Below are 72,089 nucleotides of genomic sequence, written 5' to 3'. Positions count from 1 at the left end.
GAGATGCAGTGCAGCCTAAATGGTCACAGATGATAAGAATTTCTTACGCTTGAGGTGCCCAGGCCCTTGAACGTCCCTGGCACATTTCCTCTAGCTCATCTCACTTGAGGGAGGATAGCGATTCTGGCAGACCTAAGAAGCATGGTCAGGAGACAGGGTGATGGTTTTAGCCCCATGCCCTTCTGTACTTTACTGTAAAATGATAGAACACTGGTGGTTTCAGCAAAAGGCCAGCACTGTTCCTATAGCACAAAAATATTACCCATGGTCACAAGAAAATCTGTGGAAAACTGAAGAATTGAGCAATGTCTCCACCATCTCAGTAGGAAGAAATTGTTCTGTCTGCATCCTGATAGATCCAGGTACAGCCATCAGGAGTGTAACATTTTGTACCTGTAGAGATTCATGTATCGGGTGTCAGACTGAAAGGTTCATTTATTTTTGCTTTGTCAATAAATAGATCTTTAAGAGTATTTAAATAGTCAAGGATAATATGCCAAACAGCCAAAGAGCTGTAAAATGAAATGTAATGTATGCCATTAAAATGTAACTGAGGCAAATACATTAAGGTGCAAAAATATTTATTGATTTTTCTTGTTGCTAAAACAAGAGAAAGAAAGAGAATGTTTAAGCAGCCAAAGAGCAAGCAATTAAGGATTTGACAGTAGGGGCTTAAAGTATTGGGTCAGCAAGTAAGGTAGTGATGCCACCAGCTGATGTTTCAGGTCACGTCTGGACCATCTGTTGCTATAGCATGTAGTGGTTCTGATACTGTGATAGGATATCGAGCAGGTACTCCAGCAGCCTGCAACCAGGTACCTCTCAGCAGGACTAAAAAGTAGGTCCTTAGTGAAACAGGCTGTGTCTAGAGGGATTACACCAGCATGAGCTGGACCAAATCTGTAAAACATCTACATGCTTTTATTCCAAGCAGATGGTAAAATGAACATATTTCTCTAGTGAACACAAATACTTTGTTTAATCCAATATTGGGAAGTATTTCAACCATACATTGCTGTGGGGAGGACAGCAAAAAAAAAAAAAGAGAGAGAGAGAGAGCTTGTGTTTTGGTGTATTTATTTTAATTTATCTCCTGGGATAAAAGGAGGAAAAAAGCATAGGCTATTCTCAGCATAGTTTGCATAATTCTGTTTTCCAAAGTACATTTTTTCAGACATATTTGTAGTGAAAACTTTTCTAAACTTCGAAGACAAAAGTAAAAAACTTACAATGACATGAGCCAAGCTGAGCAGGTGTCAGGAGACTGACAGGCTCCCAGGAGAAAGCTGGGGGAAAGAATCCCAGAGCAAGGAAACAACATGATATTTAGTTCCTTCAAGAACTGATTTGGTGTTAAATGGGATCTGGTCTGATCCCAAAACCACTTTATAGGTATAATAGTAAAACTCAATAAATTGTTACAAAAGTAAGCATTGAAAGCTACGTTAAGTAAAATATCTTACCCTTCTAGCCCAGTAGAGCTCCACAGGCAAACAACTATTTTATCAGCATCTTTCATCTCATAAAGTTTCAAACAAATGTATCATAATTTAAGGTTTAGTATGATTTGTGCAGGACCAAACATCACAGGAACAATGTTCATAGAGATATTAATTCAAGGCTGGGGAATGTACAAAGAGAGGTTTTAGAGTCAGGGATGAGCAGCACTAGTACAACCTGAAACACTGTCCACAGATGGCAGACCTTCACTGAGAAGCCAACCACAGTGCACAACAGATACTACTGCTCTCCTACAGGATCATTAGAGAGCTAAAGCTGTTCCAGCTATGAAGGGAGAGAAATTCCTCTACAGCCAGTGCCTTGAGGTGGCTGATTTCCTCTGAGACTTCAGTGGATTGATCCTTTTCTTGAGAAAAGCAGAAATAACTCTCATCTCTGTCCCCACAGAGGGAAACCTCCTCATTTGTGGTCAAGGACTGCAAAATACTGAGAGGTATAATGGACTAGTGATGTGCAAATAATTGGTTGCTTGGTTCAGCAGCAGGACAAAATAAACCCAAATGAGCAAACAGAGGAAGACACAGAAAAAGCTGCATGCCAAATGAACTCCACCTCTTATTTTTAAGTTCAGCAAAGGACCATTTCACACCAAGTGAATTATTTTGTTCATCCCCAAACTGATATGCATTTTCAGGGCAGTTACCGTGATTTTTTGCTTTCTTGTTTTGTTTTGAGTATAAGGGACTTTATATTCTCTCCTCCTACACTCTAAAGTCCAGAGACTAAGGTGGCCACCTAAGTGTTGGTGAGCAGGTTTCAAAACCTGTGTTTTGAATTCACTTGACTCAAAAGCATGGACACTCTGCAAATGAGTTTGTTAGTGTTGCAGGTAAGAATCACTTTGGTTGAAGGGATTCTGCCTGCTATGCAAATATTTTTACTTACTTGAGTGTAAAGCTTAGATGTTCCCATACTATCTTATGACCACGGCTGTAAGAAGGAAGAACATGAGCAAGATTCTCTTTCGCATTCTGTGGCCAATGAATCTAAGAAATTTATGCAAAATTCAATTACTTGTTTGCTAGTGATTTCTCACTTAAATCAGAGATGTAAGTCCAAATAGAGACTCTGAATCCAAAGGAGAACAGATTTTTTTTTCTAAACTGACCACAAGACTGGCATTCAGGCTCAGTCTGAAGAACAACTCCTCCTTTGGAAGTTGAATTATATGTTCCAGTTAATTTTGTCTACCTTCCATAATGTACAGCCAATCTTTACGTAGGTTTGGAAAAATGTTTATTGAAGTAAAACTAAAAGGCATTGCTGTGTGAAACAATCACATATTGGCTGAAAGACAGCCAACAAAAGTGAAACAACTCTCTCTAAAATTGAATGCACTAAACACTTACTACATGATGAGCAGATCATATAACTGTGCTACCATTACAGAAAGTGGAGCAATGTGAGATATGGTTAGCCAGCAGCTACACAGAGCATTTCCAAATCGGCTCCAGTACTCTGCTAATATTGACTTTTTAGCGATGTTCTGGACTTGTAAGTGCCAGCCTCCATTCATAACCAACAAAATTACAATAATTTAACCTTTTAAAGCCAGTAGTATTCCCAAGTCTACGGGCAGGTAGACTGGTCACAAAATGTATGTTTGTTTCTTCAGCTTCTACTATTCATGGTGCTGTGGTTAGGTAAAGTTACCTAAAACATTGTCAGGAGCTCCCTTTGCCATAAGTATAGAAATAAACAGGAAAGGGTGGATTCAGGACCACTGGTTAGTTCCTAGATCAGGTGCTGTTTGGGTGCTGTATGCCTACCATACCCAGCATTACCTTAAGGAAGACTGGTATCACAGACGTTGGAGGAAAAACATCCGAGCATTTGAGATGAAAAGGTGAAGGCAGTGACACAGCTTTGTGCAAATCAAAGAGAGTTAACAGTTTGTTTTCCTACACTGCAAGGACATCTCACCTGCTAGCAGTAGGGCACACAGAAAAGTTTCAGCTGAAAGACACACACACAAACCAAAAAAAAAAGTGGTAGATTTCACAATCAAGTAAAAAACTCAGAGCAGAAAAAAGGTTGGAGGAAGCTTTTCGTATTTATGAAATCTGATTAACCTAGACACCAATTTGCCAAGCACAAAAAGGAGCTGGTTTAACAGCTGATTAAAAGTGCTCAATAAAAGTTTATCAGTCATAAATCTGGAAGGAAAAAAGGAATGCAATGGACTTTTTTTAGTTTATAGAAAAAAATGTCTAAGAAGAGAAGACTTTCTCAATATATACAAAGCCTGAAAAGAGGAAAGGGGTAGGTTTTAATTCATGTCTGACATGGAGCAAAGCAAGAAAATATGGACTAAAGAGACAAAAGGAGGCAGAGGTATTCTGTTACTGAAATAATCACTTTCTTTTTCCCTACTACACAGTACTAGGCTGTCCTCCAAATTAAAGTGAACCTCTGAAATTGCTTACTTCATTCATAATATAGCAACCTGTGTCCTAAGTCTCTCATAAGGGAAAGTTTGAATTCACAGATTCTTGATGAGAGAAGACAAATATTTCTCATTCTCATGGAAAATGTTTGTGCAGACTCCTACAACAAAGAAAAATGAGTATACCTTCTTTCCCAGCCAGACTTGTTATCATCCAAGAACTAAACTCTGCATGAGTTAAGGTTTTTGAACACCAAGACAAAATCTGTACCATATTTAGCACTTGAAGCACTTAACAGATCTCAGCACAGATTCCCACTTAGGACAGCTCTTGCCTTCCTATTTGTTTTTCTAAAAAACTGCTTTTTCATTTTTCAGATGAATAGAGAAAGCATTCATAAGGGAAACAAACAAGGTCGAAGAATTTCAATCACAGCATCGATAACACCGGATTGCCTTTTATGCAGAAGTTGATTTTTATGCCATGCCCTCTATGTTTACCACACTCATAGGTGTTTTCTCATAATCATTCCTCAAGCCCACACTGTTTATTAGTTTTATGGCTCTGCAGATTACATGTTCCTTTAATGCAATTCTCATTCTTATGTAACACTCTACAAGTTTGTTAAAAGAAAAAAAAAAATTCAGATTTTACTGCAAGGGAAGTGTTTCTGCCTGATACTGCATTTATTGGAAAGGAATGGTCAAAAGATGGAATTTCTTTGGTGCAGTGCATTTGCAGAGCTACAGATATATCACACATTAAGTCTCAACAGCTAAAGCCCTGTGGGCAAAAGGCTCTGAATTACTTGGTAAATTCATGCGTGATAGATTTGAGAGACTAAATCCAAACATTCCAATATTAAATAGTGGGAAGATATACAGGAAGCAAAAAATTCATTCATTAATAATCAGCTGGTTATGTTCTACGCCTTCAATAATGTACTCCTGCCTGAATTAAGTCTGGACAGAAATCTATCCATTCATCCCCTTTCCTTACCTCTTCTTTTATCATCCAGCTAAAACTGGATTTTATATCTTGGATGTTGTGCTGCATTTCAGAAAACATGACCTCAGTTTTTGGTACTGGTGCAAGCCTTTTTGGAAGTAAAGCCCTTTCCTATAACTGTCTCATAACTTGAGTTCAAGTATTCAAGTTTATTTTTTAAGACAACTTCCAACAGTTTGGATATTTTAAGTTTTTATAAGAGGAACCCAGTGCTCACAGACAGCAGTATCTCCTAACAGCTCATTGTGGAGAACCTACACCTCTGGTTCCTCAGAGACCTGATCGGTATCATAACATTCTGACACAGGGCATGAACACCTAAGGTTTGCATGCAGTCTTTACTTTTACGCATGCATTTTGCTATGTGATATGTATTTTACTGGAGTATAGGCAGCTCTAGCCTGAAAAGCAGCAGGTAACAGAAAGCATGTGGAAGCCGTACAGAGTCACTGAGAAGGACAAGTGACAGAGATGCCAAGTGTCTGGAACTGCATAATTCAGAAATTATCAAAAAAAGGCCAACTTTTTGTGTTTGGCTGATCCAAGGTTAGATCCTCAGCTATTGTTTATGTCCTCTGAAGAAAGTCACAACAGGCAGAGAAAGATGAAACACAGAAAAAGAGGTTAAAAACTGCCCATGATGTCTTTCTTTTTACACAAGTGGTCTGTGAAGACAAAACTATTTTTCTAGGCCATACCCTAACCACACGTGAAAGCCACCAAAAATAGCAGGATGAACCATATGGCTACACTGTTAATCTGATGATAACTCAGCACTGTTGTATAGGTATTGAGCCATCCCCGTTGCCTGTTTTAGCCTTCCACAGGAGGAATCTTCAAACTCATGACAGAGATGGCTATCATGACTACAGCTCATATTTCTTCTGAAATTAATTCCTAAGTGTTACAAGACTGGTTTTCTTGGTAGTAGCACCAGAATTTGTGATGAATCACACAGATTCAGAGTAAATTATCACACAATACAAAAGGGAAGAGCTTGACATCAAGTATCATTAGCATGTTGGAACCCACAAGCCCAAGCCCATCACGTTGAATTTAACAGGCATGTTAACCTGTTTATATTTAAGCACAATAAGCTTTCAAGGCAAGGTCCTGCTCTTCTTCTTCTTTATTTTGTTACTCAAACAGAAAAAATTGTTTTTACATCCACTTTACATTATTCTCCAAAATGTCCAAAAGTCCTTTGGTAGTTCTCTCTGCCAACTTTACATTGGATGATTAAGAGTTCACAAGTGCAGAGACTCCAGCGAAAACTAGTAACAAAGAAAAGTCTTCAACTCAGATCTCCAAAGGTCAAGAGAGTGTTACAGACCTTAGCTTCTAATAATCCTAGATTGTCTGTTCTCCATCCAGAATTAAATGGGAAAGAAAGATCTTTATCTTCCATATTTGAAAAAGGTTTTTCATTTCCCCTCCTTCCCATTAGGATTTTTATCTTTCTGTCAGCTTGGTATTGAAGATGTCTCATGCAAACCTATGTGAGGAAAAAAAAATCCATTCAGATATGCGGGTTTTTGTGTGGTTTGTGTGTGGGGTTGGTTTGATGCCTAAGAGAGAGGGCTGTCAAAGTGACTAAGGAACAGTCACTTCAATATGGTCACACATCTTCAGCAAATACCTCCAGAACTGCGCCATAATCACAAACTCTTCTGTTAGATCCAACACATCCTCTGTTAATAAATAATTTATCCTATCACAGAGAACGAAATGTTCCTCTCTGGTAGTTTGAACACAGCCAGGAGCGGCCTAGGTCCAGCAGGCTAGTGTGAGCAAACAGAAGGTCCACCCTGAAGCTGAGAAGCTCATGCAAATGGGACTAAATATCATACATTTCCATCAGAGAAATGGTATCAATGAAACACTCCTGGACACACTATTCAGAACAGCAATGCACTTGTGGGAACATTCCCAAACAATGCTATAGGCAATTTCACATACCTAAGAATAAGTAATTGCCTTTCAAGTTGATCAAAACTCAGATGCCAAGTATATACTGCATTCCATTAATTGTTGTTCCTATTCTTTTTCTTTCTCTGCATCATATTAATTTATACATCAGCATTACAATGGTTCCCTAGAGGTAGGCAGCTTACACTCCAGCTCACAATGTTTCACTAGCAATGTGCTTCTCTGCTCAATTTTATTGGCATCTGACTGCCTCCTTGTCAAACTTCTGTGCACATTTATTATTGTTTTAAGCTTGCTATTTTGCTTGATTACTTAAGGTTTTGAGCCCTAGGGATAATCCTCTTGCAAATTGTTTGTGTAATGACACTCTCATTTCATTGTATTAAATGCCAGAAACTGCATTTAAAACAGCATTAGCGATATGACACACTCACACAGAGACTTGCAAGTTGATAAATCTTACAGAGGGGTATAATACAGGGAAGAAGGCTCCCCCAGTCACACCCTCAGGAATATTCTTGCTGAAATTACACACTGTAATGCAATGGTTGATATCAGAGGTATCCTGCTTCTCTGAACGTCAGGTACTTAAGCAAATAACTGTACACTCCTGGGAGGACCCATGCCCACATTCTGCACTGATATATCATTCCTGTCACTAGAACTGCAGGCTCATCATAAAGTACACAAGGGACAGACCTGAATAAGGTTCCCATATGACTTCTTCCAATATAAGTGTCTTCTGACTTCTGTTTCCTATGTAGACAGTTTTTAAGAAATAAAGTATGCTCCTTCTTGTACACAGGTATTTAATTTAATTCATATTATACACCTGTATTCCCTGCACTTTGTTTCCATACCTACACCAGTTTGGAAGGAGGGCATTCTGGAAGAGAGCTGGGTGCTGACCTTAATAACCTACCATATAGAGACAAAATTGCCTAGGGATTGTTGGAATAACTGACCCAATACTGTATTAGTCAAAGCTTGAAACCAGTCACTTTGAGAAAGCAGAACCACACTCAACTGTTATGGAATTACTGGTGAGGAATAAGATCACATGCCTTCCAACTCTTAGAAAATGATTACCTTTTGATTAGATAAATGGAGATATACCTAATGGTTTTGTATACCTCTTCTATGCTAGATGCCTTCCTAACAGTTCTTTCGCCAGCTTAAAGTTGGAGGACTCCACACTATTGCCATAATGGCCAGCTACCAGGAGTTATGTTGGTCACTTGGCACCCTAGAAAGACCAGAACAAAAGCTTCAGAAGAGATGAGCGGGCAGAGAATCTCCTGTCGTAAATACTGTTCAATTTGCCTTAACTAGCTCAAAATGACTCAGTTGAGAACTAAGGCTTTTAACCAGAAGGACTAAACCACCATTCTATGGAGAGGTTAATGTGAGCTATTCTACTGTTTCCAGACATTTTCCTAGTCTGTTTCCATTCAAACCAATTATTAAATTCCCCATGGCAGAAGAACTGAGCTCTAGCACAGCATTTAATAGCTGAATTTTTAAATTTTGTTTTGTTTAAGAAATCATTAAAAATGAAAGGAGAATGCTTGTTTTCCTTAGAAAAGCATAGCTAAGGAAAGTGATTTAAAGGAGGATCTGGTCAATGGCAGCTGAGAGACTGAATTCAAGTGCTGTCTGTTGTTCAGGTCATACAGGATGTTTGTGCTGGTTGAACTTTCATAACTAAAAAACTTTCAATAAAAGGCTCCTAAGAGGATTAGAGAAGAAGGAAAAGAAATACAGATGTTTTATATGATTAGAAGATACCAGGACTTCTAATAAAACAACTTACTTGTGTCCTCGTCAAGGCCAAGAGCTAAAGGCAGGAAAAATTTTTGTCCACATCAAGACAAACTTTATCCTCTTATGGGGAATGTATGGAAGAAGGTAGAAAAGTACCTTTAACTGTTGTTAATCATATTACCTAATGCACTTCAGGTATGGAAACTATATCCAAAGGATATAAGAATCTGGAAAACGAAGTTGCTTTATACTCCAAAAATTTCCTCTGTCAGTGACCTGGCAACATTATTTGTATTTTCTTTTTCCTTTCTTACTCCCTCTCCTTCTGCTTTTCCCAATCAAGACCAAAATCAACTCGGTATTTGAAATCCCGGTGTGACATATTCATGGTAAACCAACTTACACAGAGTAACAAACTAGAAGTCAAAGAGAAAATGGCATACAACCACTTAGGTTCACCTTTTAATGAGAAAATTGCAGGCTGCACATGAAGCAGGTATACATCAATGTCAAGAATTAACACTTCTACTTCTGTCAACGACTCAACATTTCTGAGCATTTATAAAACACTGCTTGAACTTTGTCTCAGTGCATTGTTGTCAATGGTAGACTGGAGATTAATTGCTATTTTGACACAAGGAAAGAGGAAAACAACATATATTAAGATGGATATGCAGGTTAGCATTAAAATGTCAGAGCCTATTAATAGACATGTCAAACAGTAGTATTCCTTCATACAGCAAGTGCTGTGACAATTGCTTAATGAAGCTTATCCCCTGTATCACTCGTTACAGCCATTACAACCATCTTGTGCCTTCACCTGCACAGTCACCAATGTTTCCTGGCTGGTATGTTTCATTTGCAGGAAAGGAACACGTACCATTATTGTGTGGTTACTCTCACACTGTGAAAAAGAAATGTTCTATTGCTTATGATCAATAATCTCAAAAGCATCATAAATTCAAAACTACAACTTAGTGGAGTTTCTTTATAAAAGTGCTTTAAAGCAATGCTTAGGCCAATCCCAAATATAACTTTCTGTCTGCATTGGACAGAAAATTGTCTGGAACCAGTGCCCAGTACCAAGTTCGTGTAGTGACTGTAGTGACTTCAGAAAACAAACTCGGTATTTGTAGATGGAGAAATTAAGAAAGACCTGTCAGCTGAAAATAGCAACAGCATTTTTGGTAGAGTAGCTAGATTGCATCTTTTATTGTGATTTCATAATCATGTTCTGGTCCATAACTTGAGCTTCCGAAATCGTTTTGCTAAATTAAGAAAACAAACCGGCAGTGTCACACTACGAGGTATGGAACATGGTGTTCAGCTGTGGATTGGTCTTGTCTGTTCCAGCTTGTCCACTTTTTTCCCCCTCCATTAACTATCTTAGCTTTTTAATACCTACCTGATTTAAAGGATGTTTGAGGGAAAAGCTTCTCATGGAGACCTGAATGAGGAAGCATGGGACAAGTTTAGAATGGGATTCAGGGGGAAAAAATTAGTGAAAGGACAGAAGGACAAGAAAGATTGTTAAGCTCATGAGTTGACAAAGTGATTCAGGGAGAAAAAAATAAAACCAAAATCAAACCAAACCCCAAAATACTAATTGGCAACAGTGGAAAGAAAAAGTCCAGTATTTTAGAGGCTACTTCTTAGCTTCTAGGTCCAATGTGAAACCCCCCCCCGACTCTAGTTACTAGATGTAGCCCTGAGCATTTCTTAAATTTAACTAATTTAAGAATTAAATAATCTAATATAATTAATTAATAATCAATAATATATTTTAAGATTTAAATAAGAACTAATACTTAATTAAATTGAACTTAATTGAATTAAAACAAATCCTGTAGAATACTACAAGATTCTGCTTTCCTCTAGCTACTGAAATGCACACAAAATCCTTCTCTTTTAGCAAACAGCACTAAATATATTGCAGATACAATGAAGTTATGAATAGTTTCTAACAGCTCCTCAAAAATAAAACAGTAAAGTCTGTTTTAATGTTTCCCCTGTTGCACATAATACCGAGAGACCAGTGAAAAAGAATATATTTACTTGAAGTATCTTTCACTTTCAGAACTATCTGTTCTTTAACTTAGAAATGATATTCAGAAATAGGAAAAACACTAAAACTGCAGTTTCAAAGTGGTTAAAAATGCTATTCAAAAGTTACAGTAGAGGTGTAGGAAAAAAGAAAGACATGGAATAGCAAGAATATTTAAAAATGAATGTTATCAGGTTTGTGAATTGAATTATATTCCCTAGGCATGATTTTTAAAGGGGAAAGGAAAAATTTTTAGAAAAAAATCTTAGTCTGAAATCATATACCATAGTTTAACATTAAAGGATTTTTATTTCCAACCTGTTAATTTTTAAACCCATTTTTGGCTCAGAAACTGAACTGTAAAATCCATTATTTGCTCTATGGTGTTTGGAACTGACATTAAATTCCACCATTACCACAGAAAATTGGGAAATCATGCTGCCAGACACAAGATAAACATACTTCCTCTTAAATTTCAGTATCTTTAAGACACAACTAAGTGTGCCTTCTCATTCTTAGCCAGAGAATATGATGCAAAAGGCTATGCAACCATAAGAATACTAGAGATCTGATTAAACATCCTAATTATTGTTAAAGAGACTTTCCACTTTGCAGCCGCCTGCTTCCATGTCCCTAGTAGGACACAGCTCAAGAGTATTCATGTATTGCTCTAAAAGAAAGCTCATTAACTCACAGAGCTTAGAGAGAAGGTCATGTTTAAAAAGAAGATTTTCTGGATGAAGTAGCATATGTATGTGTGGGAAACAAAAGACACGAAACATGAAGGAAGATGCCACTTCTTTTCTGAACTCCTCTGTTCTCATTTCTGTCTATTCATTAGAAAGTTTGTTCTAATGCAATTGCTGGGTTAATTCTTTAGGAGGGATGTTACACTGTGTTTAATGAAAGACAAGCAGCATCACGCCTAGGTGGAACATTCATAAGTCAGGCACTGTTTTAAGATATTTAACATTAATTTGGAAGAGATTTTCTAGGTAGTGCATTTCAATTCTTCTGAGAAAGCCAGCATATACAAGAACACATCACAGTCCATCTTTAAACCAAATACTCAGTCCAAAAGACTGTTTCAGAATCTCATGAACGTTTATAACCATTATATCTGTGTCAGCGTGTTCTTCACCTTAGATAGGCTTTCTTTTCTCAATATTGGCCTTCCTACTCTTCTTTTCTTTCCCTCTTCATCGATGTATGGGGAACAGTACTCCCCATTCTCAGCCTTTTTTTGACAAGGTTAAGCAAGCTTACTGTGTACACATGGGTTTTTGATTAATCACAAATGGTAAAATATCTATTAGATCTTCAATAAAATAATAGACACACAGTTTTGCATGAGGTCATGCTCAAATTCTAAAGATCCTTTTCATTCTATACTTATCAAATTCTTTCATAAAAGGATTAGATCAATCCACTGCTTTAAACCAGAAAAATTGGTTTGTTGAAATAATCTTAATGGGAATAAAATCAGACCACTGAGATACTCTATTCTATAGCAACCCATCTGCCCACATCAATTGCAAAAATACAGTAGAAACCTTGTAAAAGAGATGCTTGCAATGAGAAAACAAGCCTTTAACTAAACCAGAAGAGAGGATCAGTGTCAGTATAATTCTACAGGCCTCAGCCTTGGAGAAACAGGTAAAGTTTTTGGGCTGCACATATAAATGGCAATAATAAGAAGAACTTCTCAAGGACTTCTCAATGATCATAAGTAGTTATTTTCAAAGTTATACTTACCAGCTGATCCCTCCACTTTGATGGAGATCGTGATTAGATACAGATGATGCGCAGTGAAAGAGTCTTTTTTACAAAGTCTTCGCTGCACATGAGGCAGATTAAGAATCTTACTTGTAGCTATTTACTCTGCTCTTTCATATGCAAGAGAACTGAGGGAAGTTTTATATTATGACTCAGAAAGAAAAACATCTTATTTAAAAGGAAGCACATGTGTTATACCTTTTTTCAGCGTATATAAGGGATTTATACCTGGGTTGGAAGAAATTACTGTACAAGAAAACCACTGTTCCCGAAGACTTACCAAACGATCTGATTTAATACCAGCTTCCTGCTGTTATTTTTTCCAGAAAAAAAAAAAACAAACAACAAAAACCCCCAACCAACCAACCAAAAAAAACCTAACAAAAAAAACCCCCAACTAAACAAACACATTAGCACATCCTTTTTTAATACCAAATTTGAGTAAGTCAGCACAAGTATCACCTATTGTGAACATGTTCTCTGGACCTAATCCCAGATCTCAAGCCTCCATCTAATCTTCAGTGAATCAGAGTGGGTAGCAAAGGGCACAGGTGGACACATACATAAAAGACATCCAGAACAACAAAACAGGGCTCAAAATCTGAATGGTATGCATACAAACACCCATGGCCAGAGAAAAAAAGAGTGTGGTGGGCGTTCACAGATCTGCAGCATCACTGGGGGTCACAGAAACATTGTAGGATAGCTTGCATGACCAGAATGTTGTGATGGACGTGTACAAGCCCTTCAAGGAGAGAGGCAGTGACAACAAGGAGAGGGTGACCCACTAGATGAAGGAGCCATTGGGGTTTGTGGAGGTCTTCTATAGGATGTGCAACAGGTGGGCCAAAGCAAGTGGGTAAGAGTCAGAGAAGAGGACAGGAAAAGGGGTGACACTCAGGGGGCTGTTACCAACCTCCTTGGGGGATGAAGCGGATGAAGCTTCTTTAAACAATATGATGAAGCCTCTGATCACTACTCCTGGTTCTCCTGGGGATCTTCAACCTCCCTGCCATCTGCTGCAAGGGAAACATGACAGGACATGAACCATCCAAGAGATTTCTGAACGGTGTCAGGGATAAGACAGATGCTGGATGGACCAGCCTGGGGTGATGTAGCCCTGGACCTGCTGCTCACTAATGAGGAAGAATCGGTCAGAGCAGTGACAATCAACAGCAACCTGGACTGTAGGGAGCCTGAAACAGAGGTGTTCAAGGTCCTGTGACAATTGGGGAAGGTAAGTAGTTGAGGACAGATCCAGGACTTCAGGTGAGCAGTGTTAGGCTTGTTCAGAAAACTTAGCAGGTGGGGTCCATGGGAGGCAGCTCTGAAAGGCAAAGGAGCTGATTAAAATCAACAGGCTTTTAAGGATGGCATCCTCCAGGCACTTGAATAGTCCATCCTGATGCTCAGGGAAACACGTAAACACATTAAGACATCAGCCTGGTTAAGCAGGAGACTCATGGCAGAGCTCCAGTTCAAAAAGGCATGGAAGGAAGCAGGGACAGGCTACAAAGTGGGAATTCTCATTGCCTGAGGATGCAGGAATGGCATCAGTAAAGCCATAGCTCAGCTGGAGACTTGCAGTGTATGTCAAGGGCAACAAGAAGAGTGTCTATTACAACATTACTAATAAAAGAGTGAACAAGAAAAAATGTGGGCCCATTGCTGAAAGGGGTGGGTGTTTTAGTGACAGTAGACACAGGCAGGGCTGAGCTACCCCGACTTCTGTGCTTAGTGAAAGGGTTCAAGGGGGATGAGAAGGACCAGAGGTGGATGAAGGCCAAGTCAGGGATCACTTGTGAGAACTCAACCCACATAAATCCATGTGTCCCAATAGGCCACACCCACTGTGCTGAGATGTGGCTGATGTCCTTGCAATGTCATTTTCTATCATCTTTGAAAGATCATGGAGGTTGGGGGAGATTTCCAAAGACCAGAGAAGTGCAGTTGATTGTACCCACCTTCAAAAGAGACAAAAGAGATGATCCAAAGAACTACAGGCCAGCCAGCTTCACACTGACCCTTGGTAAAATCATGGACTGAGTCCTCTTGAAGCACATTTCTCGGTACATGAAAGAATAGAAGCAGACTGAGAACAGTCAGCATGGACTACCAAAGGTGAATAACAGTTGCACAATGTTGTGGAGGGAGAGCAGTGGTTATTATTTACCCTCACTTTAGCAGGGCTGTCAACACTGCCAAATAATACAATGTCTTGAATCTAAACTAGGACGTTACAGTCTGGATGAGTGGACAACCAGAGAGGTGAAAACCTGATTGGATGAAAGAGGCTTACAGGGTAGCAGTTAATGGGTTGTATTTACCTGGGGACCAGTAACAAGTACAGGCCAGCAGGCTCTGTACTGAGGCCTGTCCTGCTTAACATCTGTCAGTGACTTGTAATGGGGCATGAGGCGTGTGGACATTGCAGATGACACTAAGCAGAGGGACCTGTTGATGCATGCAAGGGCAGGGCCTGGGGCGATGTGAGCAGGGTCCAGGGCAGGGAGCCAGGGGAGGGCAGGGGTGATGCCCTATGCTCAGCACCCATCAGGCCTCATCCACGCATCACATCCCATCGGAGGTCCTGATCAGAAGAGACATCAAGCAACCAGAGGGCATCAGAGGAGGCCACTGGGATGGCATCACTCGCCCTGCAAGGAGGGGACTGCAGGGTCAGGTCTGGTTCAGCCTGGAGCAGGGATGGCTTTGGAGCACCTAACAGCACCCCACCACCTATGGGGCAGAGATTGAGGGGGCAGGGATGGGCTCTTCACAGCGATACCTGGCAGGAGAGCAAGAGGCAGCAGCATCAGGTGAAACTAGAGACACTAAGGCTGGACATAAGGAGAAACATTTCTGCCATGAGGACTGGTAGGTTGCTCAACCTGAGAGTTTTTCAAGGGGTGATTAGACAAAACCTTGAGCAACCTGGTTTGATCAGCACCAGCATCTGACCATGCTTTGAGAAGGTGGTTGAAAGACAACCTTCCCAAGGACCCTTCTAACCTGAATTATGCTATGATCCTATGACTATATGGAGTAAGCGACTCATCAACACAACACAGAAAAGGCTTAACAATTCAGTAACTTCAGTAATTTCTCTCCAAAAAGGAGTAAGCCAACTGCTAATTTTTTATCCTCTCTAAGAAATCTGCATATGAAGAGCATACTATTTCACTGCTCATCAGTATTAAGATAAAAACACAGATTCTTGGGCAAATCCTGAGAATGGAAGTGTGAACATAAGCTTCCATGATTACAGTTAAGACAATGAAGTCTCCAACTTACTCTCAGCTGATGGAACTGAAATGGCAGTAATACTAAGCTTGCTTTTTGGTAAGACTAAGACATAACTTCTGAGTAAGGAGCAGCTTAAATGAATTCAGGTAATTAACAATGAAAAAGGCTGTGAGAGGCTGGGCAGGTTAAATTTGCAGAGCTAGATTTGAATTCAGATATTAGCCACAGCTTGAAAGAAGTTTCTCATTCAATAATCTTATTTTAGTCTTCAGACTTGTCACTGTGTTTAGAAATAAACAACTGTTATTGTGCAATATTTCCCCCAGACTTCATTAAGCTTTACAGTACGCAAAAATACTAATAATTAACGTAATGGGAAATGACATTTATTGTGGATGTGGAGGATGCTATTTTTTTCCTCCTGTAAAAAAAGCAGATCCAAGTAAACTGCTGAGAGTTTTCTCACAAGACTGTTCTCCCTTGTTCTGACCCAGGACTCATAAAGGACGTGCCTTCCTGCTCATATTGAGTCATTTCCATGTCTCTATTTGGTTGTGCATACAAAATTTGAGACAAAACTACCTCTCTTGTTGCAGCCCAGTAAACATGAGTTTTGGCATGACTAACGTCTGTACTGCTGGTGCAGGGCTTCAGGACACCACTGGCCTTGTCTCGACCTGAGTTATTTTAGCTTTTTTAGCTGAGACAGCAGCTGTCAAGCATTCAGGTAACTAATGAACTGGATTTGGTTCAGTTATTACTTGGTTTATAATGATAACAAGTAGTTGTTCTGTGTGGACTGAACTGTCCGTGACAGTAACATCATGTGGCACAGTGCAGAGACAGGACCAGAAGGCCCAGCCTTTAAGCACAGATCACAGTGGTCACCAGAGGGGTACAGCCTCATGTTTTTCAGGTAAAGCCAGTTTCGTAAATGACAAACAGAACCAGAAGGATTGAACAACTGGGAAACAACAGAAAAAGATACAAAACAAACCAACTAACCAAGCCAAAAAGTCCAAGCAGATTTTGCTAAGAAACTGATAAAAACAAACCCTAGTGGACCCAAGACTGAGAAGAAAGAAGTCCTCATCATTAAACCACAGTGAGGAACCTAGGATGTTGACAACTTACCACAACCCCCACTTCACAGTTCCACCACTTCACATTGCACCCATGGACATCTGTATCCTGGGGAGCGTTTGAAGGGAAAGCAAAGCATCAGAGAAAAGGGCTACATTCTAAGAGAGTTTCCATTACAATGGTTTTTAACCATACTGTTGCTATTGAGATTTGTTTTCTGTTAAATAGATAATTTAGACTTCAAATGTCAATATTTTTGCTTGAGCCCTGCTGTTATTTTCCTTCCAGCAGATACAGGGATTGTTAAAGTCCCCCATGAGGACCAGGGCTTGTGAACACGAGGCTTCCTACAGTTATTTGAAGAAGACTCCATGTATTTCTTCTACCTGATCAAGAGGTCTGCAACAGCATTCATGTTGGTGTGCCCAATAACCTTCACTCAGAAGCTCTCAACTGACTCCTAACCCATCCCAAGGCAGAGCTCCACGTGGTTCAGCTGCTCTCTCACACAGAGGGTCACTCCCCCTCGTTGGCTTCCCAGACTGTCCTTCCTGAGAAGCCTGTATTCCTCCATCTCAGGACTTCAGTCCTGAGCTTTCACCCCATGTCCCTGTGATCTCAGTGAGGTCAAGGCCTGGTAACTGCACAAAGACTTCTCACTTCTGTTCATTAACCATGCTCAGGGCATTTGTGCAGGGATATTTCAGACCGACACCCAAGCATGCTTCCCCAGAAGAAGCTTGAGAGCCTTCTCCATAAGGCTATTCTGCAGGCACCTCCTTCTTTAAGTGCCTGTGCCCGAAGGGATTCCACCTCAGCTCTGTTTTGTTGATTGCGATGTCTTTTCTATTCCCGTCACTCTGGACACTTAGCTCACCCATCCTATCCCCAAATTCCTTACATGTTCTTTATGGAATCACTCCCTCTCCTGTTATTTCTAGTTTAAGGTTCTCTGCTACCCGGTTGGCCAGACTGTTAGCAAAGATACTTCATAGTAGGGAAAACAGCACGACTACTACATTTGACTTTTAGTTTCATTCAAAGGCATCTTAAGTTTCTACATTTAGAGACCACCTTGCGCCATGCATTTACATTCACACTTTGTCACCTTTAGCTGCCACAGAGCCTCATATAAGTGGCTAAAACTGCAATAACACTCTTGGAGATGAAATTATTTGCTACAGGGGTTTAGCCTCCAAAATTCTTACAACGGCAGTTAAAGCAGAATTCAGTCAAGTAATAGGAAATTTCCAAGCAGCACAAATCTTTATGATGAAATGACATATATGGAAAACTTGCAGGTGTTGAATCTTTTAGCCAGGCGTGCCCAGATACATGTTACAATACTTGGAAGCAACAACAACAACAGTAATCATATTCCCGTTTAGGGAAAAGAAAGTGGAGAAAACAAAGGATGAGCTGGCTGAAAATGCATGGGCATGTGTTTGGCAACACCGTCCCTCCAAACATCATTGATGCATTTGGAAATATGTTTCCTGGCCAAAATTATAATGAAGAAAAGGTAGAGAAGTAATGGCAACTGAAGAGTTGTCTGAGTTAAAGAATAATGCACATCTCAGGTCTTAATTTTCTACAGTCAGTGAGTCCAGAACTCCTCTGGACTTCCTTTTCTTTCATTGCTACCAATAAAACCAGAACATTTTAGGGGAAGAACCTTACACACAGTGAGCCTCTCTTATAAAAGTATCCATGATTATCTGGAAACACAAACTGAGAAAGCAAAATATACCAAATATTCTGTTAAGTTTAAACAAACAGGGAGATGATTCAATTTCTTCTGGAAAATAAATATTGCTGTCCTATAAACAGGTCCCACATCCAGACAGGAGATATCCATCGTTACCATGGAGTCCACATTGCACCTCAATCCCTTTGGAAGGTTTTTACAAAATGCAGCATTTTTCTCAGAGGAATGCGAAAGGCAGGATTGAGGAAACAGAAGTTAACATTTCTGGATTTGTTCCCCACTTCTCTTACAAAGCTTGTAAAATTTACTTTCATCTATTAGATTGTTTAACTGCATTTTGAGAAAAGTATTCAAGCTGAACTCTTATTATGAGATGTCCATGCTTTAAGTTTGTTGCACGAACATGTAGTCCAACAGGTTGGCAGCAGCTAGCAGCTTAGAACAAGAGTAAAAAGGGAGACCTAGCTGCAGCTTTGTTGCAGGCATCACCCTAGGAACAGGCTGAGTCATCATGTATGCCACCTCTGCTAGGGGCTGGACACACACCATGCCAATTCTTTATCACTTCTCCTAGGCTGCCGCCTCACCTGGCTAGCTGCAAGGGCTAGGAGGATCCTGATAATGTCCTCCACACTTGTGGTTATGTCTTCCTCCATCCACACTGTTCTTCCATCTCTTCATGAATTGTAATTCCCACAATGATAGAAAGTACTCTCCTATTTGGGTGGAGGAAATGTATTCCAGCAAATAATACATTTGCAAAAAGAAATGCAAACTTTGCCTCAAGACATTTACACAATCGCAAAGTGTCATTGTGCTCTTCTTGAAAAAAAAAATAAAATTTCCACTTAATAAACTGTCAGTTCAAGGAAAAGTTGAACTGGAGTAAAGACTTGAAATGGAGTAAACTCAATTTCTAAGTTTTAGCCTGTGAATGTTTTTTTCAGATGGAATAAGTGGTATGTTTGAACCAAAAATGTACTTATAGTTCACCTACCAAACCAGTCATGAAAAAAAAAAGAAATCTGCACAGATTTTCTTTTGTTATTCCTTGGCATTATAACATAATTAGAGTCACCTAATGCCTGTGATTTCCTAGTCAGGTAATGCAGGAAATAATTAATCTGCAAATACAAACTCTGAGCGTGCAGTGTCTTTGCTATTTACCAATAGCCCATGATCAGGCAATATAGTAGTGTCAGACTGTTTTACTTTGCCAGGATGACAGCCTTTTTAAAATACTGTTAATTGCACAGTAATGATTTATCATTAAACAGGTCATAATTCAGCACAATTTCTTTATCTTGAGATTTTCCTGTTTAATTCATTTGCTATACCTATTAAATACAATTTTGATATTGTTCTACATTGTCTCTCATGGAAGATGTTTAGTCCATCTTGGTGGATGGGGTAAAATTCAGTAATTGGAGTTGTTTAGTCTTGGATAGGGAAGACTTAAAGCTGCACTGGGGCTTTATACGCTGAGGAGAGCTGTATGCAGAGTTTGCAGGTTGGAAGGCACAGCTGCTTCTGCCAAAATGTTGGGTATACTGAAATGCTCCCACAACTACTCACAGGTTTCTACTATTCATCTCAAAATACTGATTTGGATATACCAAATGTAAATAACTGGAAGTGTCAGAGGGACTGTAGTTTTCCCTAGCAGAAACAAAAGCCAAAAAGAAGGGGAGGTCCTCAGGCTAAATCTCCAAAAAGGCTAAAATCCTAAATACAAATCAGGATACTTAATGTCTTGGCTTAGGAGTTACATGCCCATTTTGAAAAAGAACTTCCTCACTCCCTGCACATAAACGTTGTAGTCTTAGCAGGGCTGATTATCACCATCTTTAGGATCCAGCTGGACATGGACCGGCTTTGTCACTTCTTTAGCTTACCTTCCCTAAAAGGCTTTTTAACCACATCTACAAGCACATGGAAAGGGCATTAGTAGCATTTCCCCTCATTAAAAGATAGGAAGACAGAAAACTAGCAGTAACATCAGAAATGTGACTACTGTCTGCATTCAGACCTGAGTGGATCCAAGTCCATTTGTTCAGTCTATCCAGAAAGCTGTCTAAAGCCTTAACTACATACCACCTTGGGGTGGAAACAGTCTTCTAGGCTCCAGTTAAGGTTGCCCAGCATTACAGACTGAGAGCAGGAGTTACTGCCACACTGAAACCACACAGGATGGAGTTGAGATGTCTGATGTATTGCGAATTGAGATGTATTAAGTTCCCTGCTCCAACATCTGCTCATGGTGTTCCTTTAAGTGTCTGAAGGTGAATACTTGCAGTCCCTTGAGGTTTATTTGAGAAAGACACAGGAAAGATGCATGTAGAAAAAAAAAAAAAGAAAACAAAAGCAGGATCAAACCAAAACCATTCTTACCATTTTCAAGCAAATGTTCTAAATACCAAACTCAATAGTGGGTATCACAAAGAAGCTAAAGACTGATTTTTTGGTTCCAATAAAAAGAAAGGGACTGTTGAACTTGTCTTTTATTCATTGTATTTTATTTGGTGACACGTTTTGTTCACCATATTGTATTTTTTTATTCATCAGTATATTTTCATTTTATTAACTGGGACTTATTTTATTTAGCAGCAGCTGCTTGCAAATCTTTCTCTGTTGTAGGGTGAGGATTGCCAGAAGAGCTTTATGCAGCTGAAATTGCTAAGCTCCTCTATTCAGTAACCATGCCCAGGCTGAGTCCAGTTAATATCAAGTACATGGGATATAATTACTCTATTTTGACAAAATTATGAAACTGAAGAACAGATAAGAAATGTCTATATAGTGCACCAGTTGTTTTCCTGAAAGACAGACTTTTGCTACCTCTGACCTCTTCATAATTTAAGCTATATTATATTTTGGCCATACACAGAGCAGTTGAAAAAACAACAGGAAAAAAGACGATGGTAACATTTTTACTGTGGAAGAAGCAGCACAGCAGCTATGTTCTTGGAGACTACTACCTGAATGACATAAAAACTTATCAATAGAAAAAGGCAAATTAACACAACTGTCACGAGAAAGTTGTCATTAATGAAACTGAAGCAAGCTTCTTGATATAATCCTACACCTTTTAAATGAATATTCTCAAACTCAAAAGTTATGGTCAATTCTTCTGAACAAGTATGAGCTACGCTTACAAAAAACCTCTCTCTCCTTAAAATATGCATCAGTCAACAATGACAAGCAGGACTGCATGAACTCTTGTAAAGAAACAAGGGAAGGAACGTTCTACAGAGCAGAGGCTTTCTGTTTCTGTCCATACTGCCTTCAAGTAAAAGTTTGTTGTGTGAAATTTGTTGTGTGTAGGATAATCACTTTATGATGGAAATCGAACACCTGTTTCAAGGAATGTGTGGCCAAATGTCCACAGCTGCCTCTCTTCAATCCCAAAAGCAGCAATTGTAATCATTACTTTCAAATTATTTTTTTTAAATAGTCTTATACCTAGACAAAGAAGCTTTAGTTTCAAAGAAAACAAACACTTCCTATTGAATTACTCCAGAAAGTTCTGCAGAGTGGTTATATAGGGCTTTTAATGGATAAAGATCTCAGTTACAAAGGCCTTGTCAGGTGTCACTTTTGCCTTTCTGCAGTACAGGAACACAATCAGGGTGTTAGAAAATTATTTTCCGTTCCTGGAGACAGGCTTATTAACCTTGAGCAGCTTACCTTTCAACTAAAAGATTTCAGACAATTTTTATAGGCTACACATGTACTATGCTTGAGCTTAGCAGCTTAAATCTTTTACAGCACTGCATCTCCTGTTTACAAATATATTTTAAAGTTCATCTTTCCCACTTCTGTATAGAGCCTCAGAAGGACACTCCCTCAGACCCGCTGTCTTGAAGCCAAGAGTATCTCTCTACACACCTATTCTCCTGAGACTCTCAATAAATGTTGAACTAGAAGTGACCTTGGGGACTATGTCTCACAATGTCTTTCCTCCTTGGTTATTTTCACATCTAGATTCTCTGAGCATTATCTCTTTGCACTGGACCTCAGCTGCACAGACTTCATATTTTACACTCTACAGTTTCATCCTGTTTTTACTCCGTTTACCAATTACCTTGATCACCATTCACTTCTGCCTGTAGAGCATGGAGATATTCCTATGCACCAATGATGCCCTCCAATTTTATGTCCTTTAGAAATTTCCCAGTACCTTCACCATGTTGTGACTGGGTCATCAATGAAAACATAATACAAAATCATCTGAAAGATCAATATTCAAACTTCACTAGACATCAACTCTGTACAGAGTTGCATTCTAGTTCATATAAAATGCTCAGGTACCTTAAATGAAGCATGTTTTCTGTCTGAACTCAATTCTCTTTTGTCTTTCTCCTTCCAGTAGTACTCCACCTTTTCACCAGGTTTTACTCCCTTCCAACAGGAATATATATGAAGCCCTGTCAGAAGCCTGCCTTTACTTCCTAATGTTTTTCAGTTGTTTGTGTGCTAATCAAAGTGCAGCAATTTCTTTAACTTCTATGAAAAAAAAGAAAGATTATCACATAACCACTGGAACTACTCCAAGGAGCAACGCTGCGCTCCACTGAAGTCAGCAATCAATTTTACTGCAATATGATTTGGGTGTTGCAGGGCATCGTGTTTCGTTCATGACAGCTTTGTGACCAAGTTGAATGAGGAAATTTGGAAGGGTTTAACCAATATGAGCTGCAGCATACAGTATCTCTGACGGATTTACGTCAAGCGCTCTAACCCAGAAATCTAAATATAGAACTCAAGGTGCTGTGTTACTCCAACAATAACCTAAGTATTTATCCATTGAGTGTAAATGTGATCATCTCAGAAATTAAACGGGAGTAGCACTTGTGTAGTGGTAAGGTAGTCTTGAATATGAGATATCGGAGCTTTTAGACCTCAATGTTTCATAGCAAGTAAGGTACAGTAGAAAGATTTTTTTAGTTTTCAAGAAAAGTTGAAAAAGTCATAACCAGAGCCTGGGTGCCTAGGTGTCATGAGATTTCACAGAAGCCCTGATAAGCTCAGTTTTATACTGAATTGACACAGTGCTACTTTTCGGTACTTCATATTAATTATTAATTATGCTCTATTAAGCATTCTATCAATCGCTTCAATATCATATGTATAAAACATAATTTTCTGAAATATAAAAATTTCTGAAAGAATGGAAGTTCCATTTCTTGACCAGTCTCATTTTGTTATATCTTTTAGAAGACATTACATAGTATTACACCCATGGCTGGGATAGCTCTGAGCTCTGAATTTAAATTTTGCTAATAGTCAGGTATCAGCAGAGGGCAACTATAGCATGCAGCCACTTTTCAAATTGATATGGGTCTTTTCTCCAAAAACTATTGCCCAATACTCTTGAATGACTAACAAGCCTGAAAGTAATACTACAGAAGAGTTTACTTTGGGGTTTTTTGTGAGCATTGCAAGGGATTGACAAGATAACTGTTCATTATTTTTCTTCTGAATACACAGGCTAATATTTTCCCTTACAATATGGGTAGATTCTGGCTCTAACACAGTATGAAGATGATTTGTTCCTTGAGTTTAGAATGCTGGTACATATGACACATTCTGAAAAGTGAAATTTGAATCTCACACTTGAATGGCACTTCTTCATGGTTGGCGAAAAACAGAGAATTACAAAACTCCTTATTCCTCTGCCAGTGTAAAATTCCTGTGAAGTATTTACCTGGGAGAAGATCGCTACTGTACATCCTCAGTAAGTTCTCTTGGATGGGGACATACTGATCTCATTCTGGTTAGTGACCAGAGGACTGGAAAGGACTTCCAGATTTCGTCCAGTCTAGTGTACATGCCCTCAGGCAGGATGATGTATACCCCAGTCATTCCAGAGAGGTGGCTGTGAGACCTGAGAGTGTTTCCTGTGGTGGAGATGATATACCCTTTTATTTCAGGACTTCATCACTTCTTACCATGAAGAGTCTTTTTTCTAAGATTTAGCTTAAATGTCCCTTATTTCAATTTAAACTTTCTTCTCCCATCTCCCACAGAGACTAGCCTCCCTTCCTTTTCGAAATAGCCTTTGAAGTGTGTCATGACTGCTATTATGCCCCTTTTTCCAACCTCTATCTTTTCTTCTATAAACTGAAAAACTTCAGCTCATTTCATTGCTCTTTATAGGTCATGTTTTCCAGACCCCTTATCATTTTCATTCCTCTCCTTCAAATGTGTTTTGGAGTTGTTTTTTTTTCTTTTCTTTTTTTTTTTTTTTTTTTTTAATATTTCTCAGTCAAATGTTATAGTTCAAAGAATGACGTTGCCCATGAAGTGTAGAAAGCTTGAGAGCCTACAGTTCTGTGCAGCGCTGTTGTAATAATGCTCTCTCCTGGACTCTGTTTTTTCTGCTCACTGACTTTTGTAGAATGATCACTGATTTTTTTTACAGAATATGTGATTTTATTTCCTAGGATTTGGGGCAGAACTCTGCAGCTATACCTCCCTTAAGTTTACCTTTAAGTTTATTTTTATTTGTCTTTTACTTCAGGCATTTCTACAGATTTAATTGTTCTCTTTTTTTAATTGTTAGGGAACAAAAAACCAACGATTTGTTATTACTTTGTGAGATTGTGCTTATTCTTAGAAGAAAGACCTTGTTAATCAAATGTGTAAACAGAAAGAGTATAAAAACAACATAAAAATCTTTTACAACAGTACATATAAACGGGACTGAAGAACTGAGTAATTCCTAATTAGACAACCAAACACAATCTTAGCTTCTGTTTTCACCCTGATAAGCTTAGCCTCTCTGAGCTTTTTTTGGAGGACCCTGTTCAGCCAAATATTACTGTGCTTACCTTTGTTCTCTGAAATGGTCTCTGATGTAGTTAATGAAGAATTAACTAGCAGTGAAAGTTTGTAAAATTAAAATATGAAGTAAAATGCTGTAGCTATTAAACTACTAATAACTAAAAACAGGCAAAAACTTTGCCTGATTCAGTAAAAATTCTTAACAGACACGTTAGACTAGAGTGGCACTTTGTAAACTGTTCGCTACATTCTGCTTTGACTCACAGGGCAGATGGCTTCTTTACTTTTTGATGAACCATGAAATGACAATGAACTTGCTTTTGTACAGTGCCCCTCATTTAGGAAAAAAATTAAGTAATTCATTCTTGTTTAACAATAATTCTCCCTGTTTTATAGAGATGAAAACAGGAACTGTGCAGACCCTGACAGAATTTTGCAGTAGCCCTTCTCCTTACTTCTCAAAAGGCTTTTTTCCTTCACTTGTACAGTATATCCCACCAAAATTACTGTCCATTTGGAAGCACAGGACCTGTGTTTGTGCTGTGCCTTTTGCTCCGTGAGGGCATAACTGCCTCTAGTCAGGCCATCTGACCACTGAAAACCTGGAGGAGCAGATGACACAGTTCTCAGGGACAGCAAAACCCCTTTTCCACCTCCACAGGCAACTTCTTCAAGAAGAATTGCCAAGATAATTCCTTAAATCAAGGAAAATGTGAACTGTTGCCATATAAAGGATGGCCAAAGCAAATGAAAACCTTTTTGGAACAGAGGGAACTTTGTCATGGATGTCCATCTGTCTGGATAACTTAGGGATGCACGTTGTCTTTGCACTTAATTCCTCAATATTTGCAGTGTATCTTTTTTTCTCCAAATTTCTGTGACATGAATAAGCATCTCTAGTTGCTTTATCATTAACTTAAGCTTCATTTGACCATATCATTATCAAGCACCATAAATGGCGTTTGTAGCTGAGCAGTGAATGGGACTTAAGTTTCCCAAATCTTCTACAAACCAGAAAGGACCCAGACAGTTACTTATGACTCCCTTCATGTTAATGAAGGGTTTCATGAAAGATGGTGAATGAGAGTATTGTATTATAGAACTTACACATTTAAGAAAAATACTTAAGAAAACTTGAGTAGCAGCACTCAGAATAAAATACACAAGACTAGTAAAACATCAGAAGTGAAACAGGAGACCCCACATGACAAAAAGAAATGACTAGACAGGAAAGCAGTGTAGAGAAAAAAAGACATTTCTGATATATGTGCATGTGTTTGTAAGCTAAAACAGAAAAAGAAGGGCAGATAATAAGGAACTGAGATTATTAAATTGCACTGTGCAGAAGAGACACGCACATCACTGTAAACAGGGTTAGAGAGAGTCGGCTTGGAGTTGCATTATAGAATACATTTACTAAAGGTCTCTGGTGCACACCAGGACCAACACTGAGAAGAAAAGGAGAAAGGTTTAGTTTCTGAAAGTCATTCAGACTCCTTGGAGCATTGTGTGAAGCTTTAAAAAGCTAAAAGCCTCACAGAATTTGGGCCTACAACATCCACAAATGGGTCTATAAGGTATCATGTCCACAGCTCCTCTATCTTCAGTCAATGAAACTGACAATGAATGCATGAAAATTAGGAATGTAAACTCTAATTTTAGCTCTGTTACTCTCAGAACACCTTAACAAGGCTTTAGAAAGTGATTGCTAGAATTCTCACTCTGTTAATTTTACTTTACATTTAAATAGAGACTGACAGAAGAAGAGATTTGCTTTCTTTTTTTCCAAAAGTATCTGTTGCAATACCACTGTATGAGTTAGTACATGTCAAACTTCGTGAATTCATGCTGTTTATCCAAGAATATTCCACTACTGAACAGACATAGAGAGACATTCTTTTCTCTTTAGAGACTCCTAAGTGGTGCTCTAATTAACAGGAAATTTATGTAAATCACACATAAAATTACTTAAATTGTCTAAATTAATCCTCAACCCAATTAAAAAAGCTATTGAATGAGAACTTGACAGGATCACTAAACAAAGGGAAACTTGGAAGAGATACATCCATGATTAGCACTGATCATTTTGCCAGATTTTAAAAACAATTTATCTTAAAAAAGAAAGCATCAATAAGTTTGAACATAAGCAGTAGTATTTATTCTTTTCTAGAAGGAAGACTGAGGTTTTGTATCTGGTAACCTGCACATCAGAAATACTTGGCAATGGTTCAGGGAAAATTAAATACATCACTGCAGGGTTTTAATCAATCAGTTTTTACCAGTTCTTCATCTTTTTGTTGACAGATGCAAAGATCCATCCAAAAAGAGTATCATATTATTCAAAAGGAACCTTATTACCACATTTGCAACTAAACCATACCATTTCATTTTCAAAAGGTGCTTAAAGTCATAGTAAGGAGAAAAAGAAGTCTCATTGATTAGTGTAATCAGTTTATGAGAGACAGAATCATAGATGATCATGGGCAAACCTTCTCTTATAGGTAAGACAATGCCAGAGCTGAATTACAAGCATACTTACCAACTAGAACATGCAGACTGTCGCAGTTTTTAAAAATTAATTTTCATAAATGGACCAAAGTGTTAGAAAGATTCTTAAAACCATGGTAACTTCCAGAGATAAAGGAGTCAGCCTGAACCAGTTGGAAACAAGACAGGAAAAAGAAGGAGAATCTAGAATCTTTGTGGCAGTATGCAAATACGCAGTACCTATAATAAAATCAGTGTGCCTTTCCAATGGATTTGGAAGTACTCTAGAACAGGACGACAACTACTTTGTTTTATTCATGGAGAAACTGAGGTAGACAGGGGAAAGAGGAGAGTGTGGAGACACTTAATGATTAGTCCAATGGCTATGCAAGAAGTAAAATCTTTATTTTGAGTGTGCCATCCATTTGACCGGAATACTACATCCATTAGTGCGTGACTTAAAGCAGTGAACTCTTACAACATTTGCCCACATAAGATCAAAGAGATTTTTCTTTTTGATTGAAGTAACAGTGAAAGCAGAAGAGAAACATTATTGCACAAATATCACCAAAGACTGTGGCACCTTTTTATTTCATACATTCAAACTAGGTCAATAGCATTTCGTTTGCTTGCTGTTTTGAACATATATTACCTATGTGCACTATTTTCAATATTCTTCATGGAACTATAGAAAAGAAAGTAAGTTTGGATTAACTGCACATAACATGAGGGGGAAAAAAAGGTAGCCTTAAACAATGAGGGCTTCATGTTATTCTCTATTCCTAATATGCATCTGCTTTCATCATTGTTGAGCTTCTTCAGAGTAAGTTTATGCTATTTCATGAGTTCAGGGATGAAGTTACAGTCTCTGCTCACAGAGTCTATTTGATGGCCTGCATGCTCATTTGAATATGGTGTTAGCTTTGGGCACACTAATGATTGGAACTGTTTTAAACTCCAACCCCATGCAGTAATGGGGTTACAAATGGTAAAAAATCCCTCAACCCACATAAACCCATAGCTAACAAACCACACAACATGGTCTTCATGGCTGAAATGTGCCTTAGAAGTAGTCATTAATGTGTGTGATTAAACATCCCCACACAGGACCTAGAACCACACACATGAAGGCAAAGACAGAGGTGCAAACTTGTAGCTACTCTCCCTATTGTATTATTGCTCTTTCTCCTTCCTGTTAAACTAAAAGGTTAGGCAAGTCACTTCCTAGGGCACTTGCTGACACATGGCTTCCCGGAGCAATTATGACTAATAATCTTTTGCACAGCCTGTAGAGATCCCTAATTAGCATTTATATAAGCACAGAACAGATTAAGCAGTTCATAAATTAAGGAAGCATAAAGACCGTCATCTAATAATTGGGGCAGTGAAAATACTACAGACACTTGTGAAGGGTGGCCCAGCCTCCTGAGCTCTGAGGCCCAAGGCACTGTAAAGTAGCCACATGATGCATCAAATGAGACAAGAACATGCTTAATAGAGCTCCTGTGAGAAAAGCCCCCAATTAAACAAGATAACCCTGCTATGCTGGCTAGCATTTTATAGTGTGCACAATTATGTTTAAAACCCACTTTGTTTGCTAGGCAAAGCGTATCCGACAGATTCAATTCAAAACTGAAATTAAAAGTGTCGCTGCTGTTTAGGAAAGGTTAGAAAAATGCACACATCCTACATGCAATTACGAAACAAGACGCAGATTCCTAACAGTCATGCAAGGGTTGCTCGGCCTTTGGGCGGCTGCTCATTTGCATTTCAATAGGTGTTTGCATTTCAGTGGTAGTAGCCCTGAAGACCTGATTTGTACCATGGAGATCGATGTGTATAGAGGAGCTCTTTCTCCTAACGGTGGAACCAACCAGCTACATACTCCATTTTGCTCATGGTTTGTATCAAGCAGGGTACAAACCTCATCATCTTGCGCTAAGTATTTTGGGAGATGCAACAAAGTGAAAGTAAATGAGCAACAAGTTTCCTGCGAAGTACACGTTTACCTCTAAGCCTAACACAGTGTTATACCCTCGCCAAGGGGGAAAAAATAAAACAGGTCCTGTAAATATTTCCAAGTGGAAGAAGAGGAGGAAGATGGGAAGCAAAGAAGATAACAAGCCCTCTCAGGTGAACTGTGGAAGTTAGCTTTGTACCCCAGCATTGTTAGAGGACATTCCTTGTCATTTGTGCAAGCAGCTGGAAACATAAACACTGAATGATTTGGGGGCCACAATCTTGGTAAGCGTAGAGGCAGTTCAATAAAGTAACATGATGAAGTTTTCTCAGAGCAAATGGGATGCCTGAAAGTAGTAAATAGGTATCATTCTGATTTGATATCAAAAAATGTGAGATTATAATTGTATCATTACCTTCCTCCCTTCCCATGAAAAGATTGATACTTGTGAGAAAATATTTTCCAATACTACAATAGAAGGTAATTAGCAATTTAATATCCTTTCCAGACCTAAGAAATGGAAAGGTAGATGAGTTATTGAGTAATAACTTGTGAAGGAATATTGGTTTGGATGGTAACGTGAATTTATTAGGGAAAGGGATGAAAATAGAACCATTAAGGGAGAGCTGGAGAACCAGACAGAGAGGAGATTATTAAGTTATATAACACAATAATTTTGAATAAAAATGCATACACTGTTGAGTGTATTTATTTCTTTATTTAGAGCTCCACTGTGAGCCCAAGCACTGCGCTTGTGGGATGGTCATGCCACCATGCAGGACAGAGAAGGAGAGTGAGCTAAGGAGCCAGAATCAGATTAATTTGGGGAGGAATCTCCACAAGGTGATGCAAACTCATGAGAAACTGACAGAGACAACTTTGGGGGGAACAATATAATGGTGGAAAGAAGCAGCTATACAGTCATAGGCTTAATTTCTCAACAAGGAAAATGAAGAGATAGGACCAAATGAAGGCCCTAGAATAGATTTCACAATTTCTCCACGATAAAAGTAATCAGACACTATCGCGTCAGCAGGCCCAGCAGCAGTAGGCATACGCCAGTAAACACAGACACTGGAGAAAGCATCCCTGGGCAGCAGGAGGCCAGCAAATAGAAAGGAACTTCAAGCTTTCCACAGCTGTTAATGGAAACAGATGCATTGTTAGTTAGAAAAGATGCCTCATTAACAAAGCAAGCTCCTAGAGTTAAAAGCAGAACTAAAAGCAAATGAAGACAGAAAGGGCTGCTGCCCACTACTGTATAACTGTATAGTATATAGTGTGTGCATGCATGTATGCGTGTGTATCTGTGTGTGCGTGTGTGTGTGTATGTATGTATCTGAGTCCCTGAGTGATTTTTGGTTTATGCTGTTTCTTACATGAGGGTAAACGGAGAGACAGGTGGTTGTAAGTAAAGGTGATTTCATGGCAGCCTACGCTCGCTGTGGAACAATGCATGAGCACCAGGCTGCACAGAACTAGCTTGACTCCAGGAAAGAACATACTTCAGCTAGTGGTCTTGAAATGTTCATGATACATGAAAGTGAGCTGAAGTATCTTACTTATTAAAACAGGACTGAAGTTTCCGTGCTCTGTGGTTAAGTGAAATAGCAGATTTATATATTGCTATGGTCTATCATCCTTTGATATTTTATGCCACTGAACTAACAATAGTAAAGCTGACCATTGATGACTAGTCTCACAATATATTTGTGTTTTTCTCAAATCCTGGCTTTAAGATGTCATATGAGTGTCTGTAGAATCTCTGCTTTCATTTTCATAAATAAGCAAGTTCAATGTTAGGATATGCAGAGGAAAGCTTGATATTTGATGTAAATGCAAACAGCGTAGAAGGTAGATAAAGAGATAAGGACCTTCCTCTCCTCCCCCATCCCCTCAGCTTCTAAATATCTTTTTTTTCACCTGATCTTATTATTTTGTAGGCTGTAATAACAAACAATGAGTATTTTGAACTGACATTACTGTAAAATGAAAGGATTGGGAAGAAAACATGTCAGGGTCTGCTGACTCGTCCTTTCTCCTTTGCTGATTTCTCATAATTTTCAGTTCTACTTAAACTACTTCATGGCAGTCCTTGTTATTTATGCAGAGCAGTCTACTAAAGGAATGTGGAGTGAAATCTGAGGCCTATGGCACTCAATAAATTGTAAGGGCACTAATCCATAGCTATACCTATACCTACACCTATACCTATACTTATACCTATACCTAAACCTATACCTATATTATATCTATATTAGCTTGCCATAAAACAAAACAACAACAAAAAAAACCAAACCAAAAACATACTAAAACAGTGTAAGCACCAACAGTATAAGGACTTTTGTAATACCATTATGCCACTTAAGCATTTTATATAAGCAAGCCATGTGATCATCAAAGGAGCAAACAAAACCAAGTGTTTTTTAAAGATTTTAATTAGTACTTAGGCTAATAATTAGGTGGTATGAGAAAATATGTTAACAGGAACTCAATCATAGAATCTGTGAGATAAAGAACAGAAAACAAGTGCAAAGGACTGAAAATAGGCAGAACATACTGCCTAACATGAAGGATGCTGCTGCACATGAAAGATGTCTGGCAAACTGATGGCAAGATAAGCACCATCAGGAGCAGATGATTCCCTTTTGGGAAGGGGGCAAGTAGTACCAAGGCTGTATTTTTGATGTCTCTTGTTGGGGAGTGTTCAAACATGATCACCTCAACCCTGTCCTCAGCCACGAAGACTGAATCACAAAGATGCGGCATCAGCTCCTTTTTATTGCACAGGCACAGCTTAATTTAGGATATGAATGTTAAAGACTATTGATTTGCATACATAGTTAAAAGTAGTGGAAACCATTGAACCACGGACTAACCATTTCCACAAAGTGAGTTGCTAATGGAACATCAGCCTGGTAATGTTTTGTTTTAAAGCTTAAAGGCAGTTTGGTTTGTCAGTCTTCTATACCATCGCAATGATCTCTAATCCTCTTATCAATTTAGATCACTTTTCTCAGGCAAAAAAAGAAAGAAAAAGGAAAGAAAACTTTTGAAATAAAGGTACACATATAGTTTCTCCATAACCCCTGGTCATCTGGTGTGGCCTGGATCATGTCCTCACTGCTGACAGCTGTAGGCTACTGTTCCACAGATACTTTATTCTGCAGCAATTAATGAGGTCAGCTTCCCAATTAAAAAAATCCTTCAACATCTGTTTGCAAACAAATATTTTCCTTTTAATCAAGCTGACAGATACAGAAATTAATGTCACCTGTTCTAAGAAAGGAACATACACATATCACTTTTTTTGCCTAGGACATGAGGGAGCCAGGTTTGGATGCTCTTCTGCGAAGCACAGTTAAGCCCAATTAAGTACATAGGCTGTAGCTGCAGTCCTCTTACAAAATAAATTCAACATCTTTCTTAAATTAGTATGATTTAAAGCACTAATCTTCTGCTTTTAAAGTTTGACTGTCAAACCTCCTTTTCCCTTGCAGCAGCTTATTCTGTGTAAACTGTGTGGCCAAATAAAAGCAATTATTCAGATAATGTAACTGAAAATTTTGTAACATTTATTGAGTAAATTATATGACAAGTTGACCATACATTTTAGCTAGGAATAACTGAATGTCATCCTTTACTGTCAAGTGAAGACACCATATTAAAAACAGATTTGTCTTAATATTAGCAAAGATCTGTAATTTGGTATTGACTGGGAAGCCAGCACATACAGAGAAGGTTGTCATTAAATGCTTCACAAATGCCTTTGCTATAATTAACATTAGCATGCTGTTCCCATTACCAAGTCCAGGGAGTTCACATAATGTTTTCTACTTGCAAAGGCAGAATGTTAACAATCTGCACAGTGATTGCTATAATGAGAGATCAGAAAGAATAACACCAGGAAGGTTAATGAAATACTGCCACTGAAGCAAATCTGGCCAGCATGTTAACAGAGGCACTGCACTTAGAGCTCATGCAACAATGATGCATCATGATGTCACCACTTAAAAACATAAACGGTGGAAATCTGCTTTTCCACCAGAACAATCCACAAAGTGTCTCATTTTATTTCTGTTCCACCTGGAAGAGGGATGTCCCTCTATCAGTAACTATTTCTGCAGGCCTCCACACCACTGCTATAGCCATGACTATTAATCCCCTTGAACTTCACCAGAAGAAACTGTTATGTCAGTCTGAGAAAATTAGAAAGAAAGAATGATGTCCAACTTTTTCACTAGCTGTACCAAATTTCATAAACGCAAGAAGAAAGCAGTTAAAGATGCTTTCTTTCTCAAGCAAGGAAAGCAATGCAAACAGATGTAGTCTTTGTTGCAGGGTTTGCAGTTCGTAAAGGTTTGGTCTCTGCTCCTAAATCCCATTAACACTTTCTGCAGAAAACTTATTTCTCTGAGTCTACAGTGGTATGAATAAGGCAATGCAAGGCCTAGCATGAGCCTTGTAAGCATAACCATCTGAAGATGATTATAAATGATCCTAGCTAAAGGCACCTCTGCAAATCTGTTAGCAGCTCTGGATTACAGGGATCATTGACAAAAGTTGAGGTTTTGCCCAGTGGGTACAAAAGCTGTAGAGAGAGCACTCGTCTTCTGAAATCCACCAGTCCTCTCTCCCCAGTGAACCTTTCTGATTTGCTCTTCTTCAGAGTACAGCTTCTCTGCATTCAAACACCACTTTGTAAGGATAATCAGAGCTCCATGGCTGGTCACAGCACTCTCTCAGTGCAGATTCACAGAGGCAAAATAAAACAGTGTGCTTGATGTTCCTTGAAGAGCTACACTCACATGGAGGTACATGCTTTGTTGAAGACACTCCTTAGTTGACTGTCCCTGAGGAGCTGTCCAATGGCCTTCTTGATAGAAAGTTTATTCATTATAGGAAAAAGATTAAATTTTTAGAGTGAAAAAGTCTTTTTATTTTTCAAGATAAAATGCAGCATAAAGGATAAATCCATGATCTGGAAGGGTAAAAATGCACTACCAATACCATACAACTAAGCCAGACGTGTCTGGCAAGTGGGCTTACTACTGCCTCCAAATTTTTAGTTAGTTGTTTGCTCAGACCTTGGCAACAGCAGGCCATAGGTCTTTTATTGAGTGTTGAGCTGTACAAATGCTCTGCTGCTACTGCAGTGCTACTAGTATTCAGCCTGTGTGTAACGCAGACCTGAAACCAGCCTCACGGAAGGAAGTGAAATCCAAAATGTGTCCTCTTCACAACTGGAAACCCAAGAATTGCAATGTACATGGAAATTCGGGAAAGACAGGACAAGTGTGGTGAAGGAAATGGCAAAATGGAGTAAACAAGGTGTATAGGAAGAAGGAACAAGGAAAAAGTTGTGTCAAATCTTGAGAGGAAAAAAAAATAGGGAGAAAGCAAAAAAAAAGTCATGTCTTGCATATGATGTAAAGGTACAGCTAGAAATAGGAGTTTAAAATCTGAGAGCTGGTGGGTTTTTTATATGCTGCAGTGCAATACATTCCCATGCTAGCTTGTATCTGAAGGCTACCGTAGTGCAAAGGGGACATTTCCTCTGTCATATGTGGGAGCTGATTAACCAATGTCCTGACACAGAAAGAAATCAATAAGTCTCAGCCATGCAGTTGATGACTCTGCTTCTGAGATCTTTCAGTAGGCAACAACAGCAGTAAGAAAGGCAAAAGAAGAAGTAGAAGTTTAATTCTCAAATGAACATGAGGGTTACGAGACTTGACAAGGGGTGGTCAATTGTGAGGAGCCACTTTGGAGAAGCTATTCTGTTTCCTTCTGTTTTGACCACAGTGAGAAGGTAAAGAGAGTTGGTAAGAGCTCACCAGCTGAATTCAAAGGCTAAAGTTAGGTCAGATGAAAAGACAAAGACACATGTACTGCCTATTTGATTCACCTACCAATTATTTGGGGGCTAATACACTCCCTCATACAAAACCAAAATGTTCTCCCTGGAATCTGTAACAGAGCTCAATTTCAATTGTTTTTTCTCCTGCTTTATGTAGGAAATGTCATTCTGCTCAGCAGTTTGCATAAAGCAAAACAAAACATGTGAAAGAAATCCACACCAACAAAAAATCTAACTAAGAGGGACTTATCCAGGCCAAAGAAAGTGTATGTGATTCACCTCTATTTCACAAAGTGTGAATATGCCTACTTGGAAAAACTCAATTAGCTGCACATTAACATCCAGGCACTACTTATGCCAGCTTATGTTGTCTCCATTCTGGCCTTGGTTCAGCACATTTTTCAAGGACCTCCTGTAAACACCCACTTCCAAAGAAAAGCATTTTGTCTGACTACAGTTCCCTCTCTTTGTATTGCTTTTTTTGCCTTCCTTCTCTTTCTTTCTTTTTCTTTTAGACTTACTAGTATCACCCTGTGCTGAGGACATCAGCTTTCAACCTTCTGCCTACGTTATCCTCCATCAGCGACGCATGTTAGTTGCTGCTGGGCTGGCTGTTGTGACTAATCTGTATTCTGGTGCGCTCACCCTCATCCAGCATACATCCCTCTGCTGCCCACTGACTTCAATCTGCATTTGACTGTCTCAAGGAGATGGTCCCCAGCATGTGCTCTAATGATTGCTTTTTGCTTCAGCTCTTCCTGTTTCCAATGCTGGTTCACTTACATGTAATTTACCTTACAGTTATTTGCCAAAGTTACACCTTAACCCATGCATGCCATTGTCAATGTCCTCACATGCTTCTTGTTCGGTGGATTTGTTTCTTTACTCTGGTTTTCAGTCTTTACTGGTATACATACACTCCTTTAACTAATCACATTTCTCCCCTCTCAAAGGCATCTCCATTTGCCTGCTCCAATAATAAGTTTTCTCTTTCCTTGCTGAATTGATCTTGATGTGACTTACGTATTTGTCTACTTCTTTTCTCTCTGTCTAAAGGAAAAGTTCTGGTTGCTAAGCAATAGTTGTCTCAATATTAAAAACTCAGAACCATTCAAATTTACAATTTTAGTCAGTGATAGCTAGTGTGTACCTTAAAAGGAGGTGCTATTAGTTCTGCTAATAAGCAGCAACAAGGTGTCCAGCTTTACTGATGTTTCATTTCTTACAAAATATAATTTAATCCAGGTGCTGCCTGATTTAACAGCGCTGTAATTCTACAGACTAATGCAAGTTTACCTGATGGAGAAATTAGGATGTCATCTGGTCTTGGGCTCTCTAGATGTGTTCCCTGGAGTGGTTCTTACAGTAATATCTGAAGATATATGTAAGTGCAATGTCGAGCACTGCTGGAACCGAGCCTCAAACTGCTTTTTGTCTAAAAAGAAAAAATGGCATAACATGACCTTCCCAGTCTGAAATCAGGTGCAAGCATTGTAGGTTTCTCTCCTGCAGCTGAGCTTCTGTTTATGCCAGCCCCAAGACACCATTAGCCATAAACTCCAAACTGACTAATTGGAGCCCACGATTACAATTAAATGAGAATAGAAAAAACATGACAGGATCCCTGTTTAAATAGCCCCTAAATCTTCCCTTTGCTCAGAAATAGCGAGGTCCTACCCTTCCCTTCCCCTGTTCTTGTTCCTCTAACCATTTCTGAGGTAATTCTCAAAAGCTTGAAGCAATCTAGTCATATTTTGAATCTTGTTACATGCCAACAGTCTGCATCAGAGAATACAAAGCAAATATCAGAAATTTCTGTCTCTCCAGCCAGAAAATTACCCACAGGAAGAGAAAGGCCAGTGTTGGTCTCAGGTGTCAGTCTCTGGCAGGAAGGTTGCTTTGCACTCACCTTATCCACACGCCCTGGCTGGGCATCAGCCACCCTCAGTACTTAGCGAGGAATTTGGAGTTCATTTTGAAGTATAAGGAGCCTAGAGCAGCCGAAGCCCAAGGAGACAAATGCTGCACATGTTGTGTGTCCCTGGCCTCCAGGGAAGGAGCTCCCTCAGCACTGAGAGAGCAGAAAGACAGCTCTGGCTGCTGGTGGCATCAGAGCACAAAGAGGTTGACCAGGTTGTGGTCACCAGCTCTCCTGGAGGAGGGCAGCTCATGTGGGAGAGGCCAGGCCCAGGGCAGAGGACTTCCCCCAGTTCTGGGAAGCTCTGTGGGGGGAGTGCCCAAGGGACAGACTTCAGACTCCAACGTTGTGGCTGCATGCAGTAAGACTGTAATAATTCTCTCATCCTGGAAGGTACACAGTGGCCTACTCCATCAGAAACCAGATGTCGTATTATTGTATCTTGTCAACACTAAACTGAACAGGAACGCAGAACAGCTGGGAAAATGGTTGGCAGATTGCAATGCCCCTGAGGAATCCTAACTTAAAAGGCCTTTAATGTCGACACTTTGGTGGCTCTTAGGTGTCTCTGCATATCTTTCCTGCAGCTCAGGAATGCTGAGCTTTTTGTCTCACAGCATTTCCCTGTTTTCTCTACCTTATTTTAATTTTAATGCAGATCATTGTTTCTCATAAGGGCAGTGAACTTGAGCAAATACTTACTTATTCATGAGACAGTACTTCATATCTTTTTGCAACTCTTTCCGACGTCACTTGATGAAGACATGGGCATAAACCACATCTGTCTGTCACATCTTTGCTCCAGAAACAATCTTCAGAATGAGCAGAAACTACGATCAGAAAAATGTATTGCCATAGAAAATACATTGCAATTTCTTGCATTACACAAACAGGTGCTTTCTCTGGGGAACAGGGAACTGCTTTTGAGTTAACCTTCTCCTCAGCCCTCCTTCCTTCCTGGGCTCAACCTCACTTCTGACCTCTACCTCCTCTCCCCTAGCAGCACAGGAGGATGGGGAATGGGGGTTGTGGTCAGTTCATCACGTTGTCTCTGCTGCTCCTTCCTCCTCATGTTCTTCCCTTGCTCCAGCATGGGTTCACACCTACGGGAGACAGTCCATCATGAACTGTCTAACATGGGTCCTTCCCACGGGCTGCGGTTCTTCATGAACTGCTCCAGCATGGGTCCTTTCCATGGGGTGCAGTCCTTCAGGAATGGACTGCTCCAGTGTGGGTCCCCCATGGGGTCACAAGTCCTGCCAGAAAACCTGCTCCAGCATGGACTCCTCTCCATGGGCCTCAGCTCCTGCCGGGAGCCTGCTCCAGCATGGGCTCTCCATGGGCTGCATCTTCCTTCTGGGCACATCCACCTGCTCTGGAGTGAGGTCCTCCACAGGCTGCAGGATGGATACCTGCTCCACCATGGACCTCCATGAGTTGCAGGGGGAGAACTTGCATCACTATGGTCTTCACCATGGGCTGCAGGGGAATCTCTGCTCCGGTGCCTGGGGCACCTCCTTCCCCTCCTTCTTCACTGACCTGGGTGTCTGCAGGGCTGTTTCTCTCACATATTCTCACTCCTCTCTCCCAGCTGCTGCACAGTGCTTTTACCCGTTCTTCAATATGTTTAACACAGAGGTGCTACCACTGTTGCTGATAGGCTCGGCTTTGTCCGATGGTGGATCCGTCTCGCAGCCTGCTGGAACTCGCTCTGTCCAACATGGGAACAGCCCTGATGTCTTCTCACACAGAAGCCACCCCTGCAGCCTCCTCCACCCCCCAAAACCTTGCTATGTAAACTGAATTCCTGATGTTAATAAAAACCTTTTGAAAATAAACTCAGAATAAAACCATAATTTGGTTACAGTATAGGTTACAGTATAGGTTCATGCATTTGACTGAATTTCAATGCTAAGAAAAAATTTTAAAATGTTGTAGTATTGAGTATTTCTTTGACTTGAACAGAACATTACCTGATGATGATTTTGTTGATGATGATAATGATGAAGTAATATATATTGTATGACTTTTGGAACTTTTGGAACAGCTGTCAGAAAAAGCTTTGATTTTTTTTCAGAATTAAATTTTGGATTGACTCAAAAGAAGTCCTGAAATATTTTATTGTATGAAAAGCTCTGTTTAATTAATTTTAATTTAATTTAGTGCCATTTAATTTCATTCAAGGCCATTAAATTTAATTCAATGCCAGTCTAGATCAGAATGACGCAAGGGTATTTCTGCAGAATGAAAGACATGATCTTGGACCCATTTTGTTCCTGGGGTGCAGTTGTTATCTCTCAGTACACTGCTTCACAACCCTCCTACTCAATTCACATCACTTTTAGTATTATTGATGTGAGTTGTCCAACTTTCTTCATAGAACTAGGGGTATCTGCAGTCCCTGCCCACTGTAAGGGAAGGGACTTCAGTCTAGGCCAGTGTCACTGGGTCAGGAAAAGCAATCAGGGTACAGAGATCATAGTATATAGAATATATATACTAGAATTTTCAGTATATATATATTTCAATATACTATATAAAATAGAATTTTCAGTATATATATGTATATATACTGAAAATGAAGAACTGCAATGGTATCTGTTTGCTGGGTCAAATCTGTTTAACCAGGAATCAGCACTGGCACTAGGCATGCATGGGAGAGAGATCTCACCTGAGCAGTGATGGGAAAACAAGGGGGAGCTGTATTTACCTATGCATTCATGACAGAACCTTCGGTTACACAAGGTGTGTGGTTTAGCTGCTGCACTTTGCCCGCTCACTCCAGTACTGCACTTTGTTTGCCAGGTGAGGTGTCCCTGAAAACCCACTGAGCACCAAGGTGTCCCCCATGGTCCAGTCCCACAGCTGGTGCCCAACCCATTGTAGGCTCCTGACTTACACTGGGTCAGCCCTTCAAGGTTTGTCCATACCACCTCCTAGAAACCCTCCTGCCCTTTAACCACGCCAGCTGGGGAACTCCTGCTCCACACCACAACAGAGGTGTGGAGGAGCAAAAGTTAAATCTGTGTAGTGACTTCTTATTTAAGGCTCGAAGAGTTTCAGTATTTGGGCCTTAGGGAAGAACTGAGGTCACAGAGAGAGCAAGGCTTTGCTAACACTTAGCAGAAGGAGAGTTGAACTGTTCATCTGGAGGCCAACCGACATCCCAGAGTTATATGTTCTGTAGGCATCCTGAAGTTAAATATTAAACCAGCTCTAGGGTGAGAAGAAATACAGAGCATAAAAATGGCTCTAGAGTCACATCCTCCACCACATACTGTCTTGAAAAGACTTATGTTCCAGAGTTTGGAAAAGTCTATTTAGTTCAACTGGCACATCATCCACTCCAGTTTTCTTTATTTGTAGTAATAGCAGTAATAGTAGCAGCAGTAACAATAGTGACATAAATATAAAATAAAAATAAATATTAAAATAAAGTAAAAACCTTTCCATTAACTGAGACAGAAGAAATGGATTTTTGTAAAACTTTGTCTCATGAAAGAAAATAAACATCACTTCACCTGTGTGTTACTACCAAGATTCTTTATGAGGAAACAAAAGAAGTGTGTTTTGTAAAAGGAAGCATAGAGTAAGATAAATAGTACCGATAAATAAAAAGTACCAATTCCAGATAACTCATCCTGAAAGCAACAGATTCAGTAGGATAGCATCTGGTCCATCTAGAGAAGAAATTCAGAGTGGCAAATACAAACCACTACCTTTTGGCCAGTGTATTGCCTTCCAAAGAAAGCATACCCAGAACAAATACTTTGATCCTTCTCTGGCAATTTTATTAATTCTGTTTGTCAGGATACAACTTTTCAGGTCACACCATCTGTTTAGAAACACAGAATTATAGGATGGTTTGGGCTGGAGGGGACCTTTAAAGATCGCCTCCAGGGGCAGCGATGTCTTTCACTAGATCAGGTTGATCAGAGCCCAGTCCAACCTGACCTTGAACCCTTCCAGGTATGGGGCATCCACGACTTCTCTGGACAACCTTTTCCCCTGTCTCACCACCCGCACCATAAAAAATTTCTTCCCTATGTCTAATCTAAATCAACCTGCTTTCAGTTTAGAACTGTTGTCCCTTGTTCTGTCTCTACAGGCCCTGATAAAAAGACGTTACTCTTCTGTTTATTGTTTCTTTCTGTGTTGTTTTCCTTGCCTTTGCTCGAAGGACTTTCCAGATGAGATTCCAGCCAGTCTTTCTACCCAAATCTCATTGCAGCTATACAATCATAATTTCAGACAGGTCAGTAGCACTGTTTCATATTTTTTCTAGTCCATGAACTTCATTAATAGTGACCTCTCTCATTAGTTTTCATGCATATTTATTTTTGTTCATAATGACTTACTATCTTTCCTATTGTATTTATCTGCTTTCTAACCCAAGACAATTAACATCACGTCACTTTGTAAAGCAATCAAATACTTGAAATCTGCATTCACTACAATGAAAATCTTCCATTCTTCATGCTTCCTGTTGAATTGTTTATGTTTTATGTTGAATTCAGAGATAGAAAGGTTGCATGAAAAGGAAAAAAAAAAAAAGAAAGCAAAAACTCTAGCTACCTGGAGAACATTCTTATCAGTATTACAGGTATTCACAAATTGAAAGAAAGAATCCAAACCTAATTCATAGTACAGTATCTATGACCAACTGGTAACTGTAACCCCCAAGACTTAGTGAAATGAGTAAATGTGAGCTAAAAGTTAATGGACCAGAATATAACTATGCTACTGTAAAATACTAAAAAGCTGCTGACACTTCATTAAAATCTTTGATGTCTTTTTAAAAAAAAAAAATCTTGCTTATGCTAACACGTTTTTAATTTTTCTCAATGCCTTCTACCCAGCCGGTGTCCACCACATCCCTACCATGCTACAATATCTAATTAACTGCAACAGTCAAAGAAAAATAGTGGATGAGCTTGTTCATAAAACCCAGCCTTCTGAAAGAATTATTTCTGTTAAAGACTCCATCAGCTCTTTCTGATGAGATCTCTTTCCCCCATTAATTCCCAGTTGTCGTAAATACTACACAAATTCATCCTTTATGCAGGGCCTTGTGCTGACTGTCAGTTGTTGTCATGGTGAATGTGTTTTTTTATATTGTGCTTGCTTGAGTTTATTCTGAATTCTGCCTACTCATTTGCTCTACTTTTCTCTTAATTTTCAGATTTCTCAGTCATAACTACAATGTTACAATGCAATGCTCCTGACAACTGCCCCCTTTCTGCCAAATTTCACGTCCTGTCAAAGACCAGTTCTGAATCTTTTGTTTCACCTTTATTGCCTCAGATTCAAATGACAGCTGATTTCTTATCAGCCTTGCAAAACTCTAAAATCAGCTCCTCAAGATGAAATCAATTACAAACCACTCTGTACTTCCAGCCTTCTTTTTGTAGCCTCTCCATCATATATTCCACATTTTGAGTTTAGAGAACAGTTAATATATTTTGATAGTGCAGCTTCAAAGTTGGATTCCTCTCTCTGTTTTAACCTATAGCTAACAAATACAGTAAATGCTTCAACAGACTTTCCACTGTAACCTGGAAAAACACAGATGGAAATGGTATTTTAAATTCCTTCCAATGACCTCTCTGCTTCTATGGAGTTTCAGCCTAGACACCCTGCTCTATCCAGTGCTGTTTAGTCTACTCAGGGCATTAGTATTTTTCACTTTTATATCTGCCATATAATGCTCAGGACTCACTATAAAGCACCAGCTGATGGACATCAATTTTATCTTTCTCTAGCCCAGCTGGTTCACACTGTGTTCCTCCTGTACTTCCTGTGAACCTCTTAAAATAAATACTCAACAAAGTGACTACAGATGTAAGTCATTGATTAATCAAAAGCTTAGCAGGTCTTGAGGGCTGAGGCTGAGGGCTAGGGCGTCATAAGCCCTAATAAAATTAAATGAGGAGTCACCAGGATCTCAGCAGAAAATGCCTCCAGTTCCTGAAGCAGCTGCCAAAGCGTCGAGGTTTCCAGAGGGCAAGAGTGAGTGAGGCAACTTTCACTGAGTTCATTAGGATCCATTATGGAAACAATCTGAAAGATTCTTGACCAAATTTAATATTCCCAGGAAAAGCAGTTAAAAGATGTACAAAACAGGAGCAACAGAGTCCCTTTAAGAGGGGAGACCCAGTCAAACACCAAGAAAATAATGAACTAGAGGAATAGATGTCCAGCTGGAGTTCAGGACAGTCAGACCCACAGCGTGGTTCCATTCACAGAGCCCTTTCTCAAACCCTTCTACGCCTGTTTCCATGTTAGAAAGATGGGACTTCGGACGTATTTCATCCACTTCCTTTTTCCCTCATTTTCTTTAGAAACAGAGAATTAGAAAAACAGTAACAAATATAAAACTTGCCTTTTCTGGTAAACCAAACAGCACAGCAAAACCAGCCTCTTGCTTTCCTTCAGTCTGCTCCCTTTTTTGCCTGCAGGAATTGTTTCAGCTCACAATTCAATTGGGCCAGGTGGGAGCTAAAAATTAGTGGTAGACAGATGTTTTACAGTAAATGCATGTTTGGTTTTGTATCTGAAAATTAGTGTAAAATTAAATGATTATTACAAAATCTGTTCTCAAAAACATAGATAGATGGGCAGACAGATAGATAGACATAAAAGCTGTTGTTCCTCATGTCTCAAAAAATGTTACATACAAATTTAAGACAATCTTATATTAATCCTAGGAAGCTTGTCCAGTAGAAAATGAAATAAAAGAAATACATATATTAGTTGTATATATAATCAAGATAGAGATCCAATGGCTATATCTGAAAGGAAGCAACATAAAAATCTTACAATAACATCTCAGTTGCATATTACCATGAAGCAAAATAAGCAGTATTTCAGGAAATAAGCAGTATTTCAGGAAAGTAGTGAAGTAGTGACTAGACTTGGAGCAAAAAAACATTTGTGCTACTAGGTAGACACACTACAGGAAATATACAGCTGGTAGAGGTCTTCATTGTTTAAATACTTTGTCTACTTTGTTTTCCCAACTCATAGTTCTTGTCCATACCCTCCCCAAAATTCGTCAATCTGACACCACTGAAAGCAATAAAGTTCCACTGAACTCTGTGTGGGGAGAACCTGTCATTAAGTAACAACCCAAGACATGACTCAAAATTGTTTCTGATTTTCTTTGGTTTATTCAGCCATCCACTTTTCTAAAGGATTTTCTTTAACTGATCTAAGATTCCTTTTTCAAACCATTCATGCGCTCCTCAAACTGTATTGGTTGATCAGTAAGACTTTTATTTTACTGAAAAGGTAAATTAAAAAAACAAAACTAAGTAAAATACTTCAACTAACTTACCATTTAAATTAAAACATGACATTATGTGTGCAAGCTTCGAATCTGAAAGGTCAAAACGAGCAGGTAGTTGAAAGCCTTATGCAGCAACAGCTTGTCCACACACTTGAACAGATTCCAAAAAAGTTGTTTTGCCATCCTTACCCATGCATACAAGCAAACATAAAAATGTAAAAGAGACAGCTGCAGCGTATCACGAAGAAACTATTCCTCACCACTTCCCCTTTGTCCTCATAAGACCATTCGAAGGCATCACAGCTTTAATCTAGTGAACAAAACTAATGCCATATGCAACTAATAGTGCTTACTGAAGTCATTACAAATTAATTCCCTGTTTGGGGCTCTGGAACTGATTTTCTTCTTCCCAGCCTGTGAAGAAAGATTCATCACTCGAGAGAGCAGCAATAGTAGCAGTAAAGACAAGAGCATGTGACAGAGAAGGTGTATTGAAACCATGATCTAGCAAGTTCAAACTATCAAATGGATTATTTGAATCAAAAAGAGCTCAAATGCGGTTTGGATTTCATGGCTGCGCAGGAACATACAAAGAATGGAAAAAAATTCCTTGCTCAAAATAAGTGGGAGGGGAAATGTGTCCTCAGCTCCACTCTTCCCCTCAGTGATAAGGGCTGGAGCAATCACTATGGGCCGGAGACAGAGTGGTGTTGACCAGCTGTCTGTCAACACTTCTTACACTGGGCAGAGAGCACAGTAGGACTCTCAGATGGGTCACCCTCTGTGGACACAGAGCACTTGTTTTCTTGGAGTTCTTGTGCACACACACACACATGCAGAGAGATTGTCCAAGCTGTAAATAACTGCAAATGATTCTTGAATTAGGTGCTGCTTGTCCAAACGCAAGCAGACCTTTTTTAGTTATCTTGCCACTTCCGTGGACATTGCCATTGCAATAATCAAAACTGAAAAATTTGGCATCTGCCCTTTTAATGATTGTAAATGATGGCAGAGTCTCTGGTCATACTAACAAAACATTGGCAGTTCCCCTTCAGGCCTTGTAGTATCTGTACCGTAATACAAATGGACTTACTGCTGTTGGCAATCAATATGTTGGAAGTGGTTAACACAAATATGTTGAGATACCAGAAGACTCTTGCCCTATCAGACCAGCAGGAAATACATAATCTATCCTCCAGGCTCTCACATTATCAGTATATATGTATTTTGTCAGAAATTGCTGGAAGACCTAATTTAAACCTCGTCTTGTTATTTTTTAGTAACCCAAGGGAGGGAAAGCAAGTTGAAAAATGTTGGGGAGAAAATACCTGTAAGCGATACCAAACAAAAAGGTCTGATCCAGCTCTGTCTAGGATTGTCAGATTAGTTTTCCTTACCCCCTAGAAGCAAACTGTAATCCAACATGTTGCACTGCAGAATGTCTGTAGGATGTTCCCTGGGAAAACTGCTGACAACTAGTTCACCTGAAATAAAAAGTTAAAAGGGACATTTTTCTCTGGTAGCAGTTTTACTTGCTGGTACTACCCTTCACTCTTATATGTATAAGTGATATAGAGTATTACAGAAAAAAATATCTAAATAAATAAATGTGTCTGTGTTCTTTCCTCTGATGCTGTTCTAGCTGTGCTTAGTGAAATATTACTGTGGTCTTTGTTAATTAGTAAGAGACTCCTTATTTTCTGTGTCACATGCAATTTCACATGTAACATAGCTCTCTCAGTGTGCACTTGTTCTTACATATGATGCCTATGAAACAGATATGGGACCACTGCTTCCAGCTGTGGATGTTCTTCATGGTACAAACACAAGGAAGTCAGTTAAATCAAATGCCAATTTGCCAACGCATTTAGTTACAAAGAGTGCTACAGAAGTTGCACCTTACAGCAGAAAAATCGATGGAGTGTGCATTCAAATGATTACTGTCAAACACATGCTAAAATAATATGCAGAATTGTGGTTGTATTTACTACAGTCAGACATGGACTTCGGCATGCATGTTAAATAACTCCATTGGCACAAAGGAAAGAACTACTAATCACATTGAATACATAGTCACTTCATATTCCTCGCTCCAGGATAGGACAATATGCTCATGGATGGATGGACAACCAGCCAGCCAAAAAAATTTATTAGAAGAGAGCGGCTTACATGGCAGTAGTTACTGAGTTGTAACTGGTGGCTGGCGACAAGTGGAGTACAGCAGGGGTCTGTCCTGGGACGTGTCCTGTTTAACTTGTTCACTAATGGCATGTGCAAATTGAAGGAGAGCCATCGTGAGGTTTGTTAAACTGGGGGGCCAGTTGATACGTGCAAGAGCAGGGCTGCCATCCACAGGGACCAGAACAGTGGGGAGGAATAAGCTAAAAAGGATCACATCAAATTCAGCAAGGACAAAAGCCCAGAGCAAAAGCAGGGATTATACCCTCTGCTCAGCACTTGTCAGACCACAGCTGGGTCCTGCGTCCAGTTCTGAGCCCCACAAGTCAGGACAGACATCAACAAAACAGGGCAAGCAGGGGAGGCCACCGAGACAGTGGGGCTGGAGCACTCACCCTGCAAGTTGAGGCTGTGGAGCCAGGGATGGTTCACCCAGAGCAGAGACTGCTTTAGGGCACCTGAAAGCACCTTGGTGCCTACAGGGTGGGGATTGAGGGGCTGAGGCCAGGCTTCTCACTGGGGTGCCTGGTAGGAGAACAAGAGGGAGTGGCACCAGCTGAAACTAGAGAGGTTTGGGATGGAGATAAGGGAAAGCTTTTTCCCCACAAGGACAGAGGGTGGTGGAGTGGGGGCCTGGAGAAGTTTTGCTGCCTTGGAGGATTTCAAGCTCAACTGCCTAAAGCCCCAAGCAACATGGTCTGGCCCCATGTATAACTCTGCTTTGAGCAGGAGGCTGAAGGAGAGACCCCCTGAGGTGCCTTCCAACCTGAATTATTCCTCAGTTCTATGATTTTCCCCTGATTAGTGACTGCATCGCTGTTTGTCCCTATTTTTTCACTGACTCTTAAGGCTTAACTAGTATATGACAGGCTGTTGCACCTAATTTTTCACAGGTCTATCAGACTGCAGGTAATAGGATCTATCTCGTTTGTGAAACATTAATTTGAAATTATTTATATTTGAATTGTGGTCCATCTCCTAGAATCTGCTCATTAGCAGCACCGTGGCTGGTGAGCAGTACCTTGCTGAGATTGACAGCAGTGCTGGCTGGCAAGTTGTTTCCCTGACTTGTTCCAAGAGAAATGACTGTAATGATCAACCCTCAATAGGTAATGGTTTCCGTGATTTCAGATAACTCGGCCACAAGCTTCTTGGGTGCACTGGTAGGAATTCATGGGCATTCGCATTCAGCCAATTGTTTGCATCTACCTCTCATTTAGCTTGATGCTGTAACAAGGTGCCTTTCATAAGCCCCAAAAAGGCTTAGAAGCTCCAGTCTCATTTCCTTAGAATGATTTTTTTCTTTTTTTTTTCCTTTTTTCCCTTTTCAACTTTCAGTTCAGAAATGCAGTTCTCTCAAAGTTTTCTATAATCAAGAGGTTCATTGTATGGTCACCCTGTGTTTCTCTTGCTCTCTGTAATGCATCTGTAAGCATTAGATTGTGTACATCATCTTCAGCAACTTATCAGTCCTCAAGGTATCTAAGAAAAGATCTCAAGGATTAATTTTTCCTCTAGATGTTTGTTTACTTTCAGTCCATATCTTTGTAGTTGTAAGAACAGGTATTGATGTTTGGGTAATATTTGCATAATAGAGTTTTTATGACAGAAGTGATTAATCTTTTCTTGTCTTTGAGACATGGAATTATGTGCGGGAACTGGGGTGGGGGAGGAAAGGTTTAGAGGATCACACACTAACCTCCATCTTAGTGTTTTCTATCACAAGCCACAGCCAATCAGTGGGCATGTGATAGGGTTAATACTTGTAAAGAGTTACCTCCAGCTGTGCAAGCATATTTATGTCTACTCGGCTGGTCTGTAGGGACTCCAGTTTTGGAAATCTACAGATACACATTTTGTTGTTTATTTACACCCTTTATGAAAGCTTTTGTCAACTCACTTTTAACTTTGACAAGATATATTGTCTTGATTTAGGCTGTACACATCTCTGGGGAACCACAGCAGGAGACAATAAATTAGCCAAGGAGCTTTTTGCTAAAAGACTCTCAAAATTTGCACTGATCACAGCAGCTTAAACACACAAAGACTGACCAAGAAGAAACGGTTTATTAGGCCGCTCCTAAGGGCAGTTAATTGCCTACTAATGCAGTGCAAGAAAAACTGCCAGCTGGAGGGCTGAAATGACTTGAGCCATTACTAGTGGGAAAAGAAAAGAATAACTGATGACACAGTCTGTTCTATTGTGTGATAACATGCTGTGGACCAGCATACATTATAGGTAATGCCATGTCCTTATTTAGCATCATGACAAGCTGCTGCTTCATAACCTTTAATGCACTTGTCTTGGCAACACCCTCTGACATAACGCCATGATGATATCCCTGGTTTACAGACAGCCTCAGGGACTATGGCCCAGGCCATCCAAACCACACATCTGGCACCTGAGCGTAGGTCACCAACACATTTCGGAGCCTGTACACTCATGGCAGCATCACCTTGGAGAAAGGCCAAACACCTGCCCACCATGTGCTCACTCCCCTTCCTCAGTGGGACGGGGAGAAGATGGGATGAGAAAGCTCAGGGGTCAAATTGAAGGCAGGGAGATTGAGAAACTGGCTCGACATGGGAAAAATCAATTTAATTTATTGTCAGTTAAATTAGATTGGGGCAGTGAGAAACAAAGACAAGCATTAAAACAGGTTTTCTAACCTCTTCCGCAAGAGGAAATTTTGGATTATGTTTTCTTTATCATATGCACAGTACATCTGAATTGTTCTGTATCCTCCAGGAAGGTAGCCACTATTGATTGAAAAATATAAGGGGATTATGGTATTTATTCTCTTATAACACATATTTGCACTAAGCTGTAACTTAAGCTTAATAAAGAAAAAGGTTTATTTTCTTTAGCCATGCAGTGTGGAATAAATAGTGTGGAAATAGCCATAAACTAAGCTGTAAGAACAAACGGTCTTAACGGTATACTGCGTACAATAAAGCACTGTGGTCTTAATGATCCAGCTCTTAGGTAAAACCAAAATGGTTGATCACGTGAAACTATCTGGTGATGGAAATAAAAAATGGCACTGGGCTGGGGCACACAGCCTGAGAGTCAATTGCTTAGAAAAAGAGACCTGGCAAACTAAGCCTAAGGCCAAAGCCATGCATCTGGGTACCCTTTCCTGGATGGGTATCTCAGAATTAGAGTGGCTCAGAGTGAATAGGAGCTTGTACCCTGCAAACACGGAAGGGTCTCCAGGGAAAGGAACTGGTTAATGACAGATAGGAGGCTCTTGCTGTTACTGTAAGGTAAGTAGTTGCAACTTAGATGTGGAACAGGCACGTTCCTCATGAGCAATGAAGCTATTACTAAGCTGTGAATGTGACCACTTCTGTTATTACAGTTACATTTCAATTATCTGTTCTGTATGCACTGTTTGGTTTTTTTATCAGCTCAAAACCCCTGCAGAAATCAGACATGCCCTGTAAGGTGATAGCACATCAACTTTCTGGCCCATTCAGTCCCTGTGGTCAGGACTGGATGTTATTTGGGTTCCCCTGTCTCCCCACATTGTCCCTCTGAGCTCCTTTGTGGATGTGCAGATGAGCTTGTATCACATAACCTACCTAACATGCTCACATGGCACCTGAGTGTTAAATGATGTGAAGACTTATAAAAAAGGGCATAGTTTAAAGGACAGGGGGAAAATAGATCTATTTTTTCCTGTTATGAATGGAAAAGTGTTTACAGTTCAAGAGATAATTTAAAATAAAAATAACAAGTGATGCTAAGCACAGATCATTGGTAATTTGTTTTATTAGTCTATATTTTAAAGACTTTGCTGCAGGTGGGATTTTGCATTGTAACTCTCCCCAGACTGGGGAAAAAAAGAAGAGGCCAATCAAAACAAAATCCTGCAATTGTTCCAGCTAGTTGCATCTTTTGTTTTCAGCTGTGGGAAACTGTATACAACATAGAGAACAACAGAAAGGAGAAGAGAAGACTTTGAGATATACCTTAGAATGATACTAATTTTGAAAAGAAAGAACTCAAAACAAATTCAGGAAAAAAAGTACAAAGAAGTGTCATGAAATATCTAGATTAAAAATGTTGCATAATGCAATATGCTAAGAGCTGTTATTCAATACGTATGAGTTTTATAAAATTTAAATTGTTAAAATAACATTTATTTACACTAACTGAAAATATATCCAGAGATACTTTGGCAACTTCAAAACCTTGCCTTTTCTTATAAATAGTATCTCAATAGCTTTCTCTCTCCCTCTTTTTTTTTTGTTTGTTTGTATTTCCAAAATAAGGATGAGAGCATCACATTCAGGAATAAGGAGGTATGAATAGTATTATGGAAAAGAGCAAAACTGCTGATGTTTACAGAAAAGTGGAGAAAACAGTAAAAATCTTTTTCATTAACTTCAGCAGCTTTTGGATTAGATTCACAGATCAAATTATTGCAATGGATTTAGAACAAAAGTGGGAGGACAGATAGAAACAGGTTATTTCTAAACAACTTTTATAAAGAGAAAAGAACAAAAAAAATTGGAGACAAGACATACAGGTTTAAGTTGAGAATAAAGATTAGATAATCATTGGTGAATTAATATCTCCTTCTTCAAAGAATATGAGTAAATTTTATTCATACAGTGAAGTCTCTGCTTGTGAGCTGTGCTGTGCTGCAAGTATAAAACTTTACCACAGAGCTTTGTAAGAAGCAAAAAGATTATAGGGTGTCATGATTTATACAGGATTTATAATCTCAGGCCACTCATAACTGCATCACAAAAAAATACCTTCATCAAAAGTACAGTTCTGGCTGGGACTTTGTCCAAATACAGACTAAATAATCCTCTCTCCACAGCCTCATTCCCAGTCAGTACTTTGAATTCCCCGGAGAGCTGAACAAGAAGTATATATATTTTGCACAAAATGGATTGCCTCCTGTCTCCTTTGCCAGAATTGCTAGCAGTTGATTGGTTTGAAACACAACAAAAATTTTCAGGTAATTCTATTCGTATCAATTTGTACTTGGGAGACTGTGTGGTATCCTTGGTCCCTAGTCTGAATATTCTATCATAATCATCATCTTCCTAATCATAACACCTTCTCAGTCTGTGCCAATGTTTCTCAGTATCCTGGAAATATACATCAAAAAGCCTTAAAAGTCCAGACTGTAGAGGTGTGTTGTCAATATCTCAGGCCACTCAAGGCTAGAACACAGAGAAATGGGAAAGAGGTTTGAAAAACACTGCAGGAAAAGAAAAGATGACAGTGTCACAGAATCTCAAATAGACATTGACAGCAGAGAAAAAGAAGGGATACATTTTGTGTTGAGGTAATAAAACACAGGACAAACAGGATGGGAGCAAATATTACTGCAGATAATAAGTGAAGCAAAATTAATCTCCTCAAGCTTTTGAAACACATGGATCTACAGATACATCTTCCAACATATGAAGTAGCAAAATGTTGGAGTTATAAGGTACTCATCTATACATATATTATTACTATATATATTATTCAGAGGTGTGGGGTTTAAATGCTAAATTCCCAAACAGGCAGCTGAATTCTAGGAACATGATGGGTTCTTTTTTTCCCTTTGTGAGCACCAAAACCGGTTTTCAAAGGCTTGGCAACAAAGCTCACCAAAAAACCTCCGCACCATATACTAACAGAGCCTTCTCTACTTGCCCAAGCAGGACCAAGCAATATTACACTAGTAAATATTTTCAAGTTGCTGGGATTGGGAACTAGTGGTCTGAAACCTGGAATTAGCTTCTGATACTATTTCACATCATTCACATTACATAGCTCTTGGCCGTATTGTTTTTCTGATAATGCTGAGATGTGCTAACATGTGGCCTGCCATATGTATTTGAAAGACATTTTTCAGCTTTCATCCAAAGAAAAGTTCCCCAGCCCAGGACATGACAGATGATAACACGTTACCTCACCCAGCGTCTGGATGGCTGAGGGTGGGCAGGATGCCCGTCGTGCAGCCCAGCGGAGACTGATGTGACATTCATGAAGGAGTCACTGCACCAGGACAACACGGGGAAACAGACGAGGCAGCTTTTCCTGATCTTGCGGATTTTACAGCTTCAAATGGGAATGAGCTCAGAAAGCCAAAACAGTTTTTGTAAGGCTCGTGCAAAAGGCTATGTCTGATTCACTTCATCAAGGGAGCTATTTCTCTGAAATATGGACTGATTGCAGCCAACATTGCCCTGTTGCTCTCTGCTCCACATGGATAGACAGTTTCAACCCAAAGTCCTCAATGTGTGTTGTCATCTGTCTCCTCTAAGGCCATAATGATAGTGATGAACAAATGAAACTAGGTGAAATAAGACATACCTCCCCAAACCTGTAAGGCTCTTTTTAAAGACTTAAGTACAAGACCCAAACAGGTACCTAATTCAAAGATGTCTGACGTCCTTCAAGGAGTTTACCATTGCAAATTACTAAGTCCTGATCTTACCTAAGGATGCCATGGATTCTCCAGATCTCACAGCCACTATGCCATACTCTGAAAGAAAAGCTAGTGTGGTTTATATACAACTTACACGTCCAGGGCAGATATTATTAGAAAAGGCCCTATTGCTTGTATTATTCTGGGGTTTAGACAAGATGATCATAAGGCTCATTTCTGGGCTCAGCTCCACTGAATCAGAGCCAAAAACCACGCGTATGAGGTCTTTTAAATACAGGTTTAGAAGTCTAGTTGTGCAACACACAGTTCATCAATTGTAGGTCACTGACCTTTTTTTTTCTGGATATCCTCACAGTGGATAAATGAAAAACTTGTAGCCAACACTGTCTTTCTACCTTCCACCTGGAGTGGCCATGGTAAACCTCTGTGTGAGGAAGATGAATTAAAGAATCATCATGAACCAGACACAGTTCCGTGCATCTGATGTGGTGTTTGTACTGCCCACGTATTTTAGCTACATTCTTAAAGACACGTTTCTCTTTTGGGGGAGTCACTCATACCTTAATCGTACTTAATGCAGACATATTTTCTAAGGCAGAGAGGGAGGGAAGGAATGGGAGGCTTTCTTTGCCACCTGAGCATTTAAATAGCACATAGAAGAGAAATGTCTAAAGGCAAACTCAAAAAGAAGACAAATGCTGCAAGCTACTGTCCCACCAAATCCATATCGTCTTACTTCATGCTGCAAGTAGGAACAGCAACTGGCAAGTACAGTTTCAGAGATAAAGTGTGTTTACAAGAAAAACTACCAGTGTTTACCAGACCGTTGTAAATGTAATCTCATTAACGAACCCTGGAAACCCACCCTGCAGGGTCCCACTTACAGCCATAGCAATCAGCTTAGCCATGAGAAGTTCTGGCTACTCAGTGTGCAAAAACATCAGGATGTGACAGCAGCCACGATGGTAGTAAATATAGCTGTGGAAAATGAGGAAAGAGTGTAGCCAAATGCCAGAAGCCTGGGAGAGAAAGTATCTTCTAAAAACTGAAGCAAATCAGGGACATACAAGAAGAAATGCTTACCTGAATTGGTCATAAATTTAAAGAGACACTGACGGTCTTACACTGTTTCTAAGACAGCTGCCACATAGCAAAAGTTCTGCTCTACCTACCTGCCTGCCAAGCACGGCATGCCTTTCCTCCTGAGGCAGATGTCAGTGTCAACGCAGTGACGTTCCCAGCTTGTGTTCACACAAGTCTCTGTAACACAGCAGAGCGGGGGGGGCAGGTTCACATTGATCTGTGATCCTTCAGGGGACGAGGCTACTTAGGGATAACGCAGTGTCCCTGCCCCTTGTTCCGTGTAGTCACACCTCACACGGTACCTCTCACAATATGCATTATGTTATGTTTATAGTGTCATTATATCACAGGCATGCAATCTGTGTGGCAAACAAGTAGTGTTTACCACCGGTCTATGAAGATACCAAAAAGTAGAGGCACAATGGCTCATTCAGTGCAAAATGAAAGTTTTGTTGACTGATTTAACTGACTTTTCTTTCAGTTTTTAAAAGGCAAGCCACTTCTGAGTAACCGTGTACCCTGAAACTCATAACTGGAGACCTGAAAATAATGTACTGGGTGAATGACTGGACGGATGGACGGATGAATGTGTGGACGGACAGATGGATGGATAGGTGAATGGATAGAATATTTTCTTCATCCCTAACAGCATTTTTTGAGCACACTTGAGTCCTGTAAAAGCATAATATATCATCTAAAGAGAAGTCTGCCAAAATGCAGAGGGAAAAGAAAAACTGAGAGGCATTATTCTGTATTTTAAAAGAAAGGGATTGTTCTTTGGTGCCATTAACTGGTGCAGTTCCACTGATTTCTTTACATCAGCTGAAAATCTGGTTTTAAAAAGGAAAAGACTAGTGAGAGATTTTAAAAAAATTTAAAAAAAGACCAACCTGTGTAAATGCATGTCTGTATGTATACAGAGGCACACCATGAACAACTGATATAGCCAGAAAACTGTTGCCAGGCTTTCCAAGATTACGGAAGCCAAATATCTGAGGACATAAGACCCTCAGGTAATTTTTTTGTTTATGGATGGAGCAGTCACAGTGTTGCTCTGGAAACTAATCTTCATTTTAATCTGTATTCTGTGTTTGAATTAAGACATTTATAAGCTCTGAACTAGCTAATCTACAGTCTACCCTGTTCCAGGTTTTCCACTTCCCAGGTCCAAGAATTGAAATGTAGGTAGCAAATGCATGTGGGTAAGGACTTGACACTTTGATAATCTCCATGCAGGAAATTTTGAGTGGCCAAGATGTGGTCATGTTTTCTCTCAGGAAAAGAAGTGGAAGTTGAATGAGCACCAAGACAGAAATACGAGGTTGAGAGGAGCTTTGCAGGCTTGCAAAGGAAGAAGCAGGGACATATTTGCACACCACACTATGAAGAAGCAAAATGCGAACCTCACCCTTGATGCCCATAACAGGCAAGGCTGCTTGATTTAGACAAAGGTGCCAGCAGGGATGCCAGAAACATGAAGGAACATCCTTCACTGCCAGCAAAGACAGTGGTATATATCCTAACTTAGGGGACAGCCTGTCCCTGACAGGACTGGCTATCTGCTGCAGGTCCATTTGTCATGGTCAGAGTTACAGCAGAGAACAGTGTTTGAATGGTCTCAGTGACATTTTGGCTCTGCTTGAAGTCAGTGGCCAAAATGCTACAAGACTCAAAAAGGTTAACACTCATCTTCAACCTATAAACAGTCTATAAATCGTTTATAAAATACAACTCAAAAAATCCTCAAATTGTTGGAATGCCTTTAGTGTTTTGAATGCCATGTGTAAGTGACTTTAATAAAAGTGCTCTGGAATCCAGCTGATGGAAGGAATATAAATATGATGTAGTGTTACTGCCAACAAAAGTAATGTAGCCTTTCCACCAGGTCTGATTGTCCCACTCTGAAATAAACAAAGCATAACCACACTGTCATAATATTTTCCTGAAATGTAGAAATCACAACGAATCAGCACTTTGGTTTCTACAGAACACACTTGGAATTTCAAATGTTCATTAGCTTTAAATCAATAGTGTTTAGCATTTTGATCAATATTTCAAATAGTTTTGTTGAAATAATGGCTCTTCCTGCTGCATTCATTAGTATCAGCCATTTGGCTGCTTAAGGCTTATTTCTGTTAGTGCTTTTGCTTCAATCATGTGAATTTTCTATAATTGCGCCTATGATGTCTTACTGTAATTTAGTTAACTATTGTCCTTTGTTATTTATAAATCTGTTCTTCCATTTATTTATCAGCCTTATGGTCAGAAAAATAATGGATAAATATTCACTTACAAGTAACAGAATAGAAACAGAAAACTATTTTTAACCATACTTCTTAATAAATGGCTCTGTGAGGGGATAAAGCAGTAGAGCAAGTAAAATTTAAGGTTGAAATATGAGGCAAGTCATAACATAAGCTGCATTGCACATCCTATCTATTTTACTATAAACATTTGATTATGTGCAGTCCCTACACTAAAGTGATGTCATTACAGCTTGCAAAGTCAGCCTCCGAGAATTTGAAGGCCTACTGAAATGTGTGCATTGCGAGTTAAGATTTGATAATTATATGATCACTACATATGTTTTCCACAAGATCTTTTTTTTCCTTCAGAGAATGAATGGCCATGTTTGGGAGCTTAATAAAATGTCCAGAAAAAATACAGTTCATGAAAATTTAGAAAGCAGTTGTTTTCTTCTACACAGATGCATTTTTCACTAATAGTAAAATTGGGTATATAATATATTTCTTGCCTTTTACAAGAAAAACACTGAAAAAAACCCCATCTCACTGCTTAACCTCAAGAAATCATGATAATGAAAATTGCTCACAGTCACCATTGCCAGAACTGGACAGAGAGCTGATGGCAGTAGGCCATTGCCATACCTTCCTGGAGCAGAATTGGAGTGGGAAGGGGCATCTTACCAGTGGGTTTTACAGATATTTCTGACGACAAGACTGCAGAGCATTGGGAATCCCAAGTCTGAGTACACAGGCTGAGAGCAGACAGAAAATAACTTTCCAGAACAAAAAAGTTCCATATTTTTAAGCACCTAAAAATTAAGTCTTATAATGGAAACTACAGTGTAAATTTAATAACTGGTAGAGCTGTTAACTGCACAATAATCCTAGGGGAGTCCTAACCCAGAACAGAGGTCCACAAAGGCCCTGAACAAATAGACAGAAAGAAAAATACACAATATTCAAAGCTGTTATCTTTTAAACAAAAAGAAAGAAAAGAAAATAAGACATCATGCAGAAGTGCATTTTTTCTGAGATTTTTTATAAATATGACAGGAGCCATTTATTATTTCCTTTCTATTTTTCAGTAGTCAAAGCTGTACATTTCCCACCTGAATTTCCTCTTGAGTTTCAGTAAGTCATTGTCAAATATTCTCTGTGCATGTGATTCAGATTTTTTCACAGCTACAATCCATGGTCAGCCTGAAATAATTTGTTCTTCTGAATATGGACTTGAACTTAACAAGCACTACCATAGCTCCATGTCTACAGAGGAAAGGCTTGCGATTCCCACTTAGTTGCTACAATGGCAAGCCCTGAAAAGCAATGAAAACTTCATTTCCTGTTCATCCCACTTGATGAATCATAGACACCATTTGGGCATATAGGTCATCGCTGAGTCCTGTGACACAGGGATTATGGGCTGGGAGAGAAACTGGACAGACGGGCAGACACTGCACCTAAACATGCCAAGGAATTTACAGAAAACATTGCAGTAATGAAGACAGACCGAGGCTCAGACATTAAGGGAAGTGTCTGAACTCTTTTCCCACATCCTCAAAATTAAGGTGGAAAAATACACGAGTCAGTTCAATTAAAAGTGATACAGCATCAAACAGTCATGTGACTAGAGGCAGGCAATATTTTCAGCCAAAAACTTTTAGGAAAGTGCTTTGTGAAGTCTGACCTTTTAGTTCATTGAGGAGAAAGGCCAAAAATGTCAAAAGAAATAAATAAAAAATCAATCTAAACATTTATAGATTTTTTTCAGTTTTCCAAGTCATACCACTGTTTCATTTTAACAGTATCTCTCTAATTTTTTTTTTCCCTGTATTTTCCTTTAATTAGTTCAAAGATTTTTTTTTCCTCAGTAGATTTGGTCAAATATTTGGAAGTTTACATCCCAAAGTTTCCACCGTTTTTCTACATGACAAGAATATAACTTTTCCCCAGGAGATTTCAGGAGTCAAGTATCACACCCTCAGTCTCTAACTTTGTGTGGAGAAGCTTCTGTTGATATTTTTTCTTGTGGCTTGTGAAAGATCACCACAGGGTCTAGCACAAGCTCTCTATTTGCCTTGGGCTTTGGGAAAACAAGAATTCTCTGTCTGAACCATGCTCACAACTCAGTGAACACTTCTCAGTAGCAGCTGCTGGCACTGCAAGTGAGAGAAGTCACCCTGTCTTCTCCAGGATTCTACCCTTATCCCCATACACTGCTTCCATCTTGCTGCTGACACAGCAGCAGTTTCCTCTCCAGTTCTTATGAGTAGGTATTGAAAAAGAAGTGGAAGGACTGCTGTATTTCACTGGGAGTCTTGTCTGCTGGTGAGCTCCCTGCAGGGAAGACTATGACAATAGATCATACAAAATGGACGCTACATACTGAGGTCTGCACATTCCTTGCCAGTCTTCATAACCGGGTTACACGCCTGTGTGAGTCATCTGCACATACTGCTTTAGTCAATGCATTCTTTCTATATGTCCATTTGAAGACACAATACATCCATACTCATTGGAAGTGAAGTCTTGTCTCACAGGTGTGTGCCTATATCAGTTTGCCACACAGAGGCTGGTTTGCCATTGACATTCCACTTTTTACAGACCTCACACATAGTTCTGCTTGAAAAACTGACTGCAGAAAAATGTGCTTTTCTCAGTGCCATCCAGGAGACCTGTGAGCATACCTAGTTCAATACATAGCAGGAATGCCATGAATGACAATTATTTATGGCTGCTTTTTACTTACATTAGTCTTGCAAAGTTGCACACAGCTGAAACAGAACACATAAACTCTGATGTTTTCTCCCACATTGTTAAGATCATTTTTCTCCTCATTTCCTATCAATGATACCTTCACAGGGCAAGTGAAGGCAAAGGGTACTCCAGCTGCGTATGTGATCACCATTTGTCTTGCAAAACTTGTGTTGCTAGCAGCAGGACGCAGACAAATCTTGGGTGAGTCTTAAGAGTTCTGGGAGCTGACAAAAAAAAAACAACAAAAAGTAACCAATTTTTTTTATTTGTAAAAGAGTACACTTCATACGATGCCAGGAAAATAACACAGTAAAGTGGGAAAGGTAAAACATGCATCTCTTATGACTCTTACATTTTTTACCTAAGGAATGCTGGGAAGTAAATAATCTTTGTCCTGTTATATGCATGTGCCTATACATTAAACATTCAGAAGAAAGTTTCATGAAAAATATTGAGCTGTTCTGGTAATGCCTTTGCATGAGTTTTTGCATTAGATGACCTGCCCCATTCTACGGTAAGAACTTTAATGTGCTGTTTTAAAATGAGTGGGGTAAACTATGTCATATAAGGGTTAAAGTGGAATAAGGGGAGTTTCACAAGTTAATCCTTACTGAGGGACATAGAAAGGATGTGCTTAATTCCTGCTTCTCAGAGTGCTGTCAACAGGGACAGAGTCTGGCAAGGTGAGACTAGATCTTCATATCTTCCCCATCTACCTTAGGACACTGGAGTATGTTGAAGATCTGACCAAATTCCAGTGAAATGAACGAACATACTTCAGCAGCTTCAGCAGACTTTGGATCAGGTGTTACGTGAATTTTTCTGTTCTTCTGCAATTTTATGAATCAGTGGCATAGTCAAGAGAAAATGGAGATAAACAACAGAATTGACCCCCTTCTGAGTTGGGTAATATATGTTCTGCCACATTCCCAGCACCAGTCCAGGAAAACCAGCAATGGGTCGATCATGCTGTAACATCACCAGCGCATGAAGAGTAGTTTTGGAGCAAAAGGCATGCAGGTATTTCATGCCACCTGCTCTGCGTTCTGTTGTAAGCTGCCATGGTTAACAGACCTGGTAGTAAGCATTTGGCATTCAGGCATATACAAAACTGTGTTACTGTGGAGACAAGGGTTGCACATAGCCAGAAGCATAAATCCAAATGTAGATGCTATTGGCACATTAGAAAACAGCCTTTGTTTAGCAGATAAGCAACAGAAAGGGGAAAAGTTCATCTTTCATATTTCTCTGGAGTAGACCCAACATGGGAATCCAAAAATTGTTGTCCTGCTAAAATGAAAAAAAAAAAAAAGGGAGGTGGGCAACCTTAGTCATAAAGAAAATAGGAACTTTGCCTAAAGCTATCATTCACTGCTTATGTTTGCCAAGAATCCATTACGATGTAAGGTCCCATAAATGTACTAGGTACTATAAATGTCCCCATCTTTCCCTTCATTTTAGGAAAGATAGCCCAGCTAAGTGCACTGTGTGGTTAAAAAAATTTGGAGTTTTATTATATACTTTCACCTAAACAGCATCATGGAATAAGAAAAGAAGCTTAACACACAAAAAACCCCAAACCACACAATGAAAGGAGGTTGCTCTGAAAATGTTATTTGCAAGCTAATCATTCTTTCACGCTGCTCCTGCAACAGCTTATGGGAAAATATTTTCTCTGAATATTTTTAAGGGTGAGGTTGCACCTTTTTGGCTTCTGCATGGAAAGACAAAATAGGAAGGTAAGCTGTATGTGAGCAAAAAAGTGCTGACATATGGAATATCTTCCTGACTCCTCTGAGGACATGATGAACCTGGCACCCACAGTGAAATCCACTCACCCTCAAGAACTAGTTCATGTGAATGAAATAAAGCAATTTCTCATTTATAATAAAAAATATCCCAAGGAGATCTTTAGTTCAAAGGGTTACCTTGCAAAGGTGGTTAAACTCTACCAAAACTTGTACCTATTTATTATAGGAAAGAACTGAGATACAGGAAATTGTTGTTGGAGGTATCCCCTGGGTGCACGTGTACTATTACCTCTCCCAAGAGTTCTTGGACGTACAAATTATCAGATAGAAATTGATGATTTTTAAGAGGAAATTTTTGTTTTACCAAGCTACTAATTTCCATCATAAGTATTTGCTTTTGCTTTTTTACTAAAGATCCAATATCCCTCTTAATTGCTGCGGCCAAAAAAAAAAAAAGAAATGAAAAAACATAGTTAGATCTTTTCTGCATTTTTGTTGCTATTGTTTGTTACAGCTTTTTTGTTGTTGCTGGTTTTAAAATGACGTTTTGGGGGTTTTTTTGGAATACAAATTACACTTTCCTGACAGCATTAATCATAATGCATCTCAAATCAATCATACACAATATTTTGCAATTGCACTTGTTCTGGTACTGAGAAAGGACAAATAAAATCATCCTCACAGGGCAGCTAAGAATTTTCCCAATGTGAGAGTGTGACTGAACCAGGAGCATGCCCAGAAGATGTTGATACCTGAAACAGCTGTAGCTCAAAATGGAGTCTCATTTATCCCCCAAACTCATGAAACATTAGAAACTGTTATGTGTGAAACACTTACTGTGCCTATAACCACCCTTTTCTTTGCAAAAAGCAAAAACCTGGCCAGATACAAGAAAGGATGTTCTAAGACATAAAACTCCAAAAGAAAATGAGGCCTCTTATCTCAGTAACCCAGGAAAACAAGTAGCTTGCCCTGGTAAAGAAGGCGAAGGACAGAGGGCAAAGGTAACAAAGGACAGTTTTGCTACTATTTTTTCCTTTAGACTCATTTTTGCAACACCAGTAAGATGAATGTTTAGACCCGTGCACATCACACGAAAGGGCAGTGGTTTATGGCATACCACATTTATATAACCCTTTTAATCCTGATGGATTGCAGGGTATTTATTTCTCCTCCAGACTTGATTCTAGCAGCTCTTTGCATCAAGGAATGAAGCCTGGCAGGCTGAAACTCTCCACCTGGTTCAGAGCACAGCAGCCTCTCTGCCCAGCAACACAAGTCATGATACATACATCAACCCAGTCATCTACATTCTGTCTCTGCCACTTCTACATAGGACACGGAGGCCAGGTCAAGGTTTTGTTAGCAATATTCAGAGCCCTCTGAAATATTACCCATAGCTACTCAGAGAGATCACCTCTCGCTCCACAACCATTGCCTCCCAAAAGAGCATAATTTTCTGCTACTGTAAAATGTCAGTCAGATGAAGGATGTAGTATTGAAGAGGGGGGAGATGAAAACGAGATGTTAGAATATTTGCCTTAAGTGTTAAAAACAGTTATTTACCACAGAGGGCTCTGATCTGAGCATGAGCATCCCATCTGCTTCTCCATAGGGACAGATAATGTGTGTGGGGAGGCTGAGAGGATTTGCACCATCACTTCTTCCACTGGAGAAGAACATCGCATTTCCTGGGGTAGGACACTGCAGCTTCACAGGACAGAAACAAAGGCACAGGATAAAGACAGGCACTTTATCAAAATTCATAGGGTGGAAAGGCAGTCACAGAATAATGAAAGACGGTGTTTTATTGCTCTAGAATTAACCATCTTTAATGCCTCATGGGGTGATTGGGTACAATGAAAGTCATGGACATGCTTGAAGTCAGATTACCTTTTCATTCAGTGTTTTTGCAATGGGTCTAAGCCAATTTCCAGAGCTCAGAATTGCTGCTGTCACACAAATAAATAGTAGTTTTGAACACAGTTTGGAAGATTTTGATACTTCCAGTAGGTCATACGATAATTTTTTCTAATTTTTTTTTTTTTTAACCAATGGTAAAACTTTTTTTATAAATGGTTTTGACATCTAAGCCAGGGGACACGAAGAGATCAAACCTTATTCTGTCCCTTTCTACATAAGTAAACAGCAGATAGGCTCCCTACCACTACCCCCAAGAGCAGCTGAATTGCTATCGCAATGAATCAGAGAAATAAGAAGCTGCATAATTTAGCAAATTATTATTAAGCAGGATGCTACATTTTGTGGCAGACAGCCAAAATAGCAAGGCTACAGCAGCTTGTATCCTACCATAATCTTTAAAACATGTCAAGGTAATCACTATTGCAATGATTAATATGACTAACATGAACCAGTCTCATTGTGCTTGGAGCATTACAAATACACATGACGAGAGACCTGAATTTTTTATGAAATTTACCATCCTGTAAGATCCTTTTTAACTTGTATTTTTTAAAAGATTAAATGGTATCAAGCTAAATAAACTGGCTAAATAAACTTTTCTGTAGGTATGAGAAAGAGCCAGCGTTGCTATTACTCGTTATGGTACATTGCTAGGCATTTGGGAGAAGCTGCCCAGCTCACATGACAGTGATCTCTTTCTCCGAGAAGTTGGCTTGTAATTACTGTCTTCAACATTGCAGTGTCCCCTTTTCTGTTTTCCTCCCACTGAATTTGATTTCTGCCATGATATTTATGCATGTTTGGCAGGAGTCAGAAACAAGATTCAAGTAAAGAATCATTTTTATCATTATTATTTCTATTACTACTAATACTGCTTCTGATGCTACTATTATTATTGAACAGATGTATCAAGTAGAAACCAGCCAGGCTAGCACCAGGACCAGGTGAGAGAGCTGCTCTTACTTGCAGTACCTGTACAGATACTTCACAAAAATGCACCTTTTGGGGATAGGTGAGATGAAGACTGAAGAGGAAAAGTGATCATTTTGAAATAAGACTTTTTCAGACTGATAGGCTTATCTGCAACAGTGTCTGATGTTGTGGACGTGGTCTTCAAGAACTTGGTCTGCACATCCATTTAGCCATTGCACAAATTGTGCTTACCTGCTTCTGTGATGGTAATGAATTTGCACTTGTTTGTCACAAAGAGAATGCTTGGGGCAGCAGAATTTTCCTGGTTTAAAGACTGATCTAAAATCCACTGAAATGAAAAATGTGTCCCTCCTGGCTTTAGCAAGCAAGGAATCTAACACTTAAACTCTATTTTGTAATTGCTATAAGGCCCCAAAAAGCACAGCTATCTGCTTGTATGTTCACATTTTGAAGCAGATTTGTTTTGAGGTGTAATTTTTATTTAATTATTTTCTCTCTGCTTTTGTAATTTTGCAAGTAGAACAGTCTGCTCTGGTTGGCAGAAATGATACCTCTTTTGTGCACACAGGAAAATAAGTTATTTGAAAGTATGGGAAACATTAAAATCCTGAGAGGACTCCCTATCTCAATACATGTATAACTCCAGTAACTCATTAACCATATCTGTCCTTTTCCAATATTGTGTTTGCAGCTGAACATACTGTGTACTATACATACAGACATAACAATGCTTAAGGTCACTCCATAGGCAAATAATCTTAGCAAATTTCTTTGCTGTTGACAAAACTATGATAGAATTCATTTCATTATGAGGTGGAATGCAGTGTTTGTTGACTGCATTATGTCTGACGGTAAGTCGTTTCTTAAATACACTGTGTTTGACAGGGCTCATTTGTACTACAAGGCAAAGTAAAGTTTAAGATTTTCTAGTTCCCTTGTTCTGCTAAACCCACTTTAGTATCTTGTTGCAGTGTTTGTTCATTTTCTTAGCACTTCTCCTCAAAAATAACAGCAATACACCATTGATGTTACAGTCCAAGATGAGATTGGTTTGAGTTACAAACAACAGAGACAGAGGTGGATCTCTCAGAAGGAACAATCCCTGTCCTGGTGTTTGCAGTACGTAGGATTTTGGTCCCTATGCACAAATGTCAGGTCCCTGAACGAAGACAGCCAAAGTCTCGGATTTGGAGGGAGAGGAGGGGGAATGCTCTAGGTCTCAAAAGCACCTAATAAACTAAAAGCTCAAAACAAAAATAAAAAATGCATCACAACAAAAATCCACTGGTGAACAGGATGCTGCAATAGGCTGGTGGCAGACAAGCCAAGAAAGGAAATGCTCTTCTCCATGTGATTTGTTTCAGGTCTTAAATGCTTGCTGGGGTGAATTCATGTCAAGGAACTTAGTTTGCTACTTATTAGAAATAAGTTTCTGTTCCCTTTTTTGTGAAGAGGTTGTATTCTTAGATAAAAGTCATTTCATTATGTCCTTCATAAATGACAATTATTTGGTCACCTTTCTGATTACTTCTGTAAGAATGACTTTTTTTCCCAGCAAAAGAAAAAATCCTCAAGACCTTTCCTGAAATACAAATTGCTACTGTTATCTTTGTCTACAGAAATAGAACTGGACAATTTGTTCAGGGTGGGAAACGAAAAAGTGCATCGGGAACTGCTCTCAGCTGGAAGAAATAAATTACTAGTAACATTATAAATATTATTCCAGAGGAATGTCTTCTCACTCACAAAACATTATGTCTCCTTGTAAAAAAGACTGTTCTGAAAAACAATCTCAGCTTTTATTTGCAACAGTTGCAAAATGATATGCAGTGATATTTATGAGCACAGGACAACCCTTGTGTAAGAAAAACCTACTTCTAGGCGTTCACTTTCTTGGTCTTCCCTTTTCTAGAGTAAATGCAAGTAAAAACACCCTCCCCCGCCCTCTCCCAAGCATGAGTCCAAGTTTGGGAGCTCCTTCAGAGAATCATGTTTCTGCCTTTCACCGAAACTCTCGGCTCAGTCCTTGTGTAAGAATATGATCATGCTTGACAGCTTACATACTAAGAAGGAAGAAAAGAGATAGGCAAAGATTTCCACTTCCTAAGTGTTGTAAGTCATCTCCACTAGTTAAGGTCTGCAAGGCTGCCTCAGCAGGGTGAGTCACGCAGTTGCTACGGCAGCCTTGCCTCTCATCCTTGCCTTTCCACGAGAAGTGGTACGGCAGAAAACCCACTCATGGCAACGTCTATCAGTGATGCTGATGGTGCACCACAGAAGTTTTACTCGCTTTTCCTCTCTTCCTCTCTTTTCTCTCACACCAACATACATGTGTAGAGTACCAGACATCTGTGATTGTGTGAGGACCCTGTGGTGTTTCTATTACAGTGAGTGTATTGGCTTTATGTGACAAGGTTGTGGCAGCAGTGGGCCTGCAGGGATGGCTTCTATGAGGAGACACCAGGAGCTTCCTCCATGTCGGACAGAGCCAGTGCCAGCCAGCTCCAAGGTGGACCCACCGCTGGCCAAAGCTGAGCCCATCAGCAAAGGTGGCAGTGCCTCTGTGATAACATATTCAAGAAAGGGTAAAAAACGCTGTGCAGCAGCTGGGAGAGAGGAGTGAGAATATGTAAGAGACACAACTCTGCAGACACCCAGGTCAGTGAAGAAGGAGGGGGAGGAGGTGCTCCAGGCACCAGAGCAGAGATTCCCCTGCAGCCCCTGGTGAAGACCATGGTGAGGCAGGCTGTCCCCTGCAGCCCATGGAGGTTAATGGTGGAGCAGATATCCACCTGAGCCCATGGAGGTTAACGGTGGAGCAGATATCCACCTGAGCCCATGGAGGTTAATGGTGGAGCAGATATCCTCCTGCAGCCCGTGGAGGACCCCACACCAGAGCAGGTGGATGTGCCCTGAAGGAAGCCGTGACCCTGTGGAGAGCCCGCACTGGAGCTGGCTCCTGACAGGACCTGAGGTCCATGGAGAGGAGCCCGTGCTAGAGCAGGTTTTCCAGCAGGACCTGTGACCCCATGGGGAACCCATGCTGGAGCAGTCTGTTCCTGAAGAACTGCAACCTGTGGGAAGGACCCATGTTGGAGAAGTTCATGGACAACTGTCTGCCATGGGTAGGACCTCACACTGGAGCAGGGGAAGAGTGTGAGGAAGAAGGAGTGGCAGAGACAACATGTGAAGAACTGACCGCAACTCCCATTCCCCATCCTGCTGTGCTGCTTGGGGGGTGGAGGTAGGGAAATCAGGAGTGAAATTGAGCCTGGGAAGAAGGGAGAGTTGGGGGGGAGTGTTTTAAGATTGTTGTTATTTCTCATTATCCTACTTTGTTTGATTGGCAATAAATTAAATGGATTTCCCCGAGCTGAGTCTGTTTTGCCCTTGACAGGAATTGCTGAGTGATACCCCTGCCCCTATCTCAACCCATGAGCTTTTCATCATCTTTTCTCCCACTGTCCTGTTGAGGACAGGAGTGATGGAGCACCTTGGTGGGTAGCTGGTGGCCAGCCAAGGTTGACCCACCACATATAGAATAACATATAAAGCAAATAATCTGACAGATTATTCATCAAATGGGGAGAGTCCCCTTGCCAGGAGCAAAGGAATAGGGAGGTCAGAGGATGCATGCTTGACAAGCACCAGAAGATCTTAGGAAAAGTAATTCCCCTTCTGTGTACTTCTTTCTTAACCCTAATCCACCCATCACTTCAGATATTTTTAATACAATTTGGGAAAAATAACATCTTTCCTTCTTGTTTGTGCAGTATCTATCTAATTCAATCAAGCTGAGTCTTGAATGGATATCCTGTCCATTGCAGAAATAAAAAACTTTATACCAGTAACACTACTGTAGAGGAGTGAGATACAAATGAGAGGCTGCTATATTAGGACTGAAAAGTGCCAAAAGAGGTGCCTATCAGACAACTCATGCAATGCCATGGGCAGTGATCACTCTGCCAAGTTATCAGCTTTATAAAGGTTAAATTCCAGTACAAGCTTATACACTTTAAGAAGAATATAAAGCAAAGCATAGATGAGAATAGAGGTGGACATGAAGGAAAAACTTTATAGTGCTCAGCCAGTGGAAAAAACTATGAGAGATCACCTTCATTCGTTGCTGGAGAAGCAGTCCTTAAGTTGGCTCAGCAGGAGAAATACAGACCCTTAAGCTATTTTACCAGTATCAGGCCAGGGGCTAATGCAGTTCTGGATTTTATAAAGCTAAATTTCCCTTGTACGTTGCTTTACATAGCAGTAAAGTAGATTAAACTAGTGTGTGAACTACATTATACTTACTTCTCTACTCAAGAAGATGAAATAAATCACACAGAAACCTATTTCAGCAACTAAATTAAAAAGCTGAAGACTGGCAAAATCTCCAGGTTCAGCTGGCAGTAGATATTAACAGTGAAGAGGTACTGTGTGTCATCTGAATTCAGCTCTGTGATATGCTTATATCAACTCTGTGATATGCTTATATCTGTAGTTGAACCAGTTTTGAAGAATGACAGACAGTTTCTGGGAAAAGGCTACAGGTTTGCGATTGAGACACATAAAAAATAAGATATGAGTGATTAATATAATTATCTAATCCCAAATTGTCTGGGTATTTTTTTCGGTTGATACAAAACAAACCCTCTATTTTCACTTTCCCTGAAAAGTAATTTTTGCTTGATTTGCTTATACCTTCATTGGAGCAAATATTGATCTTTTTTCACATGTGGTTTCTGAGTGACATGAGCATGACTACATATAAATATACGGGGGATCAGAGTTTCCTTGAACGGCTGTGTGACTTATGAGTCTGTCACAAACAAAAGGGGCTCAATCTTCTCAGTCATTTTCAAACACGTATTTCCAAAGACTGACATTTGTCTATAACCCGTATTCAAGAAAAAAATGCCAATGACTTCAGTACAATTTTGTTACAGCTTTTACAGAGAATTTGATTTTCACGTCTCCACATACATAATGCATGGGGTGTCCCTTTGAACCTCTAGTTACAAGATCCACTGATACAGGACCCTTTAGAGAACCTGATCCTTATTTAGGTTCTTAAATAAGGGAGCTGAAAATTTGTACTGCATCAGTAATGAAATATCAGTTTCAACAATGAAACCTTAAAGGTTGCAGGTCCAGGTGACAGCTGACAGTATAAGTTTGCAAATGCAGGAAAATCTAGATACAGCAGATAATGTAGAAAATCAGAGAGAGGCTGCGTAGGAGTGGGGACTGAGAAAAAGAATCTATTTTGCTTTTAAGGTGAGATTTGAGAAGTTTTAGTCTGACTTTCTTCTGCCATTCCCCAGCTTGTATGCTTCTTCATTTTTGTTTGCTTTATAATCCAACATGCAATGTTCAAATTGTGCCCATTTTACATGACAGATCAGGGAAGCAGCATAGGCTAAGAAGTGAAACCCCATTCACACATTCGCTGTCCAAGCAGGGACTCCTGGTTTGGCCACTGCTGAGATGCAGAAAGAGACCTGCAAGTAGCAGGAGCCTGGCCAGATACAGATTTTTGGGTACGCATCGTATGAGGACACTCATTTACAAGAACAGACACCTACTTGCTGCTGACTGAATATAAGCAAATATTGTCCAAGATCTGCAGGTGCTCCAGCCCTTACTTGCTGAAGCAAGGTCGCAACAAACTGCATGTCACTTTCATGAGCAGTAACAGCTGCATTAAAAAGAAGGCAAAGCAGTTACTCAAGTGAGCCTTAATATCAGAATGATGACTTCTTGCCTTTCAGTAGAATTTTATTGCTGTAGAGTGTCTGTAGGGTGGCACATATCTCCTTCTATCATTTGATGGGATCAATCATCCCCCAAAAGTGACTGGTCTTCCTCATTGACTCTACAGGGCACTCAGGTGATGTCTTCAAAAAAAGCTGGTTTTGGTCTGCTCAGGATAGCTGAGAACCCCATCATAAATGATTTCAGAACTTGTGCTATTAAACTGCTTTAAAATGTAAGAGACTTTTCCCTTAGAAATTGACGCTTATCTACCTCCAGTCCCGCAGTTTGCATGAGACCACTTTCCACACCACCACAACCTTTTTTGCTCTCTCAGGACACAGACGGGCTCCATGGAAGCCAGAGTGGTGACGAGGCAGTAAATCCTGCAGCAGCTGTGAAAGACCAAGATGTAAGGTGAGATCATACGGGTCAGAAGGTGGCAATAGGTAGCATCTGAAACTTGGCTATGTAATCTCTATTAAGGTGTAGTTTAGATTACATAAACACCCTGACAAAAACTTTGTGCATACAGCAACTAAAATGTCTAGGAACAAAGCTAGAGCTCATAGCTCAACTCAGCCACTGACATTTCAATGTGATGATGAAATGTGAAGTTATGATGGGAGGGGCAGGGGGAAGGAGAATAGAAAGAGGAAGAGGAAGGAGGAGAAGGGGAAGAGAAGGAGGTGAAGAAAGGCAAGGAAAGACTGAGGCTGAAGCTGTTTCAACATTCAGTGCTATCCAGATTTTGTAAGTGCATCTGTTCATAGAATGTGTTTGGTAGGTAAGGGTATGTAAGACACACTAGACATCTATCTTGGATGCAAGTGTTATTAATAGCAAGGCTTCATGCAGCAAATTATCCATGTAGGCTGGTCTCTCCATCCCCTGCAGCACTCCAGAAATGTCAGTGAAGCCTCCATAGGTGTGGGGGTGTGTCAGACCAGACAACTGAATCTGAGCATGATGACTCTCTCCTGACCTGTTCTGGTGGCAAATGCATGTTGAGAATTTATGGTATAAAATGGGATTTGTTTCATAACCTTTTAAGCATGCAAAATGGGAACAGATATAGTTAGAAACCAGAAACAATGTGTAACGCATTGTATTTTCAGCCTGAGGTGTGAAAACTGTTTACAGCATGATAACAACAATTTTGAGATGTGTCAAGATGTAGTAGATTAGAGTCACATTTAGATCTCAAACCCTTATTCTCTTGCTACAAGCCAATAAATTATTTTTTTCAAGGACTCCTCTCCTCTAATCTCCAACAACCATGATATTAGTAGGGGTTACTAGAAGTTTATTATTACATTCTCCAACTGTTACGCTCTTCAACGCCTCTAAAATATTTCACTTATTTCACAATGAAATTGTGTCAGACAAAGACTACTACCGCTATGAATATTCTCTCATGTGCAATGTAAATAAGCACTTTTCTTCCCAGCATAAACTATTTTCATGAAGATGCACAGTGCTATGTAATGAGTGTTATGCTAGCATTAACAAATGAATCATGCAATATCTGAACATATTGAGACAATGGAAAAATATATAGCCATTTGAAGAATTTCTTCAGCTAGTGAAAAAATGCACAAAACAACTTCAAAAATGAATGATAATTAATGCCAGTGATTTTATACCTACTGACTATAAAGTACACCCAAGAAAAGAATCTGCTGCTGTAATATATAGGTAGAATAGATGAGGAAACTTCATAGCTTAGTCAGGCCCTTGACAAAGCCCATTGCAGTCCTTGGAAATGCTCTCATTTACATCATAGTTCTTCAAATGAGACCAGGGATGCTATTGCTATTGATACATCTTTTATAGAGACATATTGCTCCGGATGGCTCAAGAGTGTCAATGTTTTATCTTAAGAGGGAGTGTTTAGGACGAGGCCCAGCAAGTTGCAGATAACTCTGTTCAAATGCTTTTCTATTAAGAAGGATTTTAGCAGAAAAAATATTTTTTTATTAAAATCTTTGTTTTCTTTTTATTTAAAAAAGTGGCCAAAAGCCAACAAGCACTGATTTAAAGTCCTCCATGGTCCTTCCAACTGGAATTATTCTGTAATTCTACATCCAGAGACTGTGTCATGTGAAAATTCACACCAATAAAAGAGGGAAAGCATGGAAAAATTGATCTGAGGATATTCTGGGAGCCTGATTAGATGCCCTAAATCACCACTGTCTAAGTACATCTTCAGCAAAAAATAATTTGTTAAAAATTCAACACCTTCCATGAAAGATAGATTACACTTTCCTTTCTCCCTTCATCCAACCTTGCTGTGTAAATGGA

This window comes from Ciconia boyciana, chromosome 4, assembly GCF_034638445.1.
Source record: "Ciconia boyciana chromosome 4, ASM3463844v1, whole genome shotgun sequence".
NCBI lineage: Eukaryota > Metazoa > Chordata > Aves > Ciconiiformes > Ciconiidae > Ciconia > Ciconia boyciana.
The sequence above is the reverse complement of the archived record's forward strand: the minus strand, read 5'-3'. Positions refer to the sequence as shown.